Source organism: Drosophila ficusphila, unplaced genomic scaffold, assembly GCF_018152265.1.
Source record: "Drosophila ficusphila isolate 14025-0441.05 unplaced genomic scaffold, ASM1815226v1 contig_197, whole genome shotgun sequence".
NCBI classification, from domain to species: domain Eukaryota; kingdom Metazoa; phylum Arthropoda; class Insecta; order Diptera; family Drosophilidae; genus Drosophila; species Drosophila ficusphila.
The window spans coordinates 3,743,913-3,810,661 of NW_025064091.1; the positions used below are offsets into that span (position 1 = coordinate 3,743,913).

The window sequence follows — 66,749 nt, forward strand, 5'->3', positions numbered from 1 at the left end:
GGCAAATGTAAACTGCTGGTGGCACCACTCCCCACACCCCTCCCACTTGCCCCTCAAAATGGGGGAAATGCCAGTCCTTCATCGGGACAACATGGATAAAATAAATATTAAACGGCCTTCCTGTGCACCTCGTTCTCGTTTTGTTGCACTTACATTTGTGTGTGTGTGGATATTTGTACACATGCATATATCCCCGTATATCCTGCACATCCTGTGTACCCAAATTGCAACCACAACAACAACAAACAAACAAACAAGGGCGGCGAAAAGTGCGATGGAAGGAGGAGGGGCGGGGAAAAGGGGAAAAGGGGTGGAGGGAAATGGGGGAGGGTCGGCCGCCTTAAAAGTCAAAAGTAAAAACAAGTCAATTTACGTCAAGCACTTTTGCTATAAAGGATATTAGAGCAGAAATACAACAACGACATGCCAACATTTCCGACATGTAGGCGTCGACTGCCGGCGCCGTTAGAAGCACGTGGTGCGACTCTGGGTGGTGCTGCAAGCTGGGTGGTGCTGCAAACTGGGTGGTGCTGAATGGGTGGTGGGTGGTGGTGGGTCGGGGCTTTTCCTCGGCTGCTTGCTTGGCGTTTTCCTGGGTTGATTCCGAATGCAACTGCCATTTGCGAGGCGACCATTTTGGGCGCGGGGCTATGGGAATGCGAAAATGGGAATGAGCATTGCATGCATGTCATTTGTACCCCGGCATGGGTGGCGGCAGCAGGGTAGCAGGGGGGCCTTCGTATGGGGGTTGGTAGCCATTCCGGGGGTCAAAGGGAGTTTTTGTGCGCCGTGCATCTTGCAACTTGTCGGGGCTGCAGTGCCAGAAACAAAATGGCGCCGAACTCACTGAACAAAAATTGTAACAGCTATTTGCTATAAATATATATAATATGAGATAGTATAAATAATATCTGTAATAATTAAAATATTTATAAAATTTATAAGAATATAAAAATACAAGTTATATATCAGTTTATACAATTAAAAGTTTAAATTGGTATAAGTTACCAATGTGTAATCAGTAATAGGCTTTTAAAGAATTGTTCCTACAAATTATTGCATACTTTGCGGAGTCAGTTGGTCCTTTTTGAAAACTCAAGGATAAGTTTTAAATCTTTTGTTTTTAAATAATTTTTAGAAAGCCACATTTTTCTTTTTCCCAGTTTGCCAACATATTTTTTATTTCATCCAAATCTTAGGACAAAGGTTTTCTTTCAATCCTGCAATTAGGGTGCTAAGATAATCCTTAAATTATTTTCTCAGTGCCAAAGGCTACGTGTTCGTAGGCGCAGCAGAGTTTTTAAACAGTTACGGGCGGAAATTGCGTTGCCATTAGGCGAACGGCAAAAGGCGATGGCCACCCCGCCATGCGACCTACCCCAAAAAAAAAAAAAAAAACAGAAAAAAAAACCAAACAAAAAATGCTGAAGCGTACATATAAAAGTCGTGGCGAAAAGAAAATGGAAAATGAGGTAAAGTAAGGGCACGAAAATGAGAAATAACTGCGAAGGAGCGACGCCAGCGCGTTTTTCCCCAAGCTTTTTTCCCTGACCTACCGCAACGCATTTTGGCCTGGCTAAGGGTAGTTCCACCCTTACGTTTGTTGCTTTTGTTGGCCCGCCCGCTCGTCTCATATTTATGCTTTGGTTTCAGCCAAAACAATTTAATACATTACATTTTACTGGCATTTCCTTTTACTTTTCTTCGTTTTCTTCGTTTTTTTTTCTTTTTGCTTTCCCCCAAAAAGCTGCACGCACCCCAAGACGTTGGAAAAAAAGGGGAAAAAACAGAAAAATGTTGAAGGAAAAGCGGGGTGGCACGAGTGGGTGACTGCCGCATCCGGACTGTGGCGCAGTTTTCACCATAAATAATGCCATAATGCCCTCGTTTCGTCTTTATTTCGCAGCGCCAAGCAGCAAAGAAAATAAAAACCCAAGGAGAGCTGAATGGATCGAGGGTTAAGATGGGGGCCACCGAGGAGCTCATCCCGATTATGGGACAGATCATTGAGGTGAGCACATTAAATGAATTAAACACGACCCGCCCAAGGTCAAATCGCCAAAGGAGCTGTGCGGAAAATCCCCCCAAGGAAATGGCACACAAAGGTGCCATTCGCGATTCACAAAGTTTCAAGCACACGAAAATCGGGAACTCAAAAGGATACGCTCATGAATTGAATGTGTTTTGATTGTGGGCCAAGGAGGAACTTGAACACAGGTCAGTGCAGGAAATAGAAATTCATAATTGCATAAACTTCAGTTCGTATAATTTTTGGTTTACAAAGAAGCCATAAATGCGTTTTAATAGTTAAGAATGTATTTTATTTTCTTATTTTAGGAACCTATCAATTCCTTTAGTTTAATAAAGCTACGTTAATCATTCTCCTTTTATTGAAATAATAGAATATACAATTTTCACAATTATATTTATTTTTCATTTTATTATTTTAAAAACAATATTTCACATAGAATTTATTTCAGAAGTTCCTGCTTGACCTTTGGATATACAAACAATAGTTTACATCAGCCATAGAAATCAACCTTTTTATATTTAATAGGACCTGTTTTTGTTGGGGTTTTTATTGAAAACTTTCCTCTGCTGAAAACCATTAATTAATTTAAACAAATGGAAATCATTTGGCAAACAAACAAATAAATTGCTCTTGTTTGCACACAAACACGCAACACTGGAAGGTTGGGGAAAAGTCAGAGTTGGCAATCAATGATGGAAAGCCGAATGGTTTGGGTTTGGGTACTTCCGATGGATTGGGTACTTTTGGGTGGTTTTGGGGTTAGTGGGTGTGGGTGTGGGTGGCTCGGGTGGTTTGGGGGGTGTGGGTGGTGCCGCCAGAGTCGACTCTTCAAAATGAATGCCGTGTGCAGATGTCCTGCCAATCAATGGCTACGCTTCAATAAACACATACATCGCATCCAAGGGGACAGGGGCGGCGAAGAGGGGGGTTTCTACAGGGGGCGGGTGTGGTACTTTGCAGGGGATTGGCCTGCACCAACCAACACATATGCAAAACGGGGGGCTGGGACTCGAGGCCCCCGCAAAATTTGCAGCACGAACAAATCGTAAAAATTATTGAAAAAAAAAAAATTGAAAAAAAAACCAAACAGAAATAGTAAAAAAGAAGAAGCAGCAGCACACGAGCTGAAACTATTCAAAAAGAAAGAGCGAGATGGATGGCATGCTCCTTGGAGAAAGAGAGGCGACGATTCGAAAGAAAGAGAGAAAAACAAATTAAAAATTGCTGAAAGAGGCAGCAAAGCACCGGAAAAAAAGGTGGAGGGAGTTCGGAACTTGGCTCCTTCATTTATTGATGTGTAGCTAGTATCCCTATGATTGCCTTTTCAGAAACTATAAGCCCCACCCCCCCGGGAAAGCCCTTCCACTGCCACCCCACCTCGCTTTCCCCAAAAACCCCACACTCACATGCTCATGCACTGATTGCTTCATTTTTTATAGTTCGTCCTTTACTAGCACTCAACATTTTGTTTCGCTTATTTACTCACACACACACAGCCAAAAAGATACTGAAAGGGCAATGTAGTTAGGGGACAGGAAAAGATATAGCAGCCATTTCTCCATAGATTTCACCTATCTTACCTCTTTTTCTACCGATTATTTTTGCAATTCTTAATTAGAAGTGTTCACACATGAGTTGCTGGCTTAATAAATGCAAAAACCAAACGATTTTCAGCGGGAAAAATTCGATAAAAAACATGATCGATACTCAATGGAAAATTTTGCCTTTCGAACTTATGATGTAATCTTTGTTACTTGTTTATTGAAGCTTTTAATATTTATCACAAGGGAAAGTTATTAAAAATATCAAACAAATAAAGCTTTAAAAATAGAATAAAAGTCCTTAAAACTAAACCCATATAAATCGTATTTCATATCTCGATTTTGTCCGACTCCGCATTTCTCCTTCACTTTTTCAATCCAAAAATTAAACTGAGGGGTGGAGAGATGCTATCATAACAAATCGTAGATATATAGAAATACATATACAAATCTGTGTCTGTGTGTTGGTGTAGACAAAAGGCAGCCAACTAAACTGACGCACCAAAAAGTCATTTGAAAGTCGCACAAACTTCGGAGGAAAAGCTTTCCTCTTGTGGGAGGAAATACAAGGTGGGGTGGAAAATGAAGAAAATGCATTGCAAGGAAACGCACTTGTCAAGGGGAATGGGGTAAAAACAAAGGGGCTTACAGAATTGTCAAACTTACATATTTTTCTCAGCTTTATTCTGCAGGATAACTTTTGAAAATATATCCAGATTTGTTTAATAAATTGTACTAAATGTTAAAAGGTTGGATTCAAAGGAGTTTTAATACTTTATATCTTGTTATAAGATATAGATAAACAAGAGCATGGTTTTAACCACATTTTAGCAAAGAAAAATATTTTGTAATGGATTACTAGCTGGTGGCACTTCAATTTGATGTCTTTACATACTTTCTAGCCTGTAATATCTATCAGCTTGCATATGGAAATTTTTTCTGACACATTATCCAAGCTAATCATTTGCACAGGGTCACATCGCCTGGAAAAGTGCAGCGGGGAAAACTTTGTGTCAATAATGAAAGCAGGCCGTTGGGGTGACATCACACACACACACACGTGCACTCGAAAAAAAAAACTAAAAAAGCGCAACTTAAGTAGCAACAAAGGACATGCACAAACACACACACACACACATTCCAGCACACTCACAGGTCTAAGGACACACAAACTGGCGTGAAAAATAAAATGTCAAAAGTGTTTACGTTGTCTCCTCCTCTATTGCCATCTCGCTCGCACTCGCACTGTGTGCTATCTGTGGCGAAAAAAATTGCTTTAGTGGGCGGCAGTTGGGCCAAAAGCACAGCATTCATTATATGCAACAACATCAACTGCTGTCGACGTGGCAAAAGACGCAATGCAACGCGATGCGAGGCGACGGCAATAATACTAAAAACGAACAACAACAGCAACAAAGGGGCCGCCAACAACTATCGGCTAAAATCCACCGAACTTGGCAGGACCTGGTGCCAAAAAAATGAAGTTACACAGAAGAAAAAGGTAGCAGTAAATATAAAAAACATTCCGTACAGATCTTCTACAGCAGATCTTCTTCTTATGTAGTTTTACTTTCAAATATATGCAACCATATAAGTAGGCTATACTTTTTTATGACATTTCCAAATATCCTTTATATTTTTTACTACTTGCAGGCTTTAATTTTTGAACACCAATCAGAACTTTTATTTTATATAGCTTTATACAATTTTTTTTCTCTGTGTGCGAACATCATTGAAGACAACAACAAACGAAGCCGACAAAACAACAACATCTACGAAAGCAGTTTGCAAAAAATTCACCAACAAGAATAGCAAAAAAAAACATACAACAACCACATCTTAAAATACACCAACAACGCCGGCAAAAATCGAGCGAATATTTTTGGCAGGCAAACAAAAATATTTTTCACCGAACAGCCGTAAAAAAACATGAGAAATGGAAGATAAAAAATACCTTGCAAATAAAGCTAAATAAGTTATAAAGGGAAAGATAACAGAAATGAAAAGAGTCGGGTATAAGGCTCTTATAATTTGTTAACAAGAAAGCAGAACGTATATTACGATATTCTCAACAAAAAGGTTTAGAATATTATCAGAACCCCCTAAAATGACGCAGGAAAGTATGCTTTAAAAATAATTCGTATTATTTCGGACATAGAAAATAATAAATAAATTACCAGAAATAAGATAGCTCCAAAAAACATATGCATTCAAAAACGTAAACGCTTTAATCTTATGAAGAAGTGCAAAGAATTTTGTGAATCCTAAATTTGATTAACAGAACATAGAATATAATAACAAGATTGGTAATAACAATATCGATAGTGCATAAATAACAGCACTAAAAATTGACGCCAACGTCTGCGTCGGCAGAAAAACCTGCGTTATAGGCGCCAATACACTGGGAGAAGAACCCAGTGACTTCCGATTGAAACGGTGACTGCTCCACGTGACCGAAACTTGGGGCCATCGTAGCGGTTAGCGGGGGCTGAGGGGGCGTGGCGAGTGGGCGGCAAAGGGACGCACAAAACGCAGCAAAACGAAACGCAAAGGACGTCGACTGCGATGCCGACTGCGCTGCCCAAAATGCCCAATGCGCTCTCACACTCTCTCTGTCGCTCTCTCGTTGCCGCGCTTACTCTCTCTCTACCTCTCTCCCTCGCTCACTTGCTGTTGCACTCGTCGCATATTAGTGTTGTTGCTGCCTCCTGTCTTTGCTGTTGTTTTTGTTTCACTGTGTGTGTTTGTTTTTGTTTCTCAGTGTTTTTCTGTTTTTCATTTTTTTTGTTTTTTTTGCCATTTCCTTTGCTGCGTTTTTTGCCAAAAGGGGCGATTTTTGCTTCGGTGGTGTCGTTGTTGCTTTTGTTTGTCTCGCTGCCGAACGCAGCTCGAAATAACAGCAACAACAACAAACAACAACAAAAGCAAACGGCGAGGGAATTTTTTCATTTTTCGCCAATGTTTGTTGTTGTATTTTTGCAGCTGACTGCCAATTGTTTTTGGGCCAATCACAACGGAGTGCAAGCGTCGCATTCGCATGTGGGTGTGGCCTAAAAATGCAACCCCCTGCAGGTGGACGCGGGCAGCGCAGTCGCAGCGCTGCCAGGTCGTTCGTTTTTGTTGTGCCTTTTTTCGCTTGTTGTTTTGCCCAGCAAGAACAACAACAAAATTGTGTGTGTTTGACCCACGGAAACAACAATAACAAAAAAGGACAATTGACCAAAGGGCCCTACACACACACACATATGTATGTACACGTGTACACAAAGGTACAAGCGTAATCGAAGATTAAACTCACAAAAGGATAAATAGGTAACGGTAACACCACTAGTCGTTATTATTTAAAGCCTGTCTTATATATTTATTGCCTGTTTGTTAATTACTGCATAATAAAAAAAAAGCACTTTACAAGGAGGTTCTTTAAATTGAAACACTTCAAATACATTTAAACAATTAATAAGTATATATAGAGAGTAGTTCCTATTAATGTATCAGTATAAGTATAATTTAAATTTAAACTATTGTTAGTAATTGTTAAAACTCAATATAAGTATCAATTTCCTAGATCAATGTAATTATTTATTGATGCATTTACAAAATAAACGCAGATGCACTAACAAACTGTAAAAATAATTCTAAATCACGTTATAATAACTGTAACTTGTCGTTATAAAACTTATTGATTTAAGAAATTATTTAAAAAACTATTGTTCATTATTCGCAAGCAAAAAATCTTCTCATTTTTAAATAATCCATTAAACACGCACCCAAAAATGATGTTAACTTTGAAGCAGTGTTTAACTTTGTTTGATTCACTCTATTTGAATTTCCCTGTTTTCTCTGGTCTTAAATTTTATCCGCGACTTTTTCGCAAGTGAAAAGTTTTCACTTTCCTTCCAAAGAGTGGGTGTTGGGTGGTGAAAACAACAAGAAAGCACACAATAAATACTTGACGCCATATTGTTAGAGTGTGAGTGTTTGACTTGCAAGTTTAAAGTCAAAGAAAAGCGCCAACAACAACGGGTACAATCTGTGAAAGGCGAGGAAAATCGTCTGCGGGAAAACACTTTTAACTTTTCCGACCAGCAAAGAAAAAAACGTCAAGTCAATTGAGGAATTCAGATTATGAGTGGCGAACTCATTTGCCAACGAGCGGGTAATTATTTAATTTTTGCGGTTCTTCTGGGTGTCAGAGAAATTTATTAAATGTACCATGAAATTAAGTAAGAAGATTAAATAGCAAGCCCTTTATTTGAAGGCCTACCTTCCGGGGAAGTCTTCCGTAAGTCTTCAAAATTTCTTATAACCCAATGAATACATATGCAAATGCTCTACAAATATCCTGGAGTTCAGCGCTCAAGCGATGCATTCAGAGAGCAGCAGACAGATATCCTTATACAAAGGATATATTCAAGTGGCAGAGGTAGTAATGCCACAACGTCTAATGCCACATATTGCATACATTTGTGCGCCAGTCGGGGCAAAAATTTTATTCGCAGCTATTTTGCGCACAATTTAATGCCATTTTTATGCACTTAATGTTTGCCCAGATGGCAATACAAACACATACATACACGTATATTATACATATCTATTTGTGCATACATATAGTAAGACAGCGCAAGTTTGCAGCCAGCGAGTGGAGAGTGAAAGTTGCTCCTTTCTTTCATTCGGTGCCATTTGTTGTATGTACCCGCTGGATACATTATATATAAGTGCAAATATATATACATATCTATGTGTGTGTGTGTGTGTGGCTGCATATATCGGTGGCAAAGTTTTCAATTTCGCTTTCAGCATAAATATGCCAGAGAGAAGTTTGCTGGCGCTCTTTCTCCTTTTGGCCCGCTGGCTGTTTGTCTGCATTATGACCCACTTAAGTGGCTTTATGGCGAAGGTTACAAAACTTTGACTAGACGCCCGATTCCCCACCCCCCCTCTGGTATCAGTCGAAAAAGTTTTTAACTTGATTTAATGGGTTTTAATTGCCGGCGCTTGGCAACTTCTCAAGTGTGTTAATTAATTTGCCTGTTTCCGGACACTTCCGCAAATACCTCCCCGCGCCACGCCTCCTTTTTCGCCCCTACGAAAAAAAAAACAAAAAAAATACAAAATGAACGCCCCTTTCCTTAAGCCAGCACATGTATCTGGCAGATACATCAACTATCTTTGCATGCCATGTCATCACCAGCAGCAGTAGCCTGTCAGTCATACCCACACAAATTGTTATTTTTGTCTATACCGCCCGGCAGGTAAATAGCAAATATATACACTGCCTCCGCGCATATATACTCTTAATAAAACTGTCAATCAAGCGGCACAGCAGACCAGGCCGAAACGCCAACTAGAACGACATTTAGATAGAGCCAACAAGACTGTCAAAGGTTTTCCAGCTGGCACCGAACCCAAGACCAAGCAAGGCGAACAATTCCGCGCCCAATTGCCAAAAACGCTGCCAAAGTTAAGCTACACAAATTATGTCAATAAACAAAAAAATAACAATGATGGAAATCGCTCCGAAAATTGTCTCAAGAAAAACAAATCATTTCCTGTAGTTTTTGTAATTTTATAAAGCTATTTCGATTAAACATAATAATAAATATAATTGAAAAGAAAACCTGAATCTAAACTGTGGGCAAAAGAGCAGCTTAATAATTTCATAATAATAATTTCATTTAATTAACTTGTAATTTATTTATTTGTTCAATGTTAGATCAATTTTACTGTTTTTAAAATTGATTAGTTTTTTCAACGTGAATATTAATTAATTATTTTATGTAATGTAACCAAAACTGCTGATAGAACTTTCACAATTTCCCATCACAACAATATCCTGGGATCCTCAACACTTTCCTCGAACCCTTTCCCGATCAACCTGTCACAGGTCCAAGTCTGAAACTTCGATTTCGGGGCCATTCGAGGGGCTTCGATGAGGGGAGGTCCCGCCCTTTGATTTGTTGTTTATGTCATTTGGCAAATTGATTTCATTTGAGGACACCTGACAGGAATGCACGCCTCCCCATTTCCCGATGTTTGTTTAGCGTCAAGTGAAAGTTTTCTTTGTGTTCTTTTCCCATTCAATTTCCCGGGAGCCAGGGTTTGGCTAAATGGGTTTTATTCAAATCTTTTCTTTTCGCTGCCGGTCTTTCAGTTGTCAGCAACATGTTGGTAGCAGCCAGTCTGACGCTAATTAGACACCCAGGATGTGTGTGAGCCCGCTGATTCTGCCGGCTCGAAAATTGCCGAGAGAAGGGATGACATTAACGATCGATTAGTATCGTTTCTATAAACCAGATCCCAGCCATTCAAACCCCATAACTTTTGTAATTTTTATCCGATTTACAAGTGGCACTCCGCTATGAATTTTTTATTTTATTATGTAAAAAACAGCATCATTAGTTTATTTTCTCCTCCTTTGAAAATTTTTAAAAATTTGAATTTTGGGAAAAGTTACCAAAAAAAAAAAGGGGCCCCATAAAAATTTCGAAAAAATGTATTTTCCGGTATGCAACTATTTTATAGGCCTAGAAACATGAAAGAAAATGTCATCTCCCATTTTTATTACTCATTGAAGTGGCTTTTTACATTTTTTGAATAGAAATATATTGGTAAGAAAATATCGTTTTTACATCTGCGATAAATGCAGTATGTTGCGATAGTTTCGATACATTTTTGCGATCACCGTGGCGGCTTCCACGCGATCTGCATCCGCAATTTGGAGAACGGGCGAGGGGAATTGGGAAAATGCACTTGGCAGACGTCGGCAAATAACAAAAGGCTAAATTTTTGTACACCGGCAACATGTTGCCGGCAGGTTGTTGCTGCTGCTGCTGCTGCTGCTGCTGCTGCTGTTGCTGTTGCTGTTGCTGTTGCTGCTGCGGTTGCTGCGCCTTTTTGTCGTCTTCATCTGGTTGTGTTGCCCTGCAGCGGCGGCATGTGAACAACACAATGTGTCATGTTGTTATTGTCGTTGTTCGCCGTTGTTGTTGCTGTTCAATCGATTTGTTGTTGGTGTTCAATTAATTGTACTCAAACTCAATGCCAATGTTGCCGGCTACTGTTGTTGCTGCTGTTGCTGTTGCTGCTGGTGGTGATGTTGCATGTTGCTGTTGAGCATGTTGCTGGCGCCAATCGAGGATCGTTCACCGAATTGAAGGCGACGGCGGCATTTTAGAGAAAGAGCAGAAGAGTCCCCGCCCCCCGCAGATTAGCATCGGCAGCAACAACAAATTGCAATTTATATAGAAAAATAAATTTGTACTATTGCTGCATTCCCGATTCCCATTGTTGCCGGGTGGTCCTCAAAAAATTTACTAAGTTCCAAGCTTATCATAAAAAATCTTGTTTTATATATTTTCTATCACATATTCAATAAAATATATTGGTACAAGGAAAAATTGATAGAATATTATTGTTTAAAATTCAATAATTGATATTTTCCGGATTGCCAAAAATCCCTGACTTATTTTGTCTCAAAATAATCTTGGAAAACCCCCGGAAAACCTCAAACCGAAGGCAAGCCGCAAATGGAAGATGCTTTTTAATTAGCCAGCAACAAGAGGCGCCAGACAAAGAAAATCCCGAAAAGGATGTCCAAAATCAAACAACAACCAAGACGAGGCATAAATGTAAATGGGTCTAAGGGGGTTTCTTCTCAGAAGGGGGGATGGGGGAGGGGGAGAGGGGGTTTCAGGGCAAAGTGTCCCAAAATGCTGGCGGCAAAATGAGGCGACGAAACACGAACCAAGACAAAATGCGCGGATTTCTGGAAACACCCTCAGTCCGCTGCAGGAAAAGCAAAAAAGCATCAAGACCTCAGACTTCAGGCTTCGGAGCCAAAAGACAACTTCATTTTTGTTGTTCCACACTGTCTGCCGCAAGCAGGGGCGTCGGCGGGTTAAGGGCTTCTTTTCGAATGGGGGGGGGGTCATGCAAAAGTGTTAATGGCGGCTAATAAGGCGAGGCAAAAAGGACGAGCGGCTGGCGGCACAAGGACAGAAAGCCGGAACGTCGCCGAATGACATTAACAAGCGTGATAACAAAAAACAAAACCAGCGAGCAAAAAAATAAAAAACAAAAAACCCAAGATGAAGACGTTGCAAAAGGGCGTGAAAAAAAAGAAGACAGAAATTCTTAAAAAGGGGTGGCTAAAAAAGTAGAAGGAGCGCCACAAGAAGGTGTCAAACAACAAAATTTAGACACAACTTAAAGCCACAAAGCGAAGGATTTCTGTATCGTCGAATAACATTCATTCATTTTAAAAAGGATTACGATTATTCAATAAAACGTACCATAATTATTCACCTAATTATTAACTATCTTTAGTATTCCAAAAGTGAATTAAAAAAGTATTAAAAACCAAATCCGTTAAACTATCTCATCAGTTGAGATTAAACAAATAAATTCGTTTAGGAAAAATACTTATCTAAAATCCCCGTCCTAAATTCTCTGAACTTTGATCAAACCATGAAATCAGCTAAACATTTCCGCCAAGTAAATGTCCGAAAACCCAGAGACTTCCTGCGAGCATTAAGCAGGAGATGGGAGATCCTGGGAAAGGGATAAGAGGCGGATGAGTGAAGTGTGGCAGCTTTAGACAGCTTCGGCTGCATAGTTTCAGTTGCCTCTAATTTAACGGCAGAGTAAGCCGAAAAATACGGCCAAGACGAAAGCGAAGACGATGGCAACAGGGAAGGCGAAGGCAGACAAAACATTTGGCAGCTGCCAGGACATCCTCAACAGCCATCCAAGGCGAAGGATCCCCGAGCCAGGCAGCGATTAAGAAGATAAATGATTATTTTGAGCAATGCCAAAATAATAGACACCGAAGGCTGCCAAGGAGGCCTTGTCTTAAATTTCTAATTAGACGCGATGCGATGTGAAATTTTTGCCGCTCCGTCTGCCACTTTGCAGTTCGCATATCGATTATTTTCCCTTTTTTGGACATCGAAGTGTTTTTGAACCCGAAAAAGCCGAAAGAGCGACGCACTCCAGGAGTCAAAGGCAAAAAACGGAGGCCGTAGACCTGGAACCGGCTGCCCTTTTTCGTATATACTATATATATAGCTATACTATATGTATATATTTATTTTGTATTTTCATTGTCAAGGCTGAACGCAGAGTGACGCCCTCAACACGCATTTGTGCGTTTGTAGCTCACGGATACAAAACTTTGAGATATACACTATCTGAAAAGTTACCGCCTGGCTGGTAATGCAAAAAATAATAATAATAATTAACTCAAGCATTCGAACATATTTATTAATTATCCACTTAACTTTTGAAATTTGAAACTAGTAATTTACACTTTGAAATGATTTGACAAGTACTCCAAAGTTAGTTTAAATATTTACTACTTAAAATTTAATATAGTTGAAGTAGTTTAACTTCACTTTACTTTGTTCATGCTTTATTTAAAAGTCAGAATACCCCGAATAAAAGTTTGTTCCGGCAGGGCATTATCAAACACACATAAGAGTGCGTAGAGCGTTGAACTTGGGCCAAGTTGAGTCAACTTTGTGCGTGTATCCAGCGGATACATTGAACCTGCGCAGCCCCCCTAAGTCCCCTCCCCTTCCCCCCGCTTATTCGAATACCACCCCCTCTGCCCCCCGGGGATGCCAGCCTAGTGAGACACTCGCCGCTAACGGCGCTTTCTTTTATGATTTTTAATTAATTTTTATGTGCCAAAAACACACTCACACACAGCGCAAGAGTAAAATAAAATAAAACCGAAAATCTTGTTAGCCAAAAATTAAAATTTAAGCAAATTTGATAGATAGTTAGATGGATAGATAGGTTTATAGAGACAAGCGCAGCTGCTCACTAAGGGGGTTGGCAAAAATTCAAAAAAAAAAAAAAAAAAAACCAAAAAGAAAAACAGAGCAGCGAAGTCAATGAACCAAAAAAGGTAAAGATGTTTGCAAAAATCTTTTTGCCCATCGCGAGCTTAGCTTAATTTGTATTTGGCAGGTTTTTAATTTCGGCTTGTCTTGCTTTCTATTTCCCTGCGTAGCATATTAGATCTAATGTTTCTGGGCCTGATATCCGCTTGAAACTGCTTAAGACACTCCAATGATAAATTATAGACAAAATATTTCCCCATTTCTGGATGTGTTGGCTTGTCGTATCAATGACGATCTGATTGCTGCCGGCCAAACCCAAACCCAAAGTTTTATTTCTTGTAATCACATCTTTTGATATATTTTTTGGACAAGCTCGGGGATTGTGAAAGTCTGCTGATCGTCCGATAATTGCACAAATATGGTTGTTTAGCTTATGCGCAAATTGTCGGTGCTAACATCAAAACTAATAAAAGCACCCGCCAAATGGCAGCAATCTTTTCAATATCCATCTTGATCCATAAGTGTTTTTCATAAAGTAATTCGATAGTTTGTTGCTTATTTAATACAACTGAACTTAATGAATATGCATACCAAAGATGTTCACCTTGTCAATATTTCGCAATGCTTATTATTGCTTTAATTTGATATTAAAATCAAAAAAAACCTTGTTTAAGCTTCCTTATCTATTGCTATTATTGTTTATTGTAATTCAAAACTATAACTACTATAATTATTTAAAGTTGTAGTTGGATCTCACAACAACATTTTGGTAATATGTATTACTTTGAAGTTAAGTATAATTATGTTTTGGGAATAATAAGACTTTGAGTTTATTTTATATTTTTAGACAAGTGTTCCACTGATCTCCAGAAAAAGGTAAAATCATACAAAAAACTGCTGAAACCGAAATAAACTAAAACCAATTGTTCAACTAAAATTTGTCAAATAGATTATACGATTGTCAACAAAATATTTACTCAGCTTTTCTTATGCCTAAAAAAAGATCGCTTTCCCCAAGAAGATCCAAACTTGTTTCGAGTGTAGTTTGGCCATCGATGATCATTAAGCAGTCGTGGCCGAGCGGTTAAGGCGTCTGACTAGAAATCAGATTCCCTCTGGGAGCGTAGGTTCGAATCCTACCGACTGCGGTGATAACAGTTTATTTTTTAATTTCCAATAAGAACAATAAAACTTAAATTAATAAAAAATAAAATTATATTTTACATTATATTTTATAGTAGTTAAGTTAAAAATATGTAGTTTACATAGAAAAAACGATGGGCCCCTTGTAGTTTGCATATTAATAAACCAATACTATACAACGTTTATGGGATCTTTTTATGATCAATTTTACAGCAGTGATCTCAGTTTGGGGAGCTGAAATTGGGAAATCCGGCCACCGATTTTAACCAAGCAGTCGTGGCCGAGCGGTTAAGGCGTCTGACTAGAAATCAGATTCCCTCTGGGAGCGTAGGTTCGAATCCTACCGACTGCGGTTAGTAAATTGCATTTTTTGTAATATTTTATTTTAAAAATCTAAAAATATATATTTAAAAAAATTAAATATTTTTCCTAATTTTCTTACTATTTCCTTGTTATTTGTAGACTGTTTCTTAAATTCTTTAACGTATTTAGGGTCAATGCATTTTGTGAGCTTTTTCTGTGTATTTATTTCTCCTCTTTACGTGCAAATTTCAGCTACAGCCCAGCCAGAAAAAAAACCGCGAAAAGAGAGCATTGAATGGGCACTGTAATTAACCCCATATTGATTGAATTTTAAAGGCTTTTAAGCAAGTGCCACCCGCTGTGGCTTGAACCCAACCTAAGTCGCCGAAAAATAAAGGCAGATTTGAAGCTACGAGATTGGCTTTGGCTTGAAGAGGGGCAAGGAACTCTTGAGACCATTGAACCCGCCCCAAGAGGCAGTTGGATACAAAAAAAAATAAAGAGGAAAAAGGCCCCAGAAAACGCGCCAAGCATTTGCCAGATGCTAAGTGAGTGATAGACAAGCAACAAGCGACGACAACTTGCGCAAATCGACGACAGAAATCAGAGCAACACATGAGCCAAAAAAATTGCAAACATTTCGGCATTAGAATGGAATAAAGTTCATAATACTCTTTCCAACAATTAATTACTTTATAAGATAAACATATAAGTTGTCACTTATCTAGTTATCGTTTTAAAGAAATAAACTTCAAGATAAACAAGTGCTAGAGTTCTGTTCTCAGTTGATTAAGACCTTTCTCAAAATATTAAAGCATACCGCTTTTGTTTAAATTCTTTTAAGCATAGTTTCAATTTTTACTACCCAGCAAAAGAGTATTACTTACTAGCTGGAAAAAAGGCAAATTTTAGATACGCGTATCTCTCGGGCTGATTTCTGTTTTTCGCCGTTTCGAGCGAGATAAACGACCGCACAAACGAGAGACTTTGACCCAAATTCGGCCAAAAGCCTGCGTTGATTAATCGACTTTTAGCGCTGCTCATCGCACAGATACAGCGCGCGAAATAAAACGCTTGAAGAAAAAAAAAAGAAAAAGAAGAAAGAATTTGCACAGCTGCTCCTGAGCCGGCTAATTGAGGAAATCGAATGTAAAATTATGTGAGCGGCAAGCAAAAAAAATATTCGCAAACGGCCGGCGAGGAGTGACGCATGCATCTAATTTATGTATCTGATAGATACACCGCGATACTTCACACGAACTCCCAGGTTTTGTTGACCTTCTTCGAACGCTTTTGGTCGCAGATTTTCACTTTTGGCCACGCCATTAATTTCTTTGCTGGCGCCCACCAACAAAGCTGTTAATGTGTCGAAATTGCTTCAGCTTCGGTCTCTGTTTTCCATTAATTCGATTGTATTTTTGCAACTCCCCGATACATCTTTCGATGCTTGCGCGATACCTGGAAATTGTCACAATTTGAGTTCGGAGCTTTTCTGTAATTATGCCGCAATCGCCAGTTGACAAATGTCGGCCAAAAAGGGTGAGGGACATTGAGAAGTCAGCTCAAATATCGAGCTATATATACCTGAGTCCATTTGAACTCCTCCAGCGAGTTCAGAATTTAATGAACTCTGCTTGAGCTGTTGGGTATTTAATAAATAAACTAATTCAATAACACATTCAAAAGGTAATAGGATAAAAACAAATTATTAGTATTATCCTATTCTAGTGTAAAGTTAAAGGAACTTCTACTATTATTTTAACTATTAAACTGTCTTTAAGTAAAAAGAAATTCTCTAGTAGCACCTTTAAAGAGAGTCAACATATTGTATTCATTGCAATTAAATGAAGAACCCTTGGCAAATTGATTCTTATTTACTTAGCTAACCGCGTACATAAAATAGGGAATAAGTGCAATGAGGTGCCTCTCAATGGAGTCGGATATTACCCTCTGACCACGCTCTGTGACTTAAGAATTAAACGCCTGCCCTTTTGGCCACGCCCCCAAATGGCAGACTACAAAACTGACAAGTCGAGGGTTATGGTAGCAACAAAGGGAGGGCAAGGGGGGTAAATGGATAGGGATTCGGGATCGGGGGAGGATATGGCGTATATGGTTAGCTGACTCAACTCGGCAAGTGAAAACGTTGAGAAATCATTTGCATAAAATAATTTTGCGTGTTTTGAGTAAATAAATTACGGAACAACGAGGAAAGAAAGAGAACAACGGCGCAGAAGAAACCGATATGGCAACAGAATATATACATATATATATATATATATAGTTACACTAGCTGACAGATATATTTACACACACACAAACACACACTTGGCGATGCAGTTGCAAAACTTTTTTTCGAACTGTCTGAATGGAGTTGTGCAGACAAAAGATACAAATATGTCTGCACGGAGAAAAAATATCAATAAAATAAGTAAAAACAATACATTTACCAATTGATTTAATAAATATCAAGAGAAAATTAAGGCAACATTATAAGAAAAGTTCCTATGGCTTTAAACGTTTATATTTAAATCTATTTTCCAATTGAATGGTAGAATAAAACACCTATAACGCAATCGTTTCTCCATGTTTATATTCTGGGTTTATCTATCGAGTGGCCAAGCCCCTTGATAACTTAGCCGTACTCCCCTGCTTTTGGCTTTGGTAACATGTCGTTGGGCAATTAATAACGGATTATGAGGCGACGACTCCCAAAGCGTTGACAATGCGGAAAAATAAAATAAACACAATGGGAAAAGCTCTGGGTGGAAAATGGTCGAGATGGTTGTGGAAAATGGTGACGACGAACCACTGACGGCATCTTTGAGATGCACATTCGAAAAAAGAAATACAAGTAACGCGTATCTGTGCGCTACAAATGTATCTTTCATCATCATTGGGTCTTCTTCTTTCCCCTTCTTCCTGTTTTCCTCTTATAATTCTCCTTTGGCCCCGGCTTTGTCACGCCTCCACCGTCCCCTTGTGACTCGTCCTTGTGCCAGGCTTTTAAGCTGATGAAAAGGAAAATTCCCAAGCATTCAGAGTCCAAAGTTTTCTTTCTTTTGAGACGCCATTCCCCACCGCTCGCCACCGATTTTCGTCTTTATTTTTTTGCGGATTTCTTGTGAAAAGCGTAAAAATTGCTGTAGATTAGCCAGGCGACGACATTGTTGGCTCTGTTTGAGTTTATAGACATCTCATATGAGTCGGGCATTATTCGGTCAGGCCCTTGAAGGGGTCGTCTCTTTTGGGAAGTTGAAAGTGGGAAATGGGAAATGGGATGCCACACAGGGATCACACGAGGCTAAAGAAAATTTGGAAGCACTTCGTTCTGAGCTCAGTTTAAAGGCGGCTTCAATTGAAGAGGGAAACCAAAAAATGTATGGTTATTATTAAGGAAAGAAATGATTATTTTTAAATAAAAAAAGATCAAAGAATTAACCTCATAAAATGGAGTCCTTATAATGAATCAATTTGTTATTTATTTATAACAAATCAATTTATTTAAAAGATAATAGGTACACATTAAATGGATTAGCAATCAATCAAACTTGTTAAAATCAAGGATTATTTATAAAAATCTTTACCATTTATTTATACCCTTTTTTAACCTTAATTTTTCATTTTCATTAAACTACATTCTATTTATAAAGAACCTTGGTTTTCCAAGTTACCTCAAAATGATTTGAACTTATGGCTGGGTTTTTAGAGGCAACCTGAGATATGCTGCCAAAAAACCTTTTGCATAATTCTATAAATTATAAAATACAACAAACAGATGACAACAACAGCAGAGGGAAATGCCTCAGCTTGGGGCTCCCTTTTCCCCTGGAAAATTCTATTACACTTTTCGTTCCTTTTTTGCCATCTCCTGGTCCCTCATTTTTTTCACTCACATTTTTATGTGCGTCTTGTGATTTTTTCACAATTTTCCGTTGTTACTCCTTTTTTTGTTTTTGTTATTTTTTATTTTTGTTATTTTGTTGCTGCTGTTTGTTGTTGGTGTTGTTCTTGTTGAGCTCTCAAGTGCAATATGCAGGCCTCCCTTGGTCGAAGCCCCCACATCCCCCTACCCCTCCCCCTTTCCGCCCTTCCCCCTTTGCCATCTGTTTTTTAGTATCCTTTGGCTTGGCTTTGGCTCCTTCATGTATTTTTTATCTAAATGCCCCAAAGGCATTCTTTTGCAGCATAGACAAAGTCGCCTGCTACTTCTCCAAAAAAAAAAAATATATAATAATAATAAAAAAAGCAGAGAATAAGGAGAAAATAACGCAGTATTTTTTCTTGGTTTTTGTTTTGTATTTTTGTGACTTGCAACAGAAGTTGGCAGCAGAAGAAGGCAAAAGTCATGCGCCAGAGAGCTCCTGAAGGACGCATCAAGGAGACAGTTGCCAGTTGTTGCAGCCCCCTCCCCCTCACCCTCGCCCTCCCCCTTTTTGCCGCCCGCCCCTGGCCGCTTCATCATCATTAGCGCCCTCCAAAAAAAAAAAAAAAAAAAAACAAACACACAAAAAAATGAAACAAAGTTTAAAAAACAAAATGCAGAGCGTTCTGCACACAAAAGAAAAGAAACGCCGAAAATATGCTTAGGGTTAAGTGTTCCCGTTAGAGGAAGCCAGCTGCCTCCGACCCTGATCCCTTAACCCTTAACAATTTCGCCCTCGCAATTGTCAAGGCCCTAATCCCAAGGAGGTCCTGGTTAACGGTGCATCGGGATATATATGGGGATATGGTAGCGACCCATTGTTTGACCGAAGAACTGCCTCGCACACAAAAACCTTTGACAGCTCATCAAAGGTTCACTCGAATTGGGGTTACCCTTTAAAAATATTGTCTGAGAACCCTGTAATTTTTATAGAATACATCCTCTATGTTGCATTTTAAATAATTAACACAGATAAAATACTGCAAAAATAAAGAGCTTACAAAATTCGTCAACAAGTAATTAACATTTGAAAAAGGTAGAAAAATTAACAGAACTTGCAATGTAATAAAGTACTAAAAAATGTTTCTACAAAATCAATCTAATTTCTCACTCATTGAAGAGGGTATATAAAAATACATTCCACTGAGTCCGAACCCAAATCGCCCCCAAAAAAACGTCAAAGAGGCGGCCTGCAGTTCAATGCACCTACAACATCTAAACCCAAAAAAAGGACACAAATAACAAGCAGCCGAAGAAAACAAAAATAACCAGGGAAGGCCCACACGAACACACACTCTCGCACACACACACACACACAAACACACTGATGTGTGTTATTTATTGCGACACAAAGGACTCGCGCAGGGAGACAGACGTTCAATGTCCTGCAGCCTGCAAACGGGCTAATAAAATGTGACGAGCGTAACGCAGAACGCAGCGCGAATCGAGTACTTTTTTCTTTTCTTTTTGCTTTCTCTCCGCTGCAGGACACATGCCACACACACACACACACAGAGACACACTCTCCCAATCACACAGATACAGATACAAGCACAGCACGCAGGACATTGACACCCGAAAATGGAATGGCATAAAATAAAAGCCGGCGAGCCGAAAAGTCCGAAGCCCTACGAAGACGCCGAAATTGCCGACGCGCCGGCGAAGCCCAAAAAGCCAATGGCCCTCCGCAGGATGCGCCCAGGATCCGGGATCCTGCACTGAGAAAAAACATCTGCAATCAAAATAAAAATTCAATAAATTAAATTAAGAAGAACATACATTTGCATGGAACTTTAATGGCTCAATAGGTTAGCCATTTTAAAGTATATAAAAATAATATATTCAAAAGCTTAACAAATATAATATGATTAAAAAAAAATATAGAGAAAATCTTTTAATTGAAAAAAAAATTGTATTTAATTTAAGCAACAATTTCAAATTTATTCCTTTACATTTAGAATTCCTGAACTAAATTGCGTATAATACTCATTATATTTTTTTTTGAACAAACTACGCAGCAATTGCTTTCACTGTACGGGCACGTGTGCGTGTCCATACACACTGACTAACGCACACACAGCAAGGCAGTCCTGGGTCCTTCTGGATTATCCCTAACGTCATCGGAGTGCATTGAACTCCATTCAACCTTTTGCCGCTCGTCTTCGGTTCGGTTCTTCGGCTTCTTCAGCCACTGGGCGTAAATCAAAATGCGCCGAGTCCTGCGTCTTGAGTCCGGGGTCCTTCATCCTTGCTTCAGCCTTGCGCCGCCAACAGCTGATGTCCTGACGTCCCGGGCATTGCGTATACGCAGTGGTGTACCCCTCCAGCCTCTTGCTCCGTTTTCCGCCTGCGGCCAAAGTTCGTTGAACGTTTTCGTGTGTCGCATTTCGTGTTTACTTTGTTGATTTTCTTCTTCATTTTTTTATACTTGACGTTTGCGGCGCCTTGAGTTAGATTTTTGTCCTTTGATAGGCAACATGTTGCTGGCAACACTCAATAAACATTTTCCAAGCTTTATTTGAAGAAAATTTGTATAAATTTATGAAACTGTTTAGTTCCCTTAAAAAATACTTTACAAAGGTAAAATAAAAATAGAGAATCAATTAAATTACTAGCCCTAATTAACACCCCATCAACATGAGCGAATAAATTCCTGAACTTTCAGCTAGTCAAAACAATTTGTCTCGGCAATTAAAAGCCATGGAAAATGCTATTAATTTGTGATGTCTGCTCCTGGTCATGGAAACCGCCTCGTGACAGCCAATCAAAGATGGGCAATCGGCGGCATTGAGCGGAGAACTGCTCCAAAGTCGGAATAGGAATCGAAATCGGAATGGGAATGGGAATTGCTATTCGAGTTGGACTAGCAGTTGCAGTTTCCAACCTGAGATGAAGCTGGGTTCCTGGGATGGGAGTTGCAGTTGCAGTTGAAGTTGCAGTTGAAGTTGGAGTTTAAGGTTGGACAAACGACCACCAGAACGGAGACATGCAAATAATCTTCATATGTGTGCTGTGTGTCGCTTGGTTGAGCATTGTTAAGATCGGTATCGGGCCAAAAAGAGGGGACCATTCATGGCAGAAGTCGGCTGAATAAAGCAGTCAGCTACGAGTTGGCAATACATTTTCCGCCAAAACACCGCCCACCGCCGCCTGGCCGGCAATCTAGTTTGGCTGCACTTAATTTCAGCGCTTAACAGACAATTAAAATCCAATTAATTCTGACGTTTATTATGCTAAGCCGACTGTGGGCCCTCGGATCTCTTGGACGCCGGACGACGGACAACGGACAACGGACAACGGACAGCGGACAACGGACAACGGACAGCGGGCCTCCACATAAATTGCAGCCTCGGCCGCCACTTTGTAGACCAGCTTGTTCCTCCGCGTGTCGTTCTCGTTGCTAAAAACTTGCTCCTCCGTCTGCTCGCTGACAAAAAAAATATAGCTATTGCAACTAGCAACGGCAACAGCAGCAGCAACAATTGCACCGACGACACCAGCAAATGCACTTGAAAAATTACCCAAAGGTTTCTCAGGAAAAAAGGATAAAAAGAACATGAATATTACCTAGCTTTCTATATATAATTTTTTTTGTAAATTTGTATTTAAATTCGTACCTTATAAAATGGGATTTCTAAAAGTTCAATAATAGATAGTTTTTTACAGTGCAACAACTAGCAACAGGAGCCAGCGGACAAAGTTGGGCTTCTCTTGGTAGCAGCCACATGTTGATTCGTCCATGGTCGACCCATGTAAAAGTCCAATAAATCTTTCAATTGGGTATGCCAATTGGCCAGGGATGCTGCTTACCTCACTGAGGTTGCACAAAAATGGAACTCTGGGATTTCCCATAGTACTACTTTATGGAACTTACGAAACATGATTTATACAAATCAGAAGCTATCTTTCACCATAAAAGTCTGACGCCATATAAATTTGGCCAACTTCGTCACTTCCAGCACAAAAATTATAAAAAAAATTGTATTATTATTGCCACAAAACAAAATAATAAAGTTTTAATAAAAGACATTCTCTAATACATAATTATAATACTATATCAATTCCGGAATGTGTTTGTTAACCAATCAGCTAACTTACATTTATTCAGCACACGTTTTACAAACTACAAGGCACTCTTCTAAATTGTAATAATCCTAATGTGACGGCAAATGCATTTTTATGGTAAGTTTGTTCGTTGCGAAATGTATTTAATTCCCAAAATTGTCCACCGTCATCGGTTGACGGAGGAGGGCAGGAGGTCTGGGGTCCGAAGTCTGAAGTCTGAAAACAAGTCCGAAGGGAGCCAAAGCCAGGGACACAAACCGCAATGATAAGCAAAAACAGCAGCGGCAACAACAACGACAATGTTGCGAAAGGACCAGGCTACAGCGCCAGACAGAACAGGACACATTTTGAGCCTTTTTGGGGGGTCGATACACGCACACAGCGCCGCCAGACGGAAGGGCAAACGAAAGTAAAGGAAAGCCAGCCGAAAAAAAGAATTTATACAAAAATAAATGCCGAGGAACGGACCGAAAAAAGGATGCCGAAGGTTCAACGAACTCCTCAGCACCAAATGTAAATAATATTGTGCGTGTCTGTCGGTGTTGGTGTGTATCTGTGTGAGGTCTACGCAACACCAGACAAATAAGTAAAGCAAAAAATGATGCGGTCGTTTGCGTACGAAATAAGATTAATTTGCGGAATTTCATAGAAATTTATATGAGGAAAAAGATTCGTTAGACAGGAAGCGATTGTCAAACAAAAGTGACGCAAAATTCAAAGGCTGAACATTTTCATATATTTTAATAGGGAACTAAGGGATATCCCTTTTTTTTGAGCGGCAAAAAGATATTCCCAACGCAGCCGGTAGGATTCGAACCTACGCTCCCAGAGGGAATCTGATTTCGAGTCAGACGCCTTAACCACTCGGCCACGACTGCTGCTTGCAGATCGGTGGCCAAACAATCTTCCGCACTTTTTGCGAATTACGGGATCAAAGGTTGTGTTCTTTATAACTATTATTTGATCGTTAAATAAAAAAACAGATGGCATATAATACATAACAGTATTTTCCTATGTGTCAAAAAGATTAACTATTAAATATGCAAACTAAAAACACTAACGGTAACAGCCAACTCTTATACTTACAACAGTATGAATAGTTAGTTACTTTATAATTTCAAAAGTCTAGAGTCAAATAAGCATATATATATTTTAAAAACTTGTGTACCAATTATAGTAAATGAAAAACAAAAAGTTAATTTCATACGCAGCCGGTAGGATTCGAACCTACGCTCCCAGAGGGAATCTGATTTCGAGTCAGACGCCTTAACCACTCGGCCACGACTGCTCCACGTTCTGCCGTGTGCTTAATATGCTGGCTAAGGTTCTAGCTGCTTAGCGGTTGGATTTCATGTTTATTGCCGCACATTAGCCAAAACAATAAACACCTGTTATTTGAACAGCATAAAAATTGAGAAATAAAAAAATAAAAATGGCAAAAAAGTGTTTATCATTCGACCGTGACAGGACTCGAACCTGCAATCTTCGGATCCGAAGTCCGACGCCTTATCCATTAGGCCACACGGTCAGTTGGGATACGGCGAACTAACTGCAAACATAAAGAGCGTGCGCCGGGAGAATCTGGAGTGAGAACATTTGCGTGAACGAAAACTATAGAAAGTGGGAGAGAAAGTGCTGAAGGGGTGGGTACTAAACAAAAACAACAATTATACAGTGTGAATTTCAAAACTCAGTTAAGATTATTAAATTAATGAAGCAATTAAGTAAATTATTAAATTAAAACAAGAACATATTTTAAAGCAAAAAAAATGAGTACAGCCCCAAACAAAATTATTGTGCCCTTGTTTTCGATTATGAGAAGATTATTAAATAAATAATACTATTTTAATATTTATTACTATTTAAGCTTACCCCAAAACTAAAACCAAAACTATTTATAACATCCATAGGGCAATGACCTTATTTTTTTACAGAACAATTGGGCAGCTTATTTACGGTCATGTTGTGTTAGGTCATGATTGTTTTATCAAGAACAACTTGGAGAAGAAGTTGCTGCAATAAAAATTCCATGGACCACCCAAGCCACCCACTTAACTTCGACCTTTTTTGGGGGGGTTTACTCAAGTGCTTTACTTTTTTGGGGCTGCTTAATTTCGTCTGTGTGCGTGTTTGTATAATGCTTGGATCGATAATTTGTGTCTGCGGCAAACGCATTTTCGGTTTTTGTTTGCCTTGGTTTTTCTTTCCGTCTGCGATTTTATGAATAATCACTGGGGATTTGGGGAAAACTATATATGTATGCATTTGTAGAAATCTTTCAACTTTCCTGCTTAAGGAACAAGTAAAGATTGTCGCTAAATTATTATAATTTGTCCCTATCTTATTTGAAAATCCTTTGAAATTTGATTCTGTAACAAATTTGAAAATGCAAAAAGACTCTTAACACCTTAGTTTTTAAGTGCTTGAATAACAATTTTTCCCTTTCCTTTCTTCGGTACTGAAAACTTCACCTGTAACGTTGTGATGATAATGCCAACGCTAATTTTCTGTGGGCTTGGGAAAGGTCGAAAGTATTTCGTTTTTTTCTTCTGCTGCACATTTCTATTTCGTTTTCGTTTCGGTGTGGATCTTGGCGAGTGTGGAAGCATAGCCGGTTACAATTAAAATTAATTACAAACTATCTAATTACATGGTAATATGCTAATCAGCCTCGCCTCTCTCTCTCGCTCTCTCTCTCTCGGTCTCTCCCTCGCACCCCGGCTTTCCTCTCGCTCTGTCTCGCCACGCACTTGGCAACCGGAGTTGGAACCCAGGGGGGAATCCCCCTCCTCCGCTCCGAATGCAGTTTGCATGTCGGTTTTACGTTGCATGTAAAACTTAATGAGATTTCTGCCATGGCCATGACAAACCCAAAAAAAATGGACACACTCAGAACAATTTGCTGAAACCATTTCACATTCACTGCTTTTTGCTTTTTTTTCCAATTCCATTGCATTTGTATCAAAAAAAGGGTTACCAAATTTAATAAAACACAAGAAAGTTGGATCTAACTTCCACTGATAACTACATACAAAGCTTAAATATCTCTTTCGTATTTCAACAAATTATTTATGTGACTTCTAAAATTAATTAAATATATGTATAAACATTAGTACTCGCTCTATGCGGCCCAACACTTGCTGTAAATAAATATTCAAACACAAGAAAACGAACATAATTATCCTAGAACTAATGCCAATTTTTCAGATTTTTTCCGAGCGCAGGCAGCTGAAAATGTAGCCAACGGAAAATAAACTTTGGGATGGAGACAAAAGTTCTCGCTGCCGCTTCTTTGGCCAATTATTGGCAGCACTATCGGGGCGCCATAAATCAGCACAGGTGAGTGGGGCGAGGAGGAGGGGGAGGGGCTGGCCTAAAGGGGGCGAGGGTCGGGTAACAATGCCCGGCCAACAAAGAGTCATAAATAAATTTTTGCAACTAATTCTGTCAGCTCCCGGTGCCTTGCCCATTGCCACATTGCGTTATTATTGATGGTTGAGGTAACAATGCCGCTCGTTTTCGGCCTGGTCAAAATCCCCCAGCAAAACGGCGGTAGGTGGACCTCCCCCACTCGTCCTCACCTCTCCACCCCCCTCACTAATTCCCCGAATCCATGATTAATGTTTGCCTGCATTTTCCCCCCTCTTGAACTTGGCTTTTAAGTAGCAATGAAAGCAAGAAAATGGAAGCTGAGGATTCACATTTTACTTATAGAGTTTGTTTTGTAAGTTTAAACATATGTATATTAAAAACAAATAAATTTTTTTGAGTGCTTTAATATTACCAATATATATAAAATAATCACTGGTTAACCAAATATATTTTGTTAATCTCCATTATAAAATATGCTACACAAAATATTTATGAATTGTAACTACATATTATAATTTCTTTACATGAACAAATGTATTTCAATTCCTACATTTTTAAAGACCTTTCGATTTGTGTTATTTTTATTAACTTGTTATTTCCCCCGTAAAAAACAATTATCGAACCATTTTTAAGGGCCTTGCTAACTGGTGAATTATGTAAGAAACTGAAGCATATTCCGCTTCAATTGATCTCTGAATATTTGATGGAAACAGTCGAGTAAACAATATGGTAAATGTTGTTTGTGTGTAGCGCGCAACTTTCGGGGGTGGCAACCCTGGCTCCGTTCAGGGTTTTGTCCTTAGTATTCCAGGTTCCCAATGCTCCATCTCCCCAGTCCCCTCGCAACCCCCTCAGCCCCCTTCTGTGTGTCCAGTGGCACAAAACCGAAATAAATAATTGATGAAACAGCAAAGCGCACGTAGGGATTTCCAACTATACCCATACCCCCCTCTGCCCCTCCCCCTTTCTCCCTTTAGCTTCCCTTGGCCATTTTTCCAGCTGCACTATGGCTCCTCCCCCGCTCCCTCCCTTCCCCCCCTTTCACTACTTTCCCCGCCGAACCGCTCTCTTTCGAATGTTTCTCATCCATTTGCAGTTGGGGAAAACTGAAAACCATCTCTGGCCTACGACGCATGATGTTGTGTTGGCCCAAACACACACACACATGGTGTACATGGCATGTGCAACGGGATATACGTCGCTATATATATATATATCCGTGTGCGGGTATATGCTATATATGTTCCTGTACGTGCGCACTTATCGATTTTCTGCTTGAAAAACGTTAAGCGAAATGCGCCCAAAGCGTCGTTGTCGGTTAAGTTGGGTCCGGCCGGGCCCAAAAACCAGGGTTCCCAGCCCCGACCAACTACCACAACCCTACACACGCAAAATAGTTTTGCAGCCATTAGAGAAATTAATATAACGTCGCACCGTACCAGATCAATACAATACAAATGGCACCCAATATTTTATTATATTATACATAGTCAGAAATTAATAAAAATATATTCAACACAACCACACTTATTTGATTAAGGCAACCCTAAACATAGAATTCAATTATATCTAAGGATTGCCATTAATTTGATAAAATAGTTAAATGACATTTTTTACTGTGTGAAAGTACACACTCCCACTCGAAGGAGTCCCGTTTTTGAAAGGGTTGCCAGGGCCACATGCGAAGCAAATGTTCGAGTGTTTCCCGTCTGTGTGGCTGCATCAATATGTGTAGGAGGTGGCAACAATAGGCGGGTTTCGTAGGCGGTCGTCCACTTTTTTGGTCGTCGTCATCGTCAACGTCAAGCAATCCCCAAAGTGTAAAAAACAAACTGGGGGTGTAGACCAAAATACCAACAGAATAATAATGGATATACAACAAAATAGTATAGAAAACAACAAACAGAAAATGGCAAGTATCAGCTAAAATATCGTAAAACAGGAATAAAAACTAGAATCTCATTTTTTAAGCAAGATCTTTTCCTTATTTCGAAGAGTTTATTCATGTTAGTAATTATTATAGTTTAGAATATAAATAAATGAACAGAATCAGTTAAGTTACCTAAAATCCCAGCCAAAGTAAATACTTAAAGATCTAATTAACTGAAAACTAACGAAGTATAAAACCCAAACAAGTCCAAGTCCAAATGCTGCTGCATATTTGTAAATTTATATAAATACTCAAGTGTGTTTTGTTAACTTAATTCCCGGAAAACTTTTCATAGGCTGCCATTAGGGGAAACGAACATGAGAAGATGGACAGGACAGGCCACTGCGGCTATTCATTGACTATGTGAGCACATCTCCGTAAATACAAGCTCGAGTACATGCGTACAGTGCGCGTCAGCTATGTATAGTGATAGTTTAACATAAAATCTATTTAAATAAAATTGAAATAAATTGAAAGTCTACGATTTACGTCCACAGTTAGTAAAGAAATCATAAACTTATTTTAATATCTATATTAATTTAATTATTTATTTGAATATTTTTGTATTTTTTTTACTTTAGTAATGATATTTTGTATGTTATTATTTTGTTCCTAGATATTTATTAATTTATTATTGTATTATTTATAAATACTTTACTTGTTCTCCCTTTAACTTATTATTATTTAAACAATACGCACTGTACCCAACTATCTATCTGTCCATACTTGTATGTATTGTGAGTGTATGTGTGTGTGGGCAGACATGCAACGCACCGAAACACCCACCCGAAACACACACACACACACACACACACACTCAACTAGAGACAGACATCCCTAGACCTAAGTTGCATGAACTTCAGTTTCGCCTCGCATTTCGGGGCATGGGTGGGTTTTCCAGGGGGGGTGGTGCCTACCAAAACAAAAAGGGAGAAACGGCGGGGTGGCAAGGGGGGTATGGCGTGTGGGTGGCACAAATGGCAAAATGGAAACGCACACAGACACAAAGGCGGGGGTTCCTAGGGGTTCCACAGACACGCACACAAGCACACATGGACTTTGGCCAAGCCCAAAGGCCTGGGATGCCGCCATTTTACTGCGTCCTGCACACACAACCCTCAGAATTTTCCATCACAGCACCCCCCACCACCACCCACTGCCGCACTTGCAGCCCCCCTTGCACATTCGTGCTGCAGGTGCGCCGCCACTAAAAGTAAAAAGGGGGGATTGTGGAGTTGTGGGTGGGCCATATCTCCTATTCCTAGTCCAAAGAGTTGATTGCGAGCTCGGCAGAAAATTTCCGACCTATCGCATGCAGTATCCTCGTTGCGTTTGCAATGCCACCAAAGTCCCCCCCCCAAAAAAAAAACACCACCCCCTCCCTCTTTCCCCTCTGGGCATTGCATGCGTGTGTGTTTAAGCCCCCCGCTGTACACGCCTGGCGTAAAAAACCCAAAGAGATAGATATAGACAGTGATGGGAAAAGAAACAAGTCATTGACCATCGCAAGGCACAAGCAATATTTAATTAAAGGTATTAAAATTTTAAATAGAGGTATTGGGTTTTCAGATCTAGTTATTGGATAGTACCCATCCAATAAAGTATATTAATAGAAGTTATTGACATTTTATTGGAATATTTTATAATTAATTCCAATTAAGCAAAGGTTTTTTTAAATTCTCAAGATAAAGATGTAGAATTTTCATAAAAATATTAAATTCTATTAGAGAAATTTAGTACAAAAATATTTTTATAATTTAATTATAGGTACCAGGTTTTTGTTTGAGGTACAATTACTAGATGCCCTCCATCACTGGACTCACAGAGCTCATCCTGTCCGAAGCCGGGTCTTTCCTTTTTGTATTTTTCCCTTTTATTCCTGAGTGGGTGGCAGAGAAATTCCTTGCTGCGATATCAATTAAGGATACAGCTCACTCACAAGCCCCGCTCCTTCGTCCTCTTCGCTATCCTTTATTTTTGAGGATTTTTCGGTGGCCATAGGCAGACTCAGAGACCAAAGTCCAGTCGCCCCCCAATCTACCCAACGCTTAAAAAAAAAATAGAAAAGAAGAGAAAAAACACCATCTAAGCCCGAAACTTTGTTCAATGCTGCAATGGACAGGCCAAAAAGGGAAGCAGAATGAGAGAGGGCTAGCGTGGACGAGTGGGACAGCGATAGTGCACACACAGAGTTGCATGTGCGTGTGTGCGTCGTGTGTGTTGGCCTTAATGGAAATTGGTTTTATGCATGTTGGCTTTTGTTTATTTTTACAATTTTGATGATGTTTTGCTGAATGCGATGCGAGTGGCAGTTCCCTCTCACTCCCACTGTCCTTATCGCTATCTTTCTCTCTCACTCTCTCTCTCTTTCCCTCGCCCACTCTGCTTATGTGGTGTGCTGGTCTTTTTGGGTGTTGACTGTACTTCCGGACATTGCATTACATTACGTAGCACGTGTGTGTGTGCGGGTATTTTTCGGAGCTAGGCTGTACGCCCTTTTTCGATTAGCTTTCAAACAAAAATGGCGCATTCGGTGTGCGAGCGAGAGGGCGAGATGCACAAGGTGCACCGGAGGCCCTTTGGGGTGAACTGTACCCAGGAAAGAGAATTCCACAAAAATTCCCGAGCATTGTGCTAACGTCGAAAGAATGTTAGGAGTCGTTGTAAGCATTACTGTAATTAGGTTAATTTAGTACTTGTTTAAGTTCCTCCTCACCTGTGCAGAAACACTAGTTAAAGTGATCAACATTCAGATGGCAAAGTCTTGTCTGCAGTGTAGTTGGCTCTTAATTTCAATTGAAGTTAAAAATAAATAATAAACTAACACATTTTCACCTGAAACTCTTTAGAAAATTTAATGGGATAAAGGGAGTCCAAGGAAGTAAAAAGAAAACAGTTTCATAAAATATTGCAAACTATTCATACAGGTAGCGATAAATGTCTCTAGGAAAATCTGGCAAGAAGGAGACAAGAATGGCAGTAAAAAAGAGACAGTTGATAGTTGGTAAAAAGGTGGGAGGTGGACCACTTGTAACGATTAATAGCCATAGTTATGGCCTGACCACCAGCCCCCTAATTTTCTTCCTTTATAGCACCCCACTTTTGCACCCATTTCCCGTATCTTTTTTTCTGGCGAAGAGCACACAATGAAGCTGCCGATAAAAATCCTTAAACACACAGACACTCGAACAGCGCATTTTGCATATGCGTTTTTCTCCAACCCCAGAAAAACCATCCGATGCCCACCGACTGCCACCCATTTTCCGGAAAAACAAAATCGACACAGACTAAAAAACGAAGAACACAACACCGGCTGGAAAAAAAAAACTAGAAAAAATAAAGAAATAATAAAAACCAGAGGGAAAAAATTCCTTTAGGTTCGACATTTGACTGCCCTGTGTTGTTGGTCAGGGGCCTCGAAATCGCCGGAACGAGATATATACGTATATATGCAAGCGAAGAGCACCCAATCAGAGGCGGTAAAAAGGTCCTGGTTCGCCTTTTTTTGGGGGGAGTGGCCAGCACACACTCTCACAGGACGAAACCATGGAAAACAGAGAAGAGCTGAACGGCATTTATTCCCATCGCCGGACCCGAGGGGCTCCAAGCGGACAGGGGACAGCCCAGGGTTAAGCCGGACTTAGTGGGAAGCCTGGCCAGCGGGGGAAAATCCAATCCCAAAGACCAAGTTGAGCGAAATGATTGACAACTGCAGTCGTGACAGGTCAACAAAACACACTCATTGTTAATCAAACTTCGTTCGGAAATTTGGCAACATTTGCTGAGGGAAATTGCAAATTTGTTGACAAAATTTCAGTCAAATCAAATCATAGACTAATCATGTATTATATGATAATTTAACATAATACAAATAATGAAGATAACATATTTTATGGAGGAATTTTCAAGGATCGTGTGAAACCCACTTACCTTTTACTTTAAAGACACCCACAAGAATCAATTAATGAATTAAAACTCAACTCTTATTTTTATAGTTTATTTATTTAATTTCTCGTTTTTTATTTTGTTTTTATTTATTTTTTTCTTAGAAAAAATTAACTTAAATAAAAAACTGAATTGAATATTTTCTTGATTTTATTTTTTGTTTATTATTTGATTTATGGTTGCTTTTCTGTTGCTATTGTTTAACGGCTTTTTCGTTAGTGATTTGGGTGAAAAAACGGTTATTACTGTACACAATTTTTGTTGAGAACTGCTCCTGAAAAGTTCACGCAATCAAGCCACTACGTTTATGTTTTGTATAAATATATAGTGTATGCATTTAGTTTTTGTTTTTTTTTTATTTTTTTTTTTGGTTCGTATTTTTTTTTTTTTTTTCCAAAAATTACTAATAGCTTAAAGGCTTCATTGTTTGGGTAGAAAAAAAAGTGTCGAGCAAAACCATCTTTCGTTTATCAAACTGAGTCTGACACAACCCAGGAAAAGCTCAAGTATCAATCGAAAAGGTGAACTCGCTTGATAGTGAAAAAATACAAGTTCTACATAAATTGACCATCACATCTGAAACTTGTTTAAACAGTGAAAATAATCAAAAACACTCTGGTTTGAATAGACATTTAAACACAGATTTTAACGACTTTTCGACCGAGTTTACAAGCTTTGAAAAAAACCAAAACCCCTTTTTAGTTGCCTTTTCAATTGGTTTATTTATCTGATGCTACATGGGTTAATGCTTATGGGTTGGTTATTTCAGTTACACATACAAATACATACATATACATACATACATATCAATAGAAACGATTAAAACGAATTACTGTTTGTTTGTTTTTCGAATACATGTATTGTATATGACTTACATAAAGAATGGTTTCACTATCTCTCCTTCATCGCCGATCGCCCCGATCGATTGTTTGAAAAAAATATATATTTATCATTATGTATAACCCGCCCCAGAAGGTTTGAAAAAAAAAAATTCTTTTCATTTTAACTTTTCACTTAATCTTATGTTTTCTCTCGCATGCTTTAGCTTTAGGTTTTCTTCTGGTTGTTTTTTAAAGCAGTGGTCGGCTCACACACACAATGACATGCTGGCTTTTCGTTTGTGTTTAAATTTTGCTTCTTAGCTTGCTTGTTTTTCCCCACCCGCCCGTCCAAATCGCGCACCCATTTTCTGGAAAATCTGCGATACAACTGCCGTATCCGCTTCCTGACTTTCCTCCGGACCTCGGGCGTTCAGTCTTCGACGGCATATTTCTGGGTCCATTCGCGGGCATTGCGAATGGCCTCCGCCTCGTTGACCTTCCACAATTCGGCCACATCGTTGGCCAACGGATCATCGGGATTGGGTGCACTGAGGAGGGCCTGAATCGACAGCAATATGGTGCGGATCTGCAAGGCCGGACTCCACTTGTCCTTCAGCACATCCAAACAAATGCGGCCCAGGCGATCGATGTTCGGATGGTAGATCTTCGTGATGAAACGCACCTTGGGCGCCGACATTGGATAGTCCTCCGGTAGGAACAACTCAAGCTTGAATACTCCGCCCTCGAAGGGCGAATCATTCGGTCCGGTCACGATCACATGGAAATATCTGGCGTTGTTCTCATCGGGAATGGCATTGATCCCGGGCACGGGCTCCTGCATCAGACGCTGCGTCTCCTTGATGATCCGACGTGGCAGGCTTGACATGTTTCTAGCTGCGAAAACTTCCTCTTCTGGTAATGCTTTTAATTATGCAAAATTTGGGCTGCAAACGAGATGAAAAATCAAGAGGAAGGAGTGAGAAAAGCACACGCTGAGTGGGAAATAAATATGCTAAAACCTTAGTTATTAATAAAAAATTATTACGATTCAATGTATCACCCTAGCTATAAAATTTTATATAAAGTACAGATATAAAATGCTGAAAAATATGTTGTTCCAATTTCAATTGCTTGAAGTCCAAATATTGTTTTTCTTTTTGTGTGTGTGTGTCTAGGTGGGAGGATTTTCGGTTTGATTCGTGGCTTTCACTTTCCTTAAGAAAGTTTTCCTGCAGAATGTAGCAAGCCACAAAGATGTCTCTTTAATACAGTGAAAAAATGCTAAGCTTATTAAAGGTTTAGAAAAGGATTTAGCTCTACTTTATTGACCAAGACATAGTTGTAACTATTAAGTCTTTCTTTAAAATATAAGAAAACATTTTAATTTATAAAAAAGTAAACAATGTTAAACTTAGGCGATGATCAGGAACATCAATTTAAGGTACTTTGGTTCGTATAATATAAACTGTTAACAACGAGTACTAATATAAAAATATGTTTTAAGGACAATTTTGAGTATCTTTTCTTTTTGTGTGTAAGCCAAGGCAGCCCACCCACTTTTCCCTCCCCCTTTAACGTGACCTTGCGGCTCCTTTAACTGTTTACATTTCCTAGACACACGGAAAAAATAAGTTAAATAAAGAAAGGCAGGGGAGGCAAAGATAAACACGAAACAAAAGCCAATAGAAGTGTCGAAGTTTCTAGAAATTTCTTTATTGCAATAAAAGCAATAGAAAGGCGGCACAAAGCCAACGATACACATAATTATAATAATTTAATAATACAGTTTTTTCCAAGTGTGCGGCTTTTGTTGTATTAAAATTTATTGATTTCCCTTTTGGGTGACAAATGCACGTAGTCCGCAGAAGAAGAAGCAGAGCGGAAAATTACGACTGGGGTGGGGAAACCGGGCAACAGGGTGGCTAAACGCTTTTCCCCGCACTTGGAAAATCAATAATGCTGGCAATTAAACTATAAAAAAAAACACCTAATAAGATTTTCCTTCTTTTTTTTTTTGCTGGCAGAAATTTAGCACCTACACTCACACACACAGGCAAACGCACCACGCACACAGACAAAACGCAGACAACGCGCACGAAAAAGACAAAGGCAAAAAGCGAATATGCGAATGGGCAAGACAAAGAGGGTGAGCAAAAAAAGAAGAAAACGCCGCGTTTTCGGTGAGTTTAATTAAACAAAAAAATGCGAAAAACTGAAGTAAATGTCACAATTCTTGTTTTGCGCACACACACACTCGCACACATACACATTGGTTTTATCAAACTCTATAATCTCTCCACTTTTTCTTGCTCTTCTTCGATTTTATATTACAATTTGTCTGCTTCTTCTTTCGCTGGTCCTGCCTTTTGTTGTTGTTCTCACATTGAGTTTTTGGGTTATTTTGCACTCTTGCGGACGAAAACAACGGTTTTTCTCTATAATATCAAACTTTGGTAGAAACACGAACTCACAGCGAAACGGCGCCAAGTTTTTCGGGGATCTAACTTGCGTTATAGCCAATAATTCGTTGGCTTATTGATAATTTTGATTTTTGCAGTCAGCTCCACCACAAAAATTATGAACGTCGAACACACTTGAAAAAAATGTAGCCGCTTGCTTGTATAGGTGGGCGTGTGTGTGACCAACGTGCGTCTGTGTGGCGTAGGTGTGAGCCGCAATGTCAGAGTGGCAGGGTTGCCAGAGCAACCACCGGTGTTAATCCGTATTTCTCAATGCATTTTTTGTTACTAAAATTTCGAAGTAAAATAAATGTAATACTTTTCCTCGAACCTTGTAATTTGTTCTTAGTTTTCCAAGTATAATTTCGTTGTTTTCTTGGCATTTTTATTTTCCGCACAAGTAAAATGAAAGTTTCCTTGACAACTCTAGTGCTTAGCGGCTGTCAAATGTGCCCAGATTTCGCTGCAACCAGCTTGCCGGCACGATGCAAGCCCCAGTTTTATAGCACTTAGCTTTTTTCCTTATCTGTAATTGGCTTGAAATTAGGAGGGAAAAAATCCAATTGGATATAAATGCTAATTTTGTTGGACATTTCAGTTCATTTTAATAGTTGTTAGAGGCTAGTTGGAGTTTAATTTGAATAAGTTTAATTTTAATACAAATTAAACAGAAAGAAGAAGGTGTACGAATTTATTTCCGTCACACTTGAGCTCTTGCTAATAAGTATGCACATCTGTATGTAAGTTTGCTTGGTTTTTTTTTCGGGAAGTGTTTTGCTTTAATTAATTTAGTGTTTCGCCTAATATTTATTATTTGTATTATTGCAATATAAACAACTTATTCTTATTAATTAGATCTACGCAGGCTGCGTACATAATAAAAACGGAACCAAAGGCGTAGTTTTACTAATTATAAGGGGGTCGGGAATTTTTCAATCGGAGCCTCCCCCAAAACTTTTTCTGCGTCCGCCCCTGGAATTAGTGTTACTTTCCAGTATCACTTTCGTCTTCGGCTCCCCTCATTTTAACAGTTAATATCCCGGCATACCTTGGAATACGTATCATATTCGCCTTGATCTTCGGCTTCGCTTGCATTATCGTCGCAACCTTTGGCAAATAAACTGCGTTTCAATTTGGCTTCTTAGAAAGTCCCTAATTAGACTGTGCACAAAATTTAAATATGGTTAATAAATATCCAGGAGTAACAGAGTAAGAACTAAAAATTAGGAGTTTGGTAAGAGCAACAATTACGCATTTTAAATTTCTACCTTACAACAAATGTAAACTATAATTTGGCTTCATAACAATATGCAAGTCCTACTGCGAACTTATTTAAACAAGATAATACCTTAAAAAGTTAAACAACAACAAAATGCCAATTTAGTGTAATCAACATTTATGCGTTTTTTAAAAAAGAGAGGCTGTCCAAACACACACACACACCAGCAAGCGCGTTCATGCACTCTCACCCACACATCGAATGCAATGTCCAATGGACGCACAAGACGGCGAAAAGAGCAACAACAAAAACCACAAGGTAAAAGGCAGAAAACTAAAATAAAAAAAAAACAACAACTACCTCTCGCTCGCACTCACACATGTTATTTATCATTCGTATTCGCCCGATTGCATAGGCCGCATGTGTGTGTGTACGAGAGTGTGAGATAAAAACAAACAGCAACAACAAAAACTGCAAAAAGGGCAACAAAAGAAACAACAGCAAGGCAGCCATATGCATTACACACAAACACACACACTCATGCGATCTCCGTTTTTAGGCTGGGCAAAGCAACAACAACGATAGTAGCCCTGCCCACAAGCGAGAGCGAGAGAGAGCAACCTGCCTCTTGGCTTTCTGCTGCAACTGCGCTGCTTTTCCCTACGCAAAGTGTGTGTGTTTGTGGATGTGGATGTGGGTGTGGGTGGGTAAGAGGAAATACGAGAGAGGTGAGGGGGTGGCGACCTTTATTCGCTCTTGAGCTGCAGCTGTTTTTAGTGCATGTTTTCGCCTGCATTTATTTTACGTTTGTTTATGGCCAAGTTTTTACCGCTACAGCTGATCTGCAAAGGGAGGGATGGAGAAAAAAAGGATGGAAAGTACCCGAGGTTAGAGGGAAAAGGCTTTCCCATTGAAATAGAAGTAAGTTTAAAAGTTACGCCAACCAAAATATGTGCCCCATTTGGAGTCATCTTTTGATGAGCTAAAGAAAATCATTTTAAAAATTAATCTTTATTATCATATTTTGCTAGAATTACTATTTAATACCCAAGGCAAACCAATAATAGCGCTTCTTTCCTACAGAGAAAATACACTGGAACGCAGCATTTAGAAAAACAAGGCAAAACAATAATTATGATATTTAAATTCAAGTTAAATGGATAAAATGGATGTCGAAGAGGACAAGACTGCCATAAAATGTGTTTGGGTAAGTCTTTACTATTTACCGTTTACAAATTTTAATGGCCGACGATTCCATGCCATAGTTACAAAAACATGGCGTAGTTTTCTAGGGGTTTATTTTACTTTGTAATTCAGGGGTGAGAAATTTCCATGGCCATTGCTCATTTCTGACTTAACTTTGATATTTTAACAATACCTTTTTTTAAGCTTCTATATTTGTTTCAAACTTAAAAAAAATTGAATACTGTGTAGCATGTTGTTTTTAAGCGCGGCGTTTAATTGAATTGCATGCCACTTTTAAAAGATATAACTAAAACTTAATTTTCTTAATCGGTTTGATCAAGACTTTAAAGTTTGTTTAATTTGAGGAAAAACACTATATTATTATTTTCGATTTAATCCTTGCTGCGAACGCACTGAACTTTTGATTCGAGAACAATATAAGTAAAAAAAAAAAAAATGTTATTTCTTTGTGGTGTAAAATATTCAAAACTGAAAACTTTGACAGCACTGAAGTAGAAATAAATATCTGCATTGTTTTGTAATTAGCACCTTAATTTCTTTTTTTTTCTTCAAAACTTTCTTACCTTTTTTGATTTTATAAGGGATAAAAAACTAGCAACATTTTCTGAAGACACATGTTGCTAAAGTTTTCCTTTAGCAACATTCCCAATCAGAATTTGCGCTCTCGCTTTCGCATGCAGTGCAAATGCATCTCAAGAGAGCGAAAATGAGGGTTGAAGAGATAACCCGAGAGCGAGAGAGTGCGCTGCTCTTGAGCCCAAAAACGCAACGAACAAAACGAGCAAAACAAAAAAGGCGAAAACAAAAACAAAAAGAATCACCGCTTTCTTTTGCTTTTTCTTGTTCTGTTTTGTTTGTTGTTTGTGTTGTTGCTGTCGAAGGGCAGCTAAAAAAGGGGGCGGGGCAGGCGAAAGGGGGAGGTGAAAGACGCACGCAAAAATAAAAACAACAACGCAAAATTTGAGGCAAAAGTGTCCATTAGATTTGTTGTTGTTGTAATTTACAAGTGTCCATTCACATTAAAAACTGAATATTGGGTTACACACATGCGATCTTAAAATTATTATTAAAAGAAGATAAAGATATGTATTGTTAAAATCAATAATATAAGGATTGAAGTTAATGATTTTTAATTTTTTTTTAAAGGAAATATTCTTTTTAAATTATTTTAAAATGTTATTTTGTTATCTGAAAAATGTTGATTCTATGTACAAATTTATTGAATAATAAATAAAGTAGGTTTTATAAGGGAATGGAGAGGTTATTCCCTGAAAAGTTTTATTAGTTAACAAGTTTTCTATTATTTGGCCAATTAGATTATTGGTATGATTTAAAATTTTGATTTCATATGAATATGTTCAAAAAAGTATGCACTATAAGCTGGTTTTAAACAAGATTTGAGAATTGAAGATATTTATATGTCGCATTGATATATAAAAAACATAATTTAATAGCACACTTTCACATTGTTTATAGGGATGAATTAAGATAACCTTGTACCGAAGATCAGTCCATATTATTAAGGATATAGTTGAAGATTTCCTGGCCAGGGTATTCGGAGCTTCGATGTCCTGGAAAGCCCTTTCGGCCGTGTTGTTCTTGTTGCTTCTGTTGCTGTTTTTGTTTGGGGTCGCGCTCGTCGTTTTGTGAGTGCAACAGACTTGGCTTAGAGTGGATGGTCGGGGCTGCCTTTTTTTGGGGGTGGGCCAGAGTGGGCGGCTGGGTGGCCGAGGGAACAAAGGAAACCCTTGGCAACGCAGGGCCAACAAAAAAGAAGCAGACACAAAAAAATATTAAGAAGAAGATGTGGCAGCAGCTAGATGACGAAGAAGAAGAAGCAGAAGCAGAAGAAGAAGAAGAAGGAGAGGAGAAGAAGGAGCCGACGAGGACGAACGAAAAGGGACGAAGTCCTGTTTTGTGTGGGTGGAAAATTGCGTCCTGTGGGCCGTTTGTTTTGCTTTCTTTTTTTTCTCTGTTTTGGGTGGCGGGTGGGTGGTGCAACATAGGCTGAGTTGTTGTCGCCTTTTTTGTAATTTTTTTTTTGTTTTTCGTTGTTTTTTTTTTTTGGGATTTTTTTTTGGAGTCAATGTCTGGCACCAGTTTATTTGAGTGTTTCTCGTTCACGTTCATCGTGTCTGTGTGCGTTGGTGTTTGTGTGGCGACTGCGTGCAGACAGAAAGGACTTGAAAGCCACCCACCACCCCCTGCACCACTGGCACCAGCTACACCCCGCTTGCACCATCGCCCACCAATGCGTTTTTTGCGCCTGAAAGTCGCCGCATTTTCGATTTTATTGAGCAAACAACGAATTTCCAAATAAAAACAAAACCAACGATAAAAGTGCAAAAAAAAGAGAAAAGTGAAACAAAAACTAAACAATTCGGTGTGGGGGTGGATTTTCGCAATCAAGTTAACTGTTGGGGAACTTGCTTTAGTTTAAAATTTTTGCACCTACAGTTTGGCAGTCATGTGATCAAGATCATTAAGGGTTGCAAGGAGTTCACGAAACTGTAGAAGATCACAATAGCACAATGGTGGTCAAACTTTACTAAAAAATTAAAGTGAATGTAAAACTGTAGATACCTTTGTAAGTTAATTAAACGAAGGCTACCATATTAAATATCGTATTGGATGGAAACTTATTTAAAAAAGTATATTAAAATAGTACAAATTCTGTTAACATCGTTCATTTCCTCTTTTAAGCTAAATTTCTAAGCTCATGAGTTTCAAGCCCATATACATTTTGAACAGTGTTCTTTAGATGTCAAACTGCAAGTTCGATCAGAAAAAGAAATGTGATTAATCACTCAGCAGAACCCTACCATCTATTTCCAAAAAAAAGGCGCGCAACAATTTTTTTGCGAATCAATTTTTGTGCCACTCAATTCTTTTCTAATTTTTTTTTTTGCAAACTCAAAGCTTGTTGAGTTATCTTTTAGCGCTGCTTCTTCCCCTTTTTTTTTGCTCACTTAATTTATGTATTTTTTTTTCGCATGTGTGCGAATTCTGGGCAAAAAAAATAAAGCGGATCTCTCGACGAGTGAAAGGGACGGGAAGCGGGGAGTGCGAGTGATAGAGAAGGGAATAGCGAGAGAGAGCGGCGACGCAGGTGTATTTGTGTGCGGGAGCGCGCGCCGCTGATAAAAGCAAGGGCAAAAAAAAAATTCGCAACAAAAGAGAATTTGCAAACACGAAGAATTCGCGAGAGCGACTCTTATTTTCTTTGTGTGAGTGCTTCGTTGCGTGGCCTTTTCGCTTTTTGCAACATGTTGCGAGCAACATTTATTCGCAAAAAATTCGCATTCGCGATCTCTCTTTCTCTCTCTCCTTGCGAAGCTCTGACCAATGCAGCTCGCAGTTGTGTGCGTGTTCGTGTGTAGTTTCTTGGTTGCGAATTTTTTATTTTCTTTTTTCCTTTTTTTTTTTTGTTTGCTTTTGTTTGGAGTGTAGTGGACGACTGCGCTGTCCGCGTCGCTGCCGGCGTCGCTGTCGCTTGTTGTCGTTGTTGCCCCGCCGCAGTTGCCAGTTGGTCCGTTCATTCCGCTGTATCGTTTGCTCCTCGTCGCTTGGTGTGTGAGTGCAAAAAGCGCAGAAAATCGCGAAAAAACCGCTAAAATTCGCACTAAAAAAATTATAAAAAATTACTCGTTGCAAACTGTATTTAAATTGGAATTAATTCACCAATCGGTCTTGAATTTTCTTACATTTTTTTTTACTGTTTTCCCACCAAATTGTGCCAAAGTTCAAAAGAAAATCGTTGCGAAACTTTCGTGCGATCACCGACAAAAATCTACCTACCCCTCCTCTCTTTCTCCACGCTCTCTCTTTCGCACTACAAAAAATTATATTTATTAAATTTTTCGGTCCAAGTGTTTCAAAATATTATGTTTCCAAGAAAATTATAAATATTTCTGTGATTAAAACAAAATCTTTCATACAGTTGTGTAATTGAACTATTTTTTTTTATTAAGCGCTTTTGCTAACCAAACTCAAATTCTTATCTAGTTGTTTTAAACTTAAAATTGGGTGTTAATTCCAGAAAAATCTATTGGTAATCCTCTCTACATTTTAAAGAAAGTTAAAATTTTACTCGTCGCCAACATAAATATAAATTTATGATTATAAAATTTGCATTTGTTTGAGTTATTGTTTTAAGCTATAAAAACATTGAAATAAATGCAACTTGTTGGCAGAACGCTTATTTAATCTATTATTTCTCCTGACCAAAAAACGTCAACGTTATCATTTTTAATATAATAATTTGTAATCGATTTGTTCAAGAACATTTTGAGAAATGCAATTTAGAAACTATAACTACATTTAGTTTTTTTTTTTTTTTAACTCAATATATTAAAAAAATGATTTAAAATAATAACACAAAAAATTTGTATGCTTGATAAACTGTTTTTGTTTTTATATATCTTTCGTACATAGAAAATTCTAGAAAATTGAATTTGAATTTTTTTTTAAGGTCTTCGAATATCCTGGAAAACTTTACCATTCAAAAAATTTGTTTAAATTACACAAGTTTTAAGTTTTTGAAGAAATTACGTTTCGAAAATATGCAGGTAATGAAAAGGAAGTCCTGGAAAATCTTAGACTATTTCCTGACTCACTTGCCAAAATAAATTGATCTTGAAATTGGTCGGGGCGGACTTCCACTCAATCTTGGCCAGAGTTCTGTGCGCTCTCTTTTGGCCAAAAATTTGGTTCTCAGATGGCCAAGAGAGAGAGTTTTGCGAACTGCAAGAGCCACCTCTGCCGCTGTCGGCGTCGCAGTCGCCACTAGCAGCGCTGCTCGCACACATGCAATGCGTTTTTCACTCTTTTTCGGCCTTTTCGCTCTTTTGGCGAAGTTTTCACTCGCGAATTCGAGTGAAGTTGCGACCGCTTCTTCAGCTTTTTTGCGTTCTTTTTTTTTTGCATTCTGTGTGGTGTGTGAGTGTGCGAAAGTGTGTGTGTGAGTGAGTGTGGTTGTCGATGTGTGTGTGCGAGTGTGTGTGTGCTGCTGCTGTCGCTGCCGCTGCTGTGCTGCTGCTGCTGCTGCTGCTGCTGTTGTCGTCATCGGCGGTCCGGCAACGTAAACGAAACGTATCGAAAACGTATTGAATCATAACAGATCCGCACGTTGTCGCGCACGTACGCAGTCCGCGGAAGAAAAGCTACAGCTCTCTCTCTGTCTCGGCTAACAAACACACAAACACAAAACACACTAACTGCAACTGCAACTGCAACACAACAACAACCTGCAACACCGAAAGCGGCAACAGCAGCAACAACAACAACCAACAACAACAACAACACTACGCAAAACAACAACCAACATTCAACATCCAAAACACCAATCACATAAATCATCCAATCGACAAAGTCCCCCTTTTCCTGTGTCGAAAGTAATTTCTTAAAATCTTTGCAATATTTATCCCTGAAACATCCTGAATATATCTAAAAAAAAATCCTTTTCGCGCCGCGTAAAACATGTATTTTTTTCTGGTGCCACACAATTTTTTTTGAATGGAAAATATCACAAGTGAAAACAGCATCAACTATTTTTGATTTTACACAAATCTGCTGTTTCTGAAAAGTGCCTATGAAAATGTGCCTACAAAATGCCGGAAAGGACAGAATATATTTTTACACAGTTTAGTCTTTTAAGAAGAAGGATTTTTATATGTTGTGTTTTCTAAGGATCACTTCAGTGCAAATACAAATTTCCAAAGGACATAACTTGGATTTTATTTGTTAGAAAGCATGATTGTTAAAAGAAGAATTTGTAAATTTGTGTTTTCTAAGGATCGTTAGCGTTTGTAACATACTGTTTCAGGAAAACACAATCAAAACATCTTTTAAATGCCATTTTTGTAGCTAGAAGTTATCAGTGCAAAAATTTTCTCCCCCATTTTTTAATTTAACCAATTTTTAAATAGGCAAAATCAGTAACAAAAAATAGTTTTATCTTGGTAAGATCCATTTAAGAGTACATCAATATTTTTAAAGGATCAACTAAAAAGGTTGTAAATTTGTGCAAGTATTTGAAGTTCACCAACTATCTAAGAATGAGTAACGACGTCAGGTTAGCAAATGCCGACGGATTATTAAAAGCTTTTCTACTTTTTAATGTGTGTTCAATTCAAGTACGAAACACGGACTTTTTTTCAAACTTGTTGTTCAATGTATCTGCAAAACATCTTTTTTTTTATTATGTTTGTGGTTAAATAAAAAAAGTGTAGTAATGAAAATCTATATAAAATTAGAGTTTGGTTGGATCTCCTGCAAATCCTACTATTTTGATATTTGTTGTGGTTTAAAAAATATAAGCATATATATGTCATCTTTTAAACATCAAAGAGATCACTCGAAAAACAATTGGTAAACAGTTCAAGGAAATTCAATACTTAATTTGTTTGTAAAACTATTTGTTGTACAGTTTTTTAAAAGTAAATGTGTTGGATTTTTGAAATGCTTCCAATTTTACTAACATTTTCTTATTTTTTAAATACATTTATTTTACTTTCTGAATATTATAAACTAAGCTAGTTGAAGCGAAATTAATAACATTGCTAATATAAAAAGTTCTAAAATTAACCACGTTTTTTTAATTTGTTCAAAAAAAAAAAAAAATCTTTAGAAAAACTAAAAGTTTTACAAATTCTTCTTAAATTGAGCTTGAAGGAATAAATACTTTGGAAAAACCAAATTAGATGGTATCCTTGAGGGACATTATAAGCATAAAAAGATTACAAAATGCCAAATCCCACGCGGCTTAAATTTTAAGGAGGATCTGTAAATAATGTTGGTAAAAGTCCTAAGATTTTCGTTGGCGAAACATATGGCAAACGGTGTTTTCTGAATGATATGTTGCATTCAGCTAGATTACGCATACGCCGCGTTGTCCACTGCGAAGAGAGCGAGAAAGAGAGACGTGCACTTTCTGCGATTGAGTGAAAGAGAAAAGTCACTCGAGAAAACGAGCTGCATTTTTGCTCACGAAGCGCGTGCGGCGCTCATAGTTCACACACACACACACACATAGATAACGCTGCAGGGGCACCCGCACACACAGACATGCACACACTGTTCGGAAAAACGAAGCATCGCTGCCGACTGCGCGCCGACTGCGCTGCCAACGTCGATGCTCTTTGGGTGTTTTTGGGCTTTTGGCCAGGCTTTTTGCTTTTTGGCTCTGTCGGCTTTGGACTTTCGCAGAGATTTCACACGCGATGCGATTGCAGTTCTTGCAGACACTTTCATACGTTCGTTCGTGTTTATTTTCGTTAGCCTTAGCCAAAAACATCTAAATTGCAAATATTCCGATATTTTAAGGATATTTGAAACACTTAGGGTTCTTTCGTTCTCTACTTATTAATTTTTTTTTGTGGAACACTACGCGCGCGTTTCTGTGTTGTGAGTGTTAGGAAAACACGATTTTCGAACAATAGGTCCTTCATTCATTTGCGTTGTTTTTTTTTGATTTTTTTTTCGAGTGCCTTGCGTCGGTTTAACAAGTTTCTTATATTTTTCCCCCAGGCATAAACTCAAACATAACAAAAATGTTTTATAAATATATTATTATCAAATAAAAAAAAAAAAGAAATAACAGCGAAAAGTTTTTAAAAGTCAACAACCAACCAACAACAACAACAACAACAAGAAAAAAGCAAGAAAATCCTTAAACGTAATTTTTGTATTTCAACAATGCAACAACCACAACAACAACTACACCTACAAAAGAGGCAACAACTAAAGCAGCAGCAACAACAACAACAGCAACACCAGCAGCAAAAGCAACAACCACAACAACCAAATGAAACAACTCAAGTCGGCTTTCCACGTGTGTGTGTGTGAACAACAACAACAACAACAACAACAGCAACAGCAAAAACAACAACAACAAGCTAAGAACTTTAGAAAAACTTACAACAACTTTTTGGACTTGGAGCATTTTTCGAAAACTGAAAACCTTAAACAAAATCCCCCGCAATTATTTTGTGTTCTTTTTCGTCGTCAAACATACAATTTCATTTAAACAATAAAAAGCAACAAAAAAACATGCTCTAAGGTTGTGTTAAGGAAAAGTTCTCCTATTTTGCACCTTAATTATTATTTAACCAAAATTACAACAATTTTTTCCAAGTGAAAAATTTTTGCGAACCGCAACTATAGCAAAAAAAAAGAAGTGGAAATAAACAAAAGTCAAATTTAATTCAATGAAAACATCAAGTGCAACATCAACCACAAGAAATTCATCAAAAACAACAACAACAGCAGCAGAAAAGGCAAAAACAACCAAAACAACAAAAACGAGAACAACGTTTTGAAACTGCGGTGTTTGGCGTTTATGGTGAGCTTTTTAACTATTTTTGAAGCATTTTTTTTGGTTTTCGCACTTCTTGATATTATTAAACACCGAGTGCCACTCGATAATAAAAGTGTTAAGTTGGTTTCGGTTCGGATTTAGCCATAAACGGATTTGGCAAAATGTGTGAAGTGAGAGGAAAGGAAAGTGTTAGATGGAAACTTGTTTGAAACATTTTTCGGGCTCAATCCGTATTTATAAATTAAAAATAGAAAATTGCTATGTAAAATCAGTGAACTCAAATTGCATTGCATTGTTTAGTTAAACTCGGTTTGCTTAAACTTGTTGTTTGTAAATTGTATATTTCAGTGGTCATAAAAATTGTAACTATTTATGTATGACTTGCTCGCGATATTAACAATTTATCCAAAACTCAGTTTTTCTGTATTGAGTTGCTCACTCCATTTTGTTAGTCAACTTTTCTTTTGGCGACGACTGTAGCACTTCCCGTTTGAACCGGATGTGCTTTTAGAGAAATTTGCTGAACGTTATCAAATATGTAAAATGGAAATGCATTTTTCTGGGCCACAACAACCGGCAAAAAAAAATGCAAAAATCGACGAAAAAACCAAAGAATAAGCCAATCAAGAAATTTGCAAAAAGAAAAGCGTTAACTAAATGCTAAGTCAGTTTTAAAAGTTGCCAGCAAATAGAACCGGGAATAAGAAGCCTCTGGAACTTCCGGCGCCACCAGAGGCGCCAATTTTTAGTTGATTTTTTTTTAGCTTAGTTCATCACAAAAATTGGGAATATCAATAAGATAGTCAATTCAATTAAACATAAAAAACTTTCTGTGAAGTAAGCGTTACTTCTTGTTACACAAATTCACAAATGTGAATAACAAAGCCTTTAAAATATTATTTAGTTTCTGTGAAGTGGAAATACGATGCACAAATGTTGTAACCAAACATATATTAGCTTGCAAATAATATACAATTGGGTTTTTGTACTCTGCATTTTTTTTTTAAAGATAAAGGACCAATCTTAAATTCTAATTTGTCTGTCTACTTTTTGTTCTCTGGTAAGAAACATTACACTGCCTTAATATGCCGAAACGCACTGTCTAGCTTCTTCGCTTGTCTTATCCCCATTCCCATCGCTGTCTCTCGAATTTATCGCAATTATAAATATTTATAAGAAATGTGTCCATAAGAATATTATTCCCATTCCGCTTGGTGGGGGGCTTTTGGCTCCGTCTCTATGGATTTTTTTTATGATTTTGATGTCTGCTAAATTTTTTTTTGCAATACGCAGGCGCAACAATGTTGATTGAAAATTGTTAAGCGAATATTCTAAAAAGGCTTCTGCGTGTTGTAAACGGTCTTTTGCCATTACCATTTCGTTTAATTTAAGTTACATTTTCGTTTGCAAAAATTCATTACAATTCGCGTAATTGCGTTGCCTTTGTGTGGTTTTTGTTTCTGTTCCTTTTTTTATATTTATTTTTTTGTTTTCATTTATGTGCAACAGTTTTCGTTTGTGTGTTTTTTTTCTAATTATTTCCCGCGAGTGTGAGTGCCTGTGAGTGCAACTAATGAGCAACTGCCGGTCGGCTTGCCAGCGGCTGAAATTATTAACTCATTATGGGGTCTCGGGTGTTTTAAGTGCCTCAAGTCAGCCTGTTTTGTTTCGTTTTTTCCCCCTGTTTTTTTTTTTTTCATATTTTTTAATGGCTTGCGTGCATTTTTTTTTTATTGGTTTGTGCATCTTTTTTTTTTGTTTTTGGTTTTTGCAGTTGGCGGCAATTGAATAAGGTGCAACATTGTTGGCGGCCGGATTCTCTCGAATAAATGAGCAGAATTAATTGAAATGGCCCAAAAGGTAAAAAGTAAGCGAAGATATGAGAGGGTTGCTTTGAGCCCAAAGTGCTGGTAATTGTTTAGTAGGTTGAACAACCATTGATTAATGGCGGTTAATGTGCTGAAAAATTGCACAGTTTCACCTGTTGTATTTAAGTGTTAAACACGTTTTTTAATGAAAACTGGCACAGCAAATAAGGTGTTTTTGCATTAATAATATTTTTTAAAGAAGAAACCTAAGTGTATGAAATTTTTATGTACGTAGAGTCCTTGGTATAAATTGTAGGGGACATTTGTTTTTGCCAGAAACTATTTATTTTAATATTCAAAAATTCAGGCGAAGCTTCAGAGATGTATAAAAATAATGCCCATGGCTTTTTTCGCTAGTGCCGAAAAGCCCATAAAAATATTGGATATTCTATACCCAAGCCGTATCAGACTTTCCCCAACCCGATTTTTGGCGCTTGGCTTGCCGTAGTCTAGACAAATCAATATAATCCAGACGGCAAATGGCCAATATAAAAAGAACTACATATAACAAAAATATTACGCATACGCCCGGCTGGATTTTTCGTGCAACTGTCTGTGGCACAAAAAGTGCAGCAAATTAAACAAAATTTTTAGATTTCCTCAACAAGTTTTCCTCTTTTTCTGCCTGTCTGGAATACGTAAATACATGTACATATATATACATATACATATATAGGGATATATATATATTTTATATAAAAACGTCTATATTTGCATTTGACAAAATAAGTGCATGGGCGCAAAGAACGAGTCGGCGAAAGAAGGGCAACAAAAAATTCCGTTAAATGTTCCAGGACACGGGAGCAGACAGAGAGGGGTATACGAAAATGGGAAAGAGACGGTCATAGGGGGCGGGGAGAAAGAGACGGGGCGACCGAGGGCGAAAGTAAAAACAACAAGCAGGAGGCAAGGCAAAGCTCGTGGAACTTGGTTGCGGTTGCAAGGAAGCAAAGGAAGGAAAAAGGAGGAAAAGAGCAGGAAAAGGGGGGAGGGGGTGGAACAGAAAAAGGGGGTTAGACAGGCGGTGCGCGGAGGGATCTGGAAAAATAGGATGTGAGCTGGGGAAAATGTAATTTGGCGGCGCTTTCGTTTTTCGTTTCGTTTCGTTTCTTTTCGTTTTCGCATTTCGCCGAAACTCGCACTTCAATTAATCAGACGCTGCAGTCGCCGCCGACGTCACTGCCCCACCCCACCCCACTCCACTCCACTCCACCCCACACGCCTCTTAACCCCCAACCCTCACCCCCCTCTTAACCCTTGTCCGCCCAAGTGCAAGCGCCGTCCTTTTTCTGGACTCTTTCCCTCTGTCTCTGTGTGTGTTTCTGTGTGTAAGTGTGAGTGTGTTTTTGTGCAAGGACCTCTCGATGCACACTCACGGCTAAATATATATATATATATATATATATATAAAGATATGTACGTAACATTTCTATATATATATACAAAAGGGGTTCAAATTTTCAGCTTCTTCTTCTTCTTCTATGTCGGGCTCGTGTTTGTTTTTGTTTTATTTTTTTTTTTTTTTTTTTTTGGTAGCCTGATGCAGCTTTTGTTGGTTTCTTTGCTTGTCCTGGGTTTCTTTCTTTTATTTTTTAGGTTTTTTTTTTTGGCAATTTAGCCTCTAAGCTTGCTGCGTGTGTGTGTGTGTGTGCGGTACAGTTGCGTTTTCTATGCGATTAAGAGTATGCATGTCGGCCGTGGATTTTTATGTAGCACACTTAAATGGTCCGAATGGGCGATGATTTCGGGTGATTTATCGTTGTTTTGACACGAAGAAAACATTTTTAAAATGGGAAAGTGATCAACTAAATATATCACAAGTTTGAGAAGGCACAAAAAATGTAATCACATTTATTATAAGTAAAATATTATATGTAGAAGTCGACTCATTTGTAAGGAAAGTTTTCGAATATAGTTTTTCGATTTCAGTGTAGTTTTAAGCTTTTAGACTAAAAAAGATTATGACGAAACATTACACAAAAGAATATCATAAAACACAAAATTTTTATTTGAATTTCTGGACATTTGAGGATTTTTGTTGAATTGGTGTTCTTTTGTTTTAATTTTTTTTGTATATAATCTGGACTAACCTGAAAGTTTATACATCGAAAAAGTCAAAGAACGCCTCCACGCATTTACTACGTGATCGTCATTAACCCACGGATGGCCAAAACTTTAAGTCACATTTAAGAGTTCGTGTTTGTGTGGAGGTCCGTATCTGTCTTCTCTATGAAAAGCCCCCTCTGAGCAGCCCTCTTCCCGCCACTTACCACTGCTTCTTGGCCACCACGATCCTTGTCTCCGCTGTTGGCTACCGGTTTTTCTGTTCCCCCCACAGATCAATTATGATATAATTATCTTTTGCACTATTGACAGCCAGCAAAGCAAGGGGCCTACTCAGTCCGTCTCTTTCGCACCGTGTGCGTCCGTCTCTTTCTGCGGATAAAGTGAAATGCGCGCATGCGCACAAGTGTTGCTTGTCATTATGTTAATTGCATTTAAGCGCCAACAACTGAAGGCTCCAAAAGAGGAAACGAGCACACACTCACACGCATTTGTAAGTCGGGGAAGAGAATATGGGGCTCGAATCGAATGGAATGGAATGGGATGGAAAGGGGGGGAAACTGGCGAGAAGCTTTTATTATATTAACTTGCTGCTGCATATAATTGATGATGATTAAATCAATGCTACCGCAATGCGCCAGCATCTTCCATCTTCCTGCTGCCGAGCGACCCCTCTTCACATCTTCTTAAAAGCGTGCTCTTCTCGTTCATCTGGCGGTCGTCGTTCCCTTCCACATTTTGCCTTTATTTTTGCACAGTTTCAGGTTTCGTCATCATCCACACGTTTTCTTCTACTTATGCGTTGGTTTCTTTCTTTCTTTTTTTTTTTTTTTTTTTGTTTGCATCTGCTCTTTTATTATGTAATGGTGTGAGGAAACCTCAGAGTAATCGAAGCTGAATTCTTATAGGATTAACATTGAAATTTAGTTAATAGTTACTTACTTTCATAAAGGAATATGGTTTTCTACTGACAGAGGCTTTATCTAAAATAAAAGCTGGCTTGATCTGCTTTCCAAAACTGGACAATATATTCATATTTCTTCAGCGCTTTTTTCTGTAATTTTTTTTTGTAACCCTTCGAGACGATTTTGGACCCTAAAAAGCAAACGGACGCAACAGAGAACCAACCCCAACAGCCGAAAACCCAAAAAACGCGAGTGCAAGAAATGGGAAAAAACGTCAGTGAAGCCAACGAGCCATGGAGTTCCCCTCTTCCTTGGGAACATAAACAAATATATACATACATATATATATATATATATATACATTTTTTGATATATATTGAGATATGTGAGCACATATATGGGTATATATTTGTGCAATTTATACACCTGACCCTGTCGCCGTTCCCTGCTCCGTCTGTTTGTTTTCGCTGATTATCTTTGGCGTATTTAGAGCGTAAAGCGTAGTCAGACAAACAGCCAACAGACAACCACACACACACACACTAACACACATTAACACACGCACACAGTTGGCCAAAAATGATAATGATGGCCAAGGAAGCAGGAACCAGGAACTGGCAACAGGGAACAGTGAAACGGGTCCAAGGATTAGCGGTCTTCGCTCGAGGGGTTGTCGTTGCCTCTGAAGAAATGCCGCGCCGAAATTCAAAGTGAAATTGCGTTTATATTTTCGACAAATTTCCATTGCCACCTGCAGCCAAAAAAAATTAAGGCACCACTTTGAAAGTTAGCGATCTGCAAAGAAGGAAGATTTTGAAGATGGGATAAGAAAAGAAATAAAAAAGCGGAATAACAAAAATTGGGAACAGAACGCATATTTACATGAGCAATGAATACAAAGTGAAACTGATGTTTTAAATGAACTTATAATTATTTAAATATAATTATGTATATACATTACATCATAAAATAAAATAATTGCTTCCTAAGATTATAAATATTTTATAGATATTTTTGTATAACCTTTTAAGCAATTTTGCAACAGATACCACCCAAAACCATCAATCGGAAAAGGCGGTCCTTGATCGCAGACGTTGGCTCATTAGAAATTCATTTAAATTCGACCATGCAAACCCATCAAATGCAACGCATCAAAGTTAAGCTATAAAATAGAAAACAGCCAAAAATAAAGAAAAAGAAAACGAAAATTGCCAAAAATGAATGCTTGAACTCGAATGAGGGTAAAAATTGCATAGCTCCCCACGTGCATCGAGCACTAATGCAAATACAACCCTGCGGCATTTGGTAAAAAAAGCTTATTGCCAAAAAAAGAAGCAGAGAAAAGAGTAGAAAGAGTGGTGGGAAAAAAGGGGTCGCAAATGAGGGGGATATTTTTTAGTAGGGGGTGGTGGTGGGAGGTCTGCGAATTATATTGCACAAAAATAAAACGAAGATGCCGCCGCCAGCGAATGCAGAAAGTAAAAGCAGCCACCAAAAAACAAAAGAAAATCACTCCAAAAAAACCCGGGCTTCAGGGGTGGAGGTCCAGGGGGTTTTATATTCGTGAAGAGGAAACCCTTCACCACAACGATGACGATGACGACGATGACGACGATGATGATGATGATGGTGGCACCATGAGAAATATCAACACCAATTTCGACCCGCTCAAACTTACTCTTTTTTCTCTCTCTTGGTTTTATAGAATTTTTTTGTGTGTTTTGTCCCAATTTTAACAACCTCCCCCATTTGGCAACCCCAACCCCTCGAGCTGGTGTGCTGCAATGCAGTGCATGTGTTAGCCTCACCCTTAACCTCAGATCCGGTAAACCTCAGCCCTCAAAAATTAAGCTCTTTCATTTTACCCAATTTCAGTGTGCGCATACGTATCCTTAAATTTAAAAGGACAAGCTTAGTAAATTCACTAAATTGCAAGGTGTTTTTTGTTTTAATCATATTTTCCAGAAATATAGAATTTTTTCCTAATTGTAACACTAATAATGAAACTATTGAAAACCCGATAAACAATTCAGTGGGCTTTAATTAAACCAATTTGCAAAGAATTTCAATAGCCTCCAACTGCATTCGAGACCTTAGAATCCACTTGAAGCATTGCGGAAATCTGAGTGCCGAAAAAAAATGCTAACCCAACCCCCTTGAAAAAACCACCCAGCCGACCCCCCTTCCATCCACTTCCATGAACGCAGCAGAATTCAGCAAAACTCAGGCAACACATCAAGTTAAAACCAATATAATAACATATATAAAAAGAGCACAGTCTGTCTGGTCGCCCCCCTCCCCCCCATCATCCCCCCTTTACCCCCTTCCCCTTTTCTGGCGGGGCGCCCCTGGTTTGTAACACATTTTCGTGTTTCGCTCGTGTAGCGTTTTTCGGTGTGTGTGCGAAAAAGGGTTAAACAGGACGAAACAGGACGAAATGTTACCCCCGCCCCTCCTTTGCTCAAACCGCCACTTCACATTTTATTTATATATTTCACTTCTTTCATTCTGCTTCTTCTGCCTACTTTTTCGGGTATTTTGTATATCTCTTGCAGTTTTTTGTCCTGTTTTATTTTGAGTCCTTCCTAAGGGTATTTGCATTTTTTTTTGCACTCAAAAATGCCGAATCGGATTTAAGTACAGCTAAACTCTTTTGTGATCCTGAAATTTGTGTTAAATGTGTATTTGAATTACGATATTTATATTACAAATATAAAAACAACATTTTATGATGCAAAACTTTGCTTTTAACGTTCGTTAGCTTAATTTTACTTAAAAACTTAATAAATAATCCATTTTGGTCAGAATTTTAAGTTAGTGTATTTCCATATTCGATTATCCGACTTCTGCCTCAATTTTAGTTTTATTTTTTTTGGTAATTTTTGGCAATTCGGTCGCCTCTTCTTCTTGCCGCTCGTTGAGTTTTTCGGGGTTGGCTGCAATTGCATCCTGACCCCTCTTCTTCTTGCTCCTGTGCGTTGTGAAGTGGAACGCGTTGGCCAGGTCTCGAAAATGTGTGAAGAGGGTGGGGGGTAGAGCGCGGGGGGTTGCGGGGGTCTCTGCTCATCAGCCATCATCATCAACATCATCAGAAGGGGAGGGAGCCTTTTTACTTTATTTTGTTCTCGTTTTTTTTTGGCATTTTTTTCGCGCTCGTTTTCCGTGTTGCTGCATTTTGGTCTGGTGTTTTTTGGGACATTTTATTTGTTATTTGCTGCACACAAACTCATACACACACACACATAGACGTACGCACTTCCGGAAGGAAAAAAAAAACAGCCAAAAAAAAGATATAAAAAGGATACATTCGGAATGGGAAGTTTTAAATACTCTTTCCGGACGATCGATGCGCTTTGGTTATGCAAAGAATTTATTTTTTATTTATTTTTGTATTTGAATCATAAATTGGAAATGCAATGCATTGAACTCAATAAAAATAAATTATATCCCTAGAATGTCTTCATAAATATTCATATATTTTTAAATTATATTCACAACCAAATATAAATTTATATACCCTTTTTGTAAGATTTTATTGCTAGTAAGCGATAAGTTTATCGTCTGCCTTGGTTGCTAATATTTAATATATACGTTTCAGAATACTGAGCATAGAAATCGTGCACCTTGACAGTATTTAGATGCTTCTGTTTTTAAACAGAACCCTTTAGTAAAGGGTATGGGACAACTTAAACGGGAGAGTTTATTAGCCCCCGACGATGACGACAACGTTGACACAGGCGGAGAGCAGCCGGCGTCGTTTTGCCGTTATCGCGTCCATCGGACATAACCGAGGACAACATGGCAGTGCCGAAAAGGGGGCAGGATCAGGGGTATATATATATATATACATCCAAAAAAGGGGGATGGGGCGACACATGTTCCGTCCGCTTTTCGTTGCGTTTTTGGGACTTTTTCGCGCACTTGTCGCCGATGCGAAATGAGTTCTTTTTTGCAGTCCTTCGTTTTGCATCTGCCACCTTTTTCAAAAAAGGGGGGTCGATCGAAGGGAGGGGAGCGCGGGGGTCCAAAGGACTCGCGATCGAGGGGTATCTCCCCTTCGAACCCCTCTTCAAATAATATAAAAAGTTCTGAATGAAAGCCTGCTTTCTCTTTTTGCTTGCACAATTAATTTGATGAAGTCTTAAAAATATATTTTAAAAATGCGAAACAAATTGTTGTTTATTGAGCAAACAAACCAAAAAATGTATGAACACAAAACAGAGATTAAACATAACCATTGGCTTTTAAAAAATTCTTCATGACTGCATTTATCCTCTGAACTTTTTAATTAATAATAATTATATTTATTTACAAGTCGTTTGATTTTATACAGCAAATTTTCTTATTAAACAAATGGATCGAAATTTATTGTCTTGAAAATACATATGTTTGTTTAAAATATATTATATATATGTGTGTTAGTTCGCCTTGTTCAGTCCAAGGTTTATCAAGCCTGTGTTTCCCCAGTGGATGTTGTAGCTGTTGATGTGACAGTTGAGACAAATCGACTTTGACAGGCGGCAGTGCGCCAACAACAACAATAACAACATCAACAACAAAGAAGGCTTATTATGACGTTTAAGCCTTACGACGATGATAATGACGTTGTTGGTGATGAGCGGCTAAATTGCACCTTGCTGCATTTTTTTAGAGGCAAAAGATAAATAAATGGTAGAGCAGGTTGGTTAAGAGGGATCAAAATAGGCGGGTTAAATGGAAAGTTATTTAAAGTGAACATAAGTAAAATAGCTAAGTCTGCGAAAATATATTAAAGAATAATATTACAAAACAGATTTATATATTTCCCAAGTTTTATTTATTGCCCCTCACTTTCTTTTAAATCGTTCCTTTTCATTGCAAGTACAAATGCAGACAAAGATTTCCCTTTTTATGAATGTATTCCCTACATATTCCTTGCATTTAATCAGACAGTCAAAGGACAGCAATTGTTTGGCGTTTGCAAGGCAGGATTTTCCCCCATCTAATCCCATATTTCTTTCTCTGGCGGATTTCTTTATCCCTTACGCATTTCAGCCACTCGGATTTCCCTATTTTCTTTTTTTTTTTTTTGTATTTTTTTTTTTTTGTTCGTACCCCCTGTCACCTCTGGGAAAGTGACCGCAGCGAAGGCTTTTGGACTGGTTAACACTTGATTAGTTGTGTCACCGGCAGTACAAGCAGTGCACTGGAAGCCGAGTTCCCTTTTAGTCTTTCGTGCTGCCAAGGACGAGGTCCTTTTCCCCTTCACCCCCGCCGGCGGCTTGTCTGTCTGTCTCTTTCGGTTGCGTCTCTGTTTTTCATGTTACTGTCGGCATCATCTGCTCTCGGGGGCAGCGACATGAATGCGACGCACTTCGACGACCTTTCATTATCTGTGCAGCCACCTAAAGCCACCCAGCCACCCACTTCCCCCTTCCCTTCGTTTTTAACCAAGTTTTGTTATTGTTGTTTGTGAGCCTTTGTCAACAGAAACGTTGTTGTTGTTGTTGTTGCTGCTACTGATGCTGCTATTTGTTGTTCTTGTTGTTGCTGTTGTTGTTGCTGCTGCTGCTGTTGCTGTCAGCAAAGAGGAACCCTTTTTTGAAAATTGCGTGAGTTAGTTGCAACGGCAGGAGAAGCTGCATCAGCGACAGGATCAAAGGAGCCCGTCCTTTTTTTCGTGTTTCCTTTTCTCCGCGATTATTTTGACAGATACCCTCATTGGGGGTTTTTTAAATTTAAAGAATTGCCCAGTAACAAAATAATTATGAGGGAAATATTTAATAAAGTAATAGAAAGAAAGTTAATGTGTTAAATTAAGTAATAGGGCAAAGACATATACATTTATGTAAATTAAGCTTGCATTACACTTTTTATTAGAAGTATGCTTGCAGTTAATCAGAAAATAGGGAAAATACATTTTAGAATATTTTTAATTAATAAGATTTTTTTTCTTAAGTTTGAGGGTATTGAAATCTTCGTTTTTTGGCCTGAACTTTCCTTTTGATTTTGATTTTTTTTTTGTGTGCGTTGTAAGTTTCTTTCTTTTTGTTTTTGCCTACTCTTATATTTTCTGTTAGAATGAACTTCCCTGCGGGTCGCAAAAGGAGAAGTGCGTCAGAAGTGCACTTCAACTGGCAGAGGGAACGCAATGTGCAACAAAAGTGTCCCGACCAGGACCCTCCCCCTCTGCCCCCCTCTGCCCCCCTTCACCTCACTCTCTTCCTCTTCCCGCCTCTTTGACGTCATCGTCTTGGGCTTTGAGGTCCTTTGTAGTTTCGCCGACGCTCGGCGACTCGGTTCCTTTGGCATTGCCTACTTGTAGGCGCACTAAAATGCGTTTATGCATAATTTTGTAGAGGGTCGAGGCTCAAGGCCCCCCAATTCCCCCCTTTTACCTTCCCCTTCCGCCCACTTTCCTACTATTTTTGCCATCGCTTTGACATTTTCTAATTGCAGTGGCACAAGGCTGTGCGTCATAAATTATTATTAATTATTTCACTAAGCTAGCTCGAAAACAAGCCCCTTTTCAGTACACAACGAAAATTTCGAAATTGATTTGATTACAGAAATTATTTTAGGAAATATTTGGGAAAGTTTTATTAAAATTGAGGATATATTTCCCTATAAGTTATTTATTTGTTGTTTGATGAACTGAATTTATTTTTTGGATAACTATAGTTCTGGACACTTTTGGCATAGTTTTGTAAATTAAATACAAATTTTCATAATGTTATTATTTATTTTTTTTTTAAACAGTTTTTCTCCATCAATCACGGGTTGAGATTTTTCTCGATGTTTCAGCTCATTGATGCCACCACCCCTCATTATTTTTTTGTGTGTGTTCCACATATCGATTGCATTTGGGTAAATGCCCAAGTGGCAAACCAAACACGAGATGTCAAAGGGTTAAGGGATGGGGTTTTTTGCTAAGAGGCGGTTTTGGGTGGGGGGATGTCGCCTAAAATGCGTGCTTAAGTGTGTGCGAAAAGAAGGAATCAAACGCACACACACACACACAAATACACACGCACGGGAAAAAACTCGAACCGCAAGTGAGACATAACTCAAGGACCTTCAGGGGGGATGACGGAGGGGGTGGGAATGGGGGAAAAGCGGGGAAAGATTATGATGATGAGGAGTCCACGCAAGTTTCTTTGTAGGCCTCTGGATGCCACTCGACTTCCTTCCCCTGACTTCTCTCGAAGTTATCAGCCGAGTTGAAAGGGGTTCAACATTTTGTGGCAATTGGAATAAGGAAATGCAATGAAGCTCTAAATATAATTAGAAATTCTGTGCATGTGAATGGAAAACTTGTTATGTTCGAATAAACATTCTAAAAAAGGTTAATTTACTAGATTCTCTAATTCTTTTCTGCTTTTTTTTTGTTATCTTTATTTAAATCTATCAAAGCATGAAAAAAATTAAGACTGCTGACCAGTGTTGGTTAACTTGATCCAGTGGCCCCACACATAATTCGCTCGCATTTTCCCCCAACTCCGGCTTGAAATTCTTGTGAAGACGAATTTGTTGATGATTCTCGTTGCATTTGTTTGATATTCGCTGACACTGAGATTTCAGTTTACTTAAGGAGTAGGCGGTATGAACCAAAAGGGGGCGGGGAGGGGAGGGGAGGTGTGGAGCGGTGCGGTATCGTCTCGGTTTCATATTCGCTGCCCGCTGACGTTGACGATTTGCTATTGTAACTGCAGTTGCAGTCGATGCACCGAAAAAATGTATTTAAAATAAATTTAAGAAAGAAACAATTTATAAATTCTTTTCTTTATAAAACTTTCATTGTATAAAACAAAGTTCTATTATCTATCGTGAATTTGTTAACGAGACAGAGACTAATAAACAAATTTTAATACACACAAATATTTTATGTAAATATTTCATAAATTTCTTATATTAATAATATCTTTTTTCGGTGTATTGCAATTGCGGCTTGCCTTGTCTTCTGTTTTCCTTTTTTTTATATTATTTTGTGTTTCTGTTTTTGCCTATGTGTTTTTCCAGGAATTCCGTCACTGATATTGCCATATGCAAAACAAAAAAAAAATAATAAAAAAAAAACACAAAAAAAGCCACACAAAATAAGTTCGTGAAAAAAGATTGCTGCATTTTTCACAACGTCATTTTCTGGAAAATAAATGCAGAAAGAAAAAATTATTGTTTGTTGTACAATAATTTATGCAAATACTGCAGACGCGTTCAAGAAAAGAAACTTTATAATTATGAAGCGGGGTGCCGGTCAAAGAAAGGGTTCTACAAAGGGGGGTTTGGGGGGTCTGTCATTCAATCATTCCGTCCGCCAGTCAGTTTGTCATTCTTGATCGTTGTCTCAGAAAATCGAGCTTGTAAAGTGGGCTAGTTTTTTTTTTTGTTGGTTCCACCTTACAGAAAATGTAACTCTGTTAAGAAAATGTTTATTAACAATTGATTGATTTTAGTAAAATATAAATAAATTTCTTTAACAATTATTTTCTTGTTTATGAGTTCATTTTAAATGACAGCTTTCAAAGTGCAGAGTTGACTCCCACTTTTGATTGCGGTTGCAGCTCGCTGGAAAGTTTGTTTACCTCTTTGACTTCCTTAACTTGTTTGGCATATTTTATATTTGTCTCGTTATGGTATTTACCCCCCTTTACCCTTTCCCCTTCGCCCCTTGCATATAAAACACTCTCGAAATGGAGAGATGACGTGACATTTGTCCGTTTATCCCTCGGTCTCGCCCCGTCGGTCGATTGCCGCCGTCTAAAGTTTCATAAATTCAACGAATTCTGTCGCCCAGCCAGCCTGAAATCAAACCACAGCACAAATAAAACTGAAAATAAAAAAGAATTTCTTTGAGCTCTAAAAATTCTACGTTGTAGGCAGTAAAACAATACAAAAATGATAACGGTTTTTAAAGTACTTATTGGGCTTTTCTTTTTAAGTTAAGAGTATCTTCTATCTTGTATCTTTTACTATGAATAGTTGTAGCTTATTTTATCCATATTCGTTTCCCCCCTTTTAAAACGGTAACTTTTCTTCCTTCGATTATTATTATTGCATAAATTTATTGTAAACATTTTTGCCCCGTACTATTTGGTAAATGTTTTTTTTGTGTCACGCATGGCGACAATTGCATACAAGTGGATGGAATTTTGTCGGTGTCCTTTCGGCATGTCCTTGCCCGTGTTTAGTTGTCCTTATCGATGGGCGTGGAAGCGGGACGGAGGATGGACGTGGAACGTGGATATGGACAGACAGACAGACGAGACAGATAAAATAAATGGAAAATGCGCACAAAGAAAACGAAATTAAAAACGCAAGACGCCAACCGAGGGACAACAACAACAACAACAACAGCAACAACAACTGCTGCAACAACTACAAAAACAAAAATAAAAATAAAAATAAAAACAAAAACAGCGCAGAGTTTTATGCAGCAGACTTGAGGTCCCTTTCCCTGCAGTTTATACCCTGCCGTTTCCCATTCAAATACCTCATTCTCCTTCATTGCCTTCGCCATTTTCCCTTGCCCCTTCCCTCCCCTCCCCCGCCCTCTCTTTCCCTCCTCCCCGCCATTCTGCTTTGCCCCCCTTCGCCTTGCCCCCTGTGCTTCCCATTCAACGCGTTTCACCTGCAACACGGAATATGCAACTTGCCACTGTCGAGGGTTTTTCAGTTGTGTTCTGTTGTGTTGTGTTTTTTTTTTTTATTTTCATTTTTATTTTTGTGTGTCTTCTTCACTCCTGGAGTCCTGGGTCCCAGGCTTAACCCCACTGGTGGGCCAGGGGGTTGGAAAACGGCATGATTTTGAACAAACAAAAATTATATTGTAAAATTGTAATATGAAGTTGAAGCCAAAGGTCTTTTAAAAGTTTAAATTTTTTAAAAAAGCCATACTACATTTTTGTAAATATAAATGAAAGGATTCAACAAATAAATTATTAAATCAAATATATTAAATTGAATAATTAAAATTTATTAGCTTATCAATGCAAACAAGTCGAATTAAAAAATCAAAACTGCAACATAAATGACAAAGTGACACTTCCTTGCACAAGGGTTAATAAATATGTGCCGATTGTGCGGGAAGGGGTGTGAGGGGGGTTTTGGCGTTGCAAGGGGGTGGCTGGGTGCAACGGGGGCATGGGTTGTATCTTCAACTGTCTGCAGTTGCCTCAACTGTTGATGCAACACACTCACACATCAAACAGCTGTGCAGACATTTTAAGCAGCCTGTCGTCATTGTTTATGTGAATTACAAATGCATGTGCCACACATAAACACTCTCTCTCTCTGTCTCTTTCTCTTTATATATATAAATACATATATATATATATATATTTATATATATATATATATTCACAGATGTAGAACCCCTAGACATTTTCTAGACTCGCTTCTAGTACGAGTATCTATCAACAATGCGTCTCGCCGTCTGACTTCAGTCTGACTCCCCGTCTGGATGTCTGGCATTGGTTTAACTGTCTGTCTGTCTGTCCGTCCGTTCGTCCGTCTGTCCGTATGTCCGCCTGACTTCTGTCTATATCACCCCCGTCCGGATTTCCCAGGTTTAAGGTCTTCCTTCTGTCTGTTCGCTGTCCCTTGAGCGAGGCTTATCGCTGCGTGCTGCTCCATCCGATTTCCAGGCACTACAACTGATCGTTTTTGAGGGGAATAAAGTTATCGGCGGTTTCCTTCACTTGCCATTTAGAAAGTATACACCTCTGTGTCATTAAAATGATTTTGACTTGCTTTTGTTTTGATTACAATTTGGGTAGTACTGACTTTTGATTTTTAATAAATTTGTTTGGTTTTTTTCCGTAAAATTTTACCAAATAACTTTGTTTAGGTTTATTTAATATTTGATAAAAAATGTTTGAATAGGTTATTATATTTGAGAATACCATTTATATTCTCCAAAGATTTCCTTTAGTTTTTGTTCTTTAATTATGGTAAATTAAATAAAAATGGAATAGCTTTTTGTATTTTATTTTTCAAGATTAAAGTCTAGCTTGACTTTCACTTTAATCAGGAAGCTATAGCTAATTCTCTGCTATTCTCATGCATGTGCTTGAACTTGAACTTTGAACCTACTTATGCTTCTCGGCAAAAGCCAGCAACAACAAGCTCAAAGTCGAGGAAAATGGAAACTTTTTCAATGCCACAACCACAGACACAACTGCCAGATGCTGTTTTCTTACCCTGCCATCAGATTCCTGCTCTTTATAGTTGCTGCTGATTAAAATATGCAAACGAGCAGACCGAGAAAGATGGAGCAATGACGTCAAGCGGCCCAAAAAGTTCAGAGGAAAATCCAAAAAAGAAAAGCTTATTCAAAGCTGAAGTCAGAGGCGGTTGCTAAAAATATTTCGACAGGATTTTTTAATTTAAATAAATTATTTGCCATGATTTAAACCAATTTTACTCCAGTTAGGAAAAAAACTTTATTTTTTTATTGAGTAGTTGAGCAGTTTAGAAGCATTTAAACTTGAGTGGCTCCTTTTTTAAGGATATTCTGAGGGGGTTTTATTGCACGTTTGGAGAGCTCCACTGTTTGGGGGTCATAATTCATGGGTTGACTTTTGTCGCTCACTCGGAGCAACGTCATAATTAAGCGCGCCTGCCACATGTTGCAGTCGAAAAACTTTTCTCTTTATGGCTGTGTGTGTATCTCTGTGTATGTGTTAATTTCACCAAAACATTCTTCACAAGTGTGTGTGTGTGTGTGTGTGTGGCACTTGAGGCAACAACGCAGACAGTTAACAGACTTTCCGAGACAACAAGAAAAACAACAACAACAACAACTATAACAGGCGACTATGTGGCATTGCCATTCAACTTTTAACCCCCAAAAAACCCCCCATTTCTCTTCGCTCCTTGACGAACAAGAATAACATTCATTTTGGGTAATTAAAGTAGTGAAAGTTTCGCCAACACATTCACATTTGCACATGTGACATTTGCCATAGCCTACATTTAAGCTAAATAGACAAATTTGACGTGTAATTAAATAAATTCGAGATGTGCTTGTGGGGCATTCAACTTGGTTAACAGTAAACTTTAACTTCTGTTTGACAAACAGGAATTAATATTCTTGTTAGCTCTTGAAACTGAAAAACAGAAAGGTAGAAGTTACAAAAGGAATTCCCTATTTTAAGATAATAAACTGGAAAATAGACATCCTATTTTAACCCTTCATTAATTTATAAACAAAATTTTAACTTAGCTGTATCTTTTTGTATCCTTTCAGCATATTCTTCAAAATTCCAAATTTCAACGAAGAAGAAAGCGTGTAAAACTCAAAGAGAAACCAGCAAAAAGAAACCAAAAAGCTAAAGGCAAAAAAATTCACACAATACGCAATCTCGGCAAATCGAAAGGCAACTCTACCAAGATCAACTCTACCAACAGGAAGAACACGCTACAACTCTGGCAGCGCTCTCTGGCTAATATAGAAAAAACAAAAAGGATATAATCAAAGCATTCTCTCTATCCCTCTCTAATCACACACACACACACACACATACAAGCACCATCTGTCTCCTTCACACACACACCTACAAATTCGACCAACTGGACCAATTAAATGTTTATGGAAACAGCGAAAAGGAGGAAAACTGAAAACTTAACCAAATCTAAATAAAACAATTTTCGTTTCTTGGGGCAAAAAAAGCAAAAAAAAAATAACTTTCGAACTTGGAAATAATTTCAAATTTTCGGAGAGCCCCGAAAAAAAGAACAGTGTTGTAAAACAGCCAAAAATTGAATGTTTCGGTGTGCAAAAATAACGTAAAAGAAAAAATATTTTAAAAAGACTCTAAACGAAGTCACAGATTAGATCAAGAAAAACCAACAACTAATAAACAACTGCAGCGACAACCAACAACAACAACAAAAGCAAGCAAACAACAATAACAATTGCAAACGAACAACAACCCAAAATCGACGAAGACGACGGCCCCCGACCAAAATCAATTGGAAAATTGAAACTTATGGATTGCTGGACGGGTAACGCCCGACTGGCGAGTGTTTTAGTTTAAGGTAAGTTTACTATTATTATTTATTTATTTATTTTAATACGCCATTTAAATATGAAGCATGTCTTGAGTTCTTTAGTAAAATCATAAGAAACAATTTTGGGGGAATGGTTAAGCGTATTACATTTGAAATCCCGCATAATACCTTTGAAAAAAGTGCAAACAAAAATGTAGTTTCTATGCAATTAAGCACGCAGGGTATCTTAACCCCTTGTTGCCCCCTGCAATTTCCCCCTTTGCCAAAAAAAAACCATCAAACAAAGGCAAGCCAACCACAATCAGGAAAAAAGAGACTGCAAAAATTATTTGCGAATTTTTTTTTTCTGGTGTTTTATTTTTGAAGGCCAAGGTCGTCGCGCATATGGGATCATAATGAGAAGAGAAGCCCAACAGAAACGGGGAAAAAGCACCAAAAAATTTTTAATGCATGACAAAAGTTGTATTTTATTTCATTTCGTTGTGTTTTTTTTTTTCCTTTTTATTATTTTTTGTTTTATTTGTGTGTGCTTCTCTCAACTTTTGTGTGTTGGTTTGAGTTGATCGAAGCGGAAGTGAGCGACGTCGTCTGCGCTTTTTTGACAATGGGAAGTGAATGCTAAAAGATCGTACCAAAAAAAAAAAAAATAAATAAAAAAAGTCAGAAGTATGGGTGTGTTTGTGTGTGTTTGCTGTCAAACAATTGTGTGGCCAAACATGGCGCTTTGGCTTTGGCTTGACTGAAGTGAAGGTTTCTCATTTTAAATTGAAAATTGTTGTTGTTTTTTTGCACAATTGCGAAATTGTTTTAATTAGCCAAACGTGTGTGCGAGTGTGTGTGTGTGTGTGTGCATGCGTTAATTGCAGTTTCCAAAATTAGCCAAACACACACACACACATACACGTTTCATAGCTGTCAAAGCTTTTTTCCCTCTTTGATTGACAGCAGCTGGCCTCTTTTGAATGTATTCGCGGCATTTGTGTGAACGACAACCCTGCCTTTCGGCAGATCTAATGGTCTGTCCATTATATACACACCATATAGTACATTCTTGTATGTACCACTCGAATGGTAAAACATGTTCTTTGTTCTGCCTCTAATTTCAAAGGTTGTTTCCGCCTTATTCCATTTTGGAATCCGTGTAGAATTAAGCGTTCTACCCTTCTCTTCCTATAATTAAAAGTCCCAAAAATTAGTTCTTTAAGATTTTTCAAGCAGAGTAATATACATATATTTGTATGCCACTTTTAATACTATAACATTATATTAAAAAGTATACTAGAACTAATATTTATTTCCCGAATACCTTTTTAAAACTCAAAGTAGGTACAATTTAAGTACATACAAGAAAAAATAACGAGGTAAGCCTGCATAAAAGCGAATAAATTGAAAGCTGCCAGTGAGTCGAATTACTCGAAAGGTCTGTCATGGTGGAAAGCCATTTTCTTCTCGCGTTTTCCCAGTTCCCAGGGTCGCGAATTCAGGCAAATGCCTTTTCCCATTAATAAAACGTTAGCACCCGTTCGGGCCAAGTGCAAGTTGGCCAGACTATGACAAAATTAAGGCCTAATTGATGAAACGGCAAAACAAAAGTTATTTCTATTGATTGAGCGGCGAAAGACGAGTTGCCAAGTGAAATGCAGCGACGGAGAAACGGTTGCTTACATAATTATGTGCAATTTATGCGCAACGTGACAAATCAATTTTCCACTGTCTCGATGCCGTTTTTCGTTTTTCGTTTTTCCTCCTCGGCGTTTTGCGCTTTTCTCAAAGCGTTGACAGCCAACAGATCTCTCTGGAGTTTCGCACGCTCAATTGTTGGCGAGAACCGTTATCATGACTTGGCCTAAACAAAAAAACTAAGTACTTTAGAAAAAAAGTGCACCAAGAATAAAAAGTAAACTATAGTTACTAAGCAATTTATTTTAAGGAGATCCCTTTCCATATTTTAAACCAATTGAACATTAATTTTTTCAATATTTTCTTCGTTACCCTTAGCTCTGAAATTTGTTGTTAAAAAATTTCTTATTTATCCAAGCACTTCCGCATTCTCTGTGCTCTATTTTTTATTACGCATACGCCGTGTGTTTGCGTGCTAAAAAATTTTATTTAGTTTTCTTTTTGCTCAAATATCAAAACACACGCTGCTGCATTCGTGAGTTAATTTTTTTTTATGTAATGCACTCTATACATATATCGTTTATACCATATACACATATTTCTTTTTATCGAAAATGCGTGCTCAGCTAAGCATTGAAAGCAAATAAGAAGAAAAAAATATGCAGCTGAGAAATAAAAAAATACAAAATAAACTGAAATGCTCACGACGCAACAACGTGCAATTTGTAATTGTTATTATTGCCGCTGCCACGCCCAGACCGCCCACACGCTTTTGTGGCGCCAGTCGCAGGTTTTTCTTGCTACGGAAAACGGAAAATGAAAACTGAAAGCCGAACTCAAAACACACCAACTCACACGTCAGAAAAAAGATTACAGCACTCCGAGTATAAGATACGCACTTTGGATATGCCGTTTATTATTATTAATGCAACCCGATCTGCCCAGGTGTTTTGTTCATATATGTAGGCTGTGGGCCTTTGCGATAATGGAACATACGTTACGTATATAATATAATATAAGGGGGTATTTAGGTTTCAAACTCTGTAATTTTTGTAAATTGAAATTACACAAAGTGGGCTTGCAACGCGTTTTAAATAAAAAATGGCAGACCTGTTAACCTTTTACGGAAAAAAAGGTGGGTTGCAGAAAACAATTTTTCCTTAAATTGGAAATAGGAAA

General features: G+C 38.3%; 1 protein-coding gene, 1 long non-coding RNA gene and 5 other non-coding genes across 8 annotated transcripts; 3 read left to right on the forward strand and 4 right to left on the reverse strand.

Moving 5' to 3' along the window:
• The first annotated feature begins 14,484 nt into the window (after window positions 1–14,484).
• On the forward strand, window positions 14,485–14,566 carry Trnas-aga. Its single transcript has one exon. It is a non-coding gene; the product is annotated as a tRNA-Ser (tRNA).
• A 265-nt stretch (window positions 14,567–14,831) lies between these two features.
• Window positions 14,832–14,913, forward strand: Trnas-aga. Its single transcript has one exon. It is a non-coding gene; the product is annotated as a tRNA-Ser (tRNA).
• An 8,737-nt stretch (window positions 14,914–23,650) lies between these two features.
• On the reverse strand, window positions 23,651–23,732 carry Trnas-cga. Its single transcript has one exon. It is a non-coding gene; the product is annotated as a tRNA-Ser (tRNA).
• Window positions 23,733–24,060: 328 nt separating this feature from the next.
• Window positions 24,061–24,142, reverse strand: Trnas-cga. Its single transcript has one exon. It is a non-coding gene; the product is annotated as a tRNA-Ser (tRNA).
• A 167-nt stretch (window positions 24,143–24,309) lies between these two features.
• Window positions 24,310–24,382, reverse strand: Trnar-ucg. Its single transcript has one exon. It is a non-coding gene; the product is annotated as a tRNA-Arg (tRNA).
• Window positions 24,383–32,796: 8,414 nt separating this feature from the next.
• On the reverse strand, window positions 32,797–35,565 carry LOC108097751 (ubiquitin-conjugating enzyme E2 N). The gene is made up of 2 exons (XM_017200262.2): window positions 35,394–35,565; window positions 32,797–33,866 (listed from the first exon to the last, which is right to left on the reverse strand). Exon 2 carries the CDS (start codon window positions 33,806–33,808, stop codon window positions 33,353–33,355), a length of 456 nt encoding a protein of 151 aa, XP_017055751.1. The 5' UTR covers window positions 33,809–33,866; window positions 35,394–35,565; the 3' UTR covers window positions 32,797–33,352.
• A 7,371-nt stretch (window positions 35,566–42,936) lies between these two features.
• LOC122320903 lies at window positions 42,937–45,543 on the forward strand. Of its 2 annotated transcripts, none has more exons than XR_006245906.1 (2): window positions 42,937–43,199; window positions 45,334–45,543. It is a non-coding gene; the product is annotated as an uncharacterized LOC122320903 (long non-coding RNA). The 2 variants fall into 2 exon arrangements; XR_006245907.1 differs by lacking the exon at window positions 42,937–43,199 and adding an exon at window positions 44,502–45,210.
• The last annotated feature ends 21,206 nt before the right edge of the window (window positions 45,544–66,749 follow it).

Coding starts and splice junctions, on each gene's coding strand:
- LOC108097751 (XM_017200262.2), bottom strand. CDS start 33,808: ATGTCAAGCCTGCCACGTCGGATCATCAAGGAGACGCAGCGTCTGATG.